The sequence below is a fragment of the Manihot esculenta genome, chromosome 11, assembly GCF_001659605.2.
Source record: "Manihot esculenta cultivar AM560-2 chromosome 11, M.esculenta_v8, whole genome shotgun sequence".
In the NCBI taxonomy this organism is placed as follows: domain Eukaryota; kingdom Viridiplantae; phylum Streptophyta; class Magnoliopsida; order Malpighiales; family Euphorbiaceae; genus Manihot; species Manihot esculenta.
Window position 1 is genome coordinate 14,474,071 of NC_035171.2, and position 69,374 is coordinate 14,543,444.

General features: G+C 36.8%; 2 protein-coding genes across 2 annotated transcripts; one reads left to right on the top strand and one right to left on the bottom strand.

Annotated features, from left to right (window-relative positions):
- The first annotated feature begins 14,356 nt into the window (after positions 1–14,356).
- LOC110626763 (squalene synthase) lies at positions 14,357–24,618 on the top strand. Its single transcript, XM_043961849.1, has 14 exons — positions 14,357–14,933; positions 15,692–15,734; positions 16,425–16,514; positions 17,035–17,110; positions 17,580–17,649; positions 18,256–18,399; positions 18,505–18,609; positions 18,760–18,906; positions 20,621–20,696; positions 21,203–21,291; positions 23,782–23,873; positions 23,959–24,004; positions 24,145–24,214; positions 24,290–24,618. Exons 1-13 carry the CDS (start codon positions 14,739–14,741, stop codon positions 24,211–24,213), a joined length of 1,242 nt encoding a protein of 413 aa, XP_043817784.1. The 5' UTR covers positions 14,357–14,738; the 3' UTR covers position 24,214; positions 24,290–24,618.
- A 1,372-nt stretch (positions 24,619–25,990) lies between these two features.
- Positions 25,991–35,052, bottom strand: LOC110625502 (SH3 domain-containing protein 2). The gene is made up of 10 exons (XM_021771118.2): positions 34,805–35,052; positions 33,858–33,980; positions 33,711–33,780; positions 33,473–33,624; positions 27,691–27,792; positions 27,178–27,378; positions 27,002–27,064; positions 26,729–26,881; positions 26,536–26,610; positions 25,991–26,407 (listed from the first exon to the last, which is right to left on the bottom strand). Exons 1-10 carry the CDS (start codon positions 34,862–34,864, stop codon positions 26,291–26,293), a joined length of 1,116 nt encoding a protein of 371 aa, XP_021626810.1. The 5' UTR covers positions 34,865–35,052; the 3' UTR covers positions 25,991–26,290.
- Positions 35,053–69,374: the final 34,322 nt, after the last annotated feature.

Genomic DNA, 69,374 nt, shown 5'->3' on the forward strand with positions numbered 1-69,374 from the left:
CTGACTTGAGCGTTGGAGTAGGTGCTCTAGGCGCCAACTACCTCACATTTTTTTCTTGCAGATTGACCGATCACAACTGAGCTCCGTTTCAACCATATCATTTGGTTCTACTGTTGGGATCTATCCATTGAATTCTCTCTGTTCATTTGAATTAAAACTGGTCTCTTATCTACTTTCTCTTAAAAATAAATCTTTTTTTTCCATTATCTAAATGGCTGACAACTCACGAGTTGCTGCTAAAACTGCTCCCAATAAGGGCACCATCATTTTCTCTGCTCCTAGCAGTGGATAAAATACGTCCTCTATGGTCTATGTGTTAGTAACATACCCTACAGTCAATCTATTGGTTGTAGTTGGATATTATTGTTCGTGTATTTTAAATATTTAAATATAATTTTATAAAGGCAGTTATTTATTTTTAGTATTAATTTAATTGAATCTCGAGTAAAGATAAAATTCATGAGACTATATTACTGTGCAAAATAAATTATAATGTGGTTATAATTGTGAGATTTCTATTACATTTAAGTAATATCTCCAAATGTTCCTGGTAGATGTTCTTATCATGATTGGATAATGATTAGAGCGGTTGAGACTAATACAAATTATGTTCTTTCATTTTAGAGGAAGTAACTGATCTTATAGGTTAAGATATGTGAGATATCTAGAACTAAAATGTAGGTACTTATTTTATGAATAAGTGCATTGAACTGACCCGCTTGAGAAATCCATATGGAAAATAACCTGTGTCTATGGATTACTAAGTGATTGTTGTTGTGTAAGTGATCATTTAACTTGAAATTAATAAATAATCTTATATAGAGACTTTTATGTTTTGATTCATCTTACACGTTGCTTGGTTCATGAGTAATAAATGGGGATGAATGTTAGTGTATTTGCCCTAGGCCATACTCTTGGACATTTTTGTATGTCATTTTGTTTATTAATAAAAGAGATTTTATTATCATTATTATTTGTTTGCATGTTACATAATAATGATTAACATCACTGATTACTTATTATTATGATGATAATAATAAAATATGACTAGTATGATTATTAATTGATAATAATGAGATGAAAATATTGGATTTACCTACATTGAGATCACTACATGAGTTATTGTCATAAGTGAATCTCAAGATAGTTATGTTTTAATATTTTGATTTGAGATTGTCATATTTTCTAACATAAGGACTGTTATATTTTAACATAACCAAACATTGTCTTTAATCGGATAATCATAAAGGTTATAATTGAGCATAATAGAAAATTATGTAGATGATATTGAACAATCAAGATAGAATTTGTCCCTTTCTTTGAGAGAGATATCTTTTGGACCCCTCCATAAGTGAGACTGAGAAATGCATGGCCGTGCTCAAATGAATTGATAATGTGATCAATATTATTTGGTTTTATCAGTCTACTTAGAGATCGAGAAATCATAAGTTTGAACATTATAAATTTGACATTAACCATGAGTTATGTTCAAACTAGATATCGTGTGATAAAGGGATTAATACATGTTCTGTTTATTAGGTTTTATCGGACTATCGATCCTCATATTAATTGGGTACTCATAATGTCTTGCTAGAAACCGCTTATGATTTATAGGTCTTTGGGACTAGGCCTATTGCCAATTAATGTGAGTCTATTGGGTCACACACAAAAAATGTTGTTGATCTGCTATGTCATATTAATGGGCTAAGAGCCTGTTAGTATAATTAATAATAATAAAGATATTATTATTAATATTAATTATTTGTTATGACAAGATAATAATATTTAAAAGATCTGCAGTCTATATGTAACTTTTACATATAAAAGACTTTTTGTTTTCTTTTGAAAATGACTTATCACATAGATATATAAGTATCTGCGATATTGTGATAGTTGGTTATGAACACAACTCTTTTACGAAAAGAAGTATGTGAAAACGAAAAGACTGAAAAATGAATAAAAGACCTTCTTTAAATTGCGGAAGAAATATTTTTTGAGTGATCGTTTTTCCGAGATGCAAATTAGGGAGCACATAGCTAATCCATCCGTTAAGAGAGCTAGTACTCCAGACGAAAACGTTCGTGTGGATACCATTGAGGGTGTTCATTCCAGAAGCAGTACCATCAGTCCAAAATAGTCTCTTTTTGTCAAGGATAAAAGGTTATATAAAGGTTAGTCCAAAGCAGTACCATTGAATTGTTCGCTGCGTAATTTTGGGTTGCAATAATCTCTGGGTCTCCTTACAATGAATCGAATATAATAGGAACTATATGAAAGTATTTGTGTGATTGGGATAGGATTCATCACCTTAGGCTAAATTAGGGAATGTCCCACTTGTTCTCTGCTAGCATTGATCATGAAATTCTTGCGCAAAGTGGAATGAAATTAGCAAATGAGATTTGGAATTTTATTCAATATGTCAATGGCTATTAAATGAGAACTAATATAATGTAACATTGCATATACGTTCCATGCATCAAATGTTAAATCGGGACATTTGTGATGAATGATATTAATTACACTGACATACCATGCACAGAAAGGCTAAGTTAAACCACTTTTGATATTCTGAATATTTGGGTAGTCTTGACATTTTGTTAGACAATATTCTTGACCTTCAAATTAATTAATTAGTTAATTATATTTATTACCAACATATTTGAAATCTAATGAGTCACCACATAAAGAATTGTATGAAAAAATAAAATGAGAAGTTGCATCAAGTAAGTCTTGATTGTATATAAATTGACATTGTAATTTGAAAGAATTACGATCTAATTAATTAAGTAAAAACTTAATTAAAATTATCTAAAATTTATATAACTTACTTATTAAAGTTTTGGACCATTATAATTTATTTATTTAATTAGTTAAATGAATAAATACTAAGGGTATCTTATGAGAGTATTTAAAATTTATAAAAAAAATGAGAGTTAGCACTCAAAATTTCTTCCCTTCTTAATCTCTTAGAACTTTTCTAAGATTTTTTGAATGCTATTCTGTGTGGATATTGTTAAAAATTGTACACTTCCCTTCTTAATCTCTTAGAACTTTTCTAAGATTTTTTGAATGCTATACTGTGTGGATATTGTTAAAAATTGTACACTTGGACGGTTTATGGTGCAGACAACTCAACCAAAACTATTAATCTCGTGTTTTACTGTAAAAAGAATAAAAAATATTTATTTTCTCTTTAATTATTATTATTTTTCTCATTTAAATACAATTTATGTCAGAAAATTTTTTTTATTTTTTATTTTTTTCACTACATTTAATCCAATTAAAACTCAACAATAATATTAAAATCGATTTAAATAATTAAAATATAATAGAGAATTATATTTATTATTGAATTAATTAAATTAAATTTTTTGTCCTAATAGAATTTGGTGTATTTCGAAAATTTCAGATTTAATTTTGTGAAAATTGTTCATGATCTAGAAATTAAAACAATTTTATTTTTTTATCAAAATTTTAAAAAAAAATCTCTGCAAAATATGGATTCAGGACGAACAGTCATCGTGAACCCATAAATCGGCAAGGACCAGCTGCAGCCAACCATCACCTGGGATGGCCACAGGCGAGCATGTGATGGGTCTCACCGCTGACGCATGCTTGGCCTGTGATGACTGGTTGCCGAAGCAATGATGGTGAGAGTGGCGGCAAGAGCTGGAGGCTTGTCGCACTGTGGAGAAGGCCTAGAAAGTCTCGGTTCGAGATCCCCTCGCGAGTCGATGGCCACCGTCGAGGTACGCAGCTGCCTCACGCACATGATGAGCGATGGCGGACGGTGAAGCTGCGAATGGCGTGACGGCCATGTGCAGGCCCGTCGAGCATCGGTGGTGTCTCATTTTTCTTCTCCTCGCGAACCTGTCGCGGGAGAGGGCACCTCGACGCCGTCACTGTAGGCTGGCTAGTGGAAGCGCAAGAGTTGCACGGTTGGCATCTTGTGCTGGTGTGGTGATGGCTGGCCTGGTCGACGGTTGAGCGTTGGGAGAGGCGTTAGTCAAATTTTGATTTGGTCCCTACAATTTTAAAAACATTTCAAAATAATCCTTTTTGGGCAGAAAATAAAATTTAGAAATTATGTTCAGTGTTTAAATTAAATGGCTATTTAATTTAAATAGTTTTATTAATTTGAGCCATTTAAATATTTTGACGGTAATTAAATTTAATTTTAGCATTCATCATTAAAAATTAAACAAAAACCCTAAACTTAGAATAAACAATCATGCATCAACAACCCATTAAACCCTCAAAATACTTGTTGAAAACCTTCCAAAAATATATAAAAGCAAGGATTTAAACTTACCTTTTGAAGTCACAATAGTACAGCAACCCCAACTTGGAGAAGAGGGGAAATCGATCTTCGGAGGTCTCCAAGGTTTAAAACTTCATATTTGAATTCAAATCTTCAAAACCATAGCTAAAAACCATGAGAAAGATGTTAAAAAAAGGATTTTGAGAGGACAAAGGGCAGAGGAGTCACCTCTGCTCAAAATGGAGAGAAAACTCTCTCTCCAATTCGGGCAGAGCCCCTTTTTGTAGGTGGCTGGAGAAGACACCTTTGACGGCCGAACTTGAAGGTTCGATGGCGAACCTGGGGATTCCTTCAAAACACTTTTCTTTCTTTTTAACACAAAACCAAAATAAATTTCAAATTCGTTTTATGAAAACCTTATTTTATCCTTCTAAAGAGATTCCGGATTCCAACGAGGATTCCGTTGGGAGATTGGAATTCCGGCGCCAGAATTTAGCCAAGTATTACACTTATGTTATAAGTCATATGGGTAATTGGCTTTAGTGCAAATGGAAGATTGTTAGTAATATGCCCTACAGCCAATCTATTAGTTTTAGTTGAATATTATTGTTCGAGTATTTTAAGTATTTAAATGCAATTTTATAAAGACAATTATTTATCTTTAGTGTTAATTAAATTGAATCTCGAGTAAAGATAAAGTCCATAAGACTATATTACTGTGCAAAGGAAATTATAGTGTGGTTATAATTGTGAGATTCCTAATGCATTTAAGTAGCGTCTCAAAATGTTATTGGTTGATGTTCTTATTATGACTGGACAATGATTAAAGCTGTTGAGACTAGTACATATTATGTCCTTTTCTTTTAGATGAAGTAACTGATCTCATAGGTTGAGATATGTGAGATATCTAGAACTAATATGTAGGTGCTTATTTTATTAATAAGTGCACTGAACTGACCCGCCTGAGAAATGCATATGAAAAATAACCTGTGTCTATGGATTACTCAAGTGATGGTTGTGTAAGTGATCATTTAACTTGAAATCAATAAATAATGTTATATAGGAACTTTATATTTTGATTCATCATACACGTTGCTTAGTTTATGAGTAACAAATAGGGATGAATTGGATATTAGGAACTATATGAAGGTATTTATGTGATTGAGATAGGGTTCATCATCCTACGTTAAATTAGGGAATATTTCACTTGTTCTCTGCTAGCATTGATCATGAAATCTTTGCGCAAGGTGGAATGAAATTAGCAAATGAGATTTCAAATTTCATTCAATAGGTTAATGATTATTAAATGAGAACTAATATGATTTAACATTGCATACACGTTCCATGCATCAAACATTAAATCGGGACATTTGTGATGAAGGGATATTAATTACACTGACAAACCATGCAAAAAAAGGTTAAGTCAAACCACTTTTGACATTCTGAATATTTCGGTAGTGTTGATATATTGCTAGATAATGTTCTTGACCTTTAAATTATTAATTAGTTAATTATATTTTTTGCCAACATATTTAAAACCTAATGGGTTACACACATAAAGAATTATATGAAAAAATAAAATGAGAAGTTAAATCAAGTAAGACTTGATTGTATATAAATTGACATTGGGATAAAATTATAATTTGAAAGAATTACGATCTAATTAATTAAGTAGGGATTTAATTAAAATTGTCTAAGGTTTATATAACTTATTAAATTTCTGGATCATAGTTGTAATTTATTTATTTAATTAGTTAAATAAATAAATAAATACTATTATACTGAAATCCTAGGATTTCAATATAAAAAGGCATCTTATGAGAGCCTAAAGAACTATTGTGAGAAATCCTTTTGAGAGCCTCTAGAATTTGTAGAAAAGGAAGAGAGCTAGTACTCAAAACCTCTCCCCTTCTCAATCCCTTAGACTGTTCTATGGTTTTTCGATTGCTATTCTGTGTGGATATCGTTAGAGACTGGACACTTGGATGGTTTGTGGTTTGCGGCAACCCAACCAAAGCGATTAGTCTCGTGTTTTGCTGCAAAGAAAATAAAAGGTATTTATTTTTTCTTTAATTATTATTGCTCTCCTCGTTTAAATGTGATCCATGTTGGAGAAAAATTTTATTTTTCTATTTTTTCCATTGCGTTTAATCCGATTGAAACCTAACGCAATGAGGCAGATCTGAACAATTTGATACTATAAGAAACTTCCAGATTACTAGCGGATTTTTTGATAATCCAGTAAAAATCCGTTGATAAACGAATTATCAACGAATTACTAATAGATTAAGTTTTGTTGTTAAAAAGATCATTGGTAAATTTTTACTAATGACTTTCAAGTCCGTTAGTAATATTAACGGATTTAAAATTCGTTAGTAATATTAACGGATTTAAAATTCGTTAGTAAATTGAGAGAAAAATAATTTACTAATAGATGTGAAATTCATTGGTAAATCTGATAATAAATTATCAATGGATTGCAATCCGTTAGTAAATCCATTAGAAATTTAAATAAATTTAAAATAATTATTATTTTGATTAAATAGTAAATTTTATTATTAATATTATTTTTTATTAATTTAATAAAATTTAAAATTATATTATTATTTTTACTAAATTTTTAATTTAAAATACATAGAAAGTGAAAATAAGAGAAAAGCAAATGAGAGAAAATGATAAAAAGGAAAGAAAAAGAAGAAAAAGAAAGAAAATGATAGAAAAATAAAAATTATGGAAAAAAAAGGAAGAATGAGTGTAGAGTAAAAAAGGTGATTAGAGAAATGAGAAAAAGGGAAATGATTAGAGAATAGAATAAATAAAGAGAAATAATAAAAAATATAGATATAAAGAAAATGATAGAAGAAAATAATGTGAGAGAAAATAATATGAATGAAAATTATAGAGGAAATGGAAGAAGATGAGAGAAAAGGGAAGAAAATGATCAAAAAGAAAATAGAGAAAGTGAAAGAAAAATTATGGAGAAAATGAAGAGAATAATAGAAGAGGAATGAGAATGAGAGAAAAAAGGATAAGAGATAAAAGGAAAATAATAGGAAAAAAATGAGAGAAAAGAATTATGAGATTAGAAAGTGAAATGAAAGAAAATCATAAAAAAAGAAGGAAAATGAGAGAAAGTGAAAGAAAAGAAAATGATAAAATGAATGAATGATTAAAGGAGAGAATGTGGTATTATATTTATAAACGCGGATTACTAACGGATTCACAATCCGTTACTTAATTTTTTCAAAAAAAAAAAAAAAATTTCCCTTTAAAAATTATCAATGGATTTGAAATCCGTTGATAACAAAAAAATATGGATTTTAAAAAAGAATACGGAAATTTTACGCGAGATTTTATTTTAAAATTTTCAACGGATTTATTAACGAATGGTATCCATTGGTAAATTCAATATTTTTTTACTTACTAATTTAATAATAAAATTTAATAATAGATTTTTGTTAATAATTTTTTGAACATATTACTAACAGATTTAGAGTCTGTTAGTAATTTAAATATTTTTTTAAGTTTATTAACAGATTGAAATCTTTTAATGAATTACCAATAAATTTAATAATAAATTTAAAATCGTTAGTAAATATCAACATCAATTATTTTATATATTTTAAATTACCAATGAATTTTGAAATTCGTTAGTAATATCAATAGGTTACTAACAGATTTCAAATACGTTAATAATTTTTAAAAAAAATTATATTAAAAATTACCAATGAATTTTTAAATTCGTTAAAATTACTAACGGATTAAAATCTGTTAGTAAAATCCGTTGGTAATCCAGAACTTTCTTATAGTGTGAATAATGAACATATACTCCAGTATATTAAAAAGCTATAGGCCACTCTCGAGTAGTATAAAACTCAGGAGGATGCCTCATTTATAGCTCCCAGGATAAGGGAGGAAGTCTCCATTGATACCCTAAAGACTTAGACAACAGTGATCCAAACACAGTCCAAAGGGAAGGCCAAATTAGAAGAAGAGGAGTCGTCGGACAAGGCTTCGAAGGACATCGACTGCAAGCTGATACGGGACGATGCCTCGCCCCTGTTAGAAAAGATCTTGGTAAAAACTTTCCTAACTAAGTTCAAGCTGTCAAGTTTGGACAAATATGATAGAACAATATATCCCAAGAGCCACTTGGCGATCTTCAGAATAACGATGCAGCTTCAAGACGTTAATGATTTTGTATTGTGCCAAGTGTTTCTATCCATACTCACAGGTTTGGCTTAGAAATGGTACCATCATTTGAGCTCAAGTTCTATTCAAAGCTTTACTCAATTTGCCATGTTGTCTAAATCTAGGTTTATCACTTGCATACCTCCTAAAAAGCTCTCCTCTAACTTGCGGAAGATTTGACAAGGAGAGGACGAGTGTTTAAGGAGTTTTATCTCACGTTTTAATGTTGAAGCAATACAGGTAGAAGAATTAAATCACAAAATAGCATGTGGAGCATTGAAAAAAGAACGCGCAATATCAAATTGATGGACTCTTTGATCAGGAACCCTGCTGCAACCTATAAGTAACTAATGGATAAAACTAAAAAATATATAAGGCTTGATGACGAGGTCTAGGCACTGAGGGAAGACAAGAAGACAAGTCAAAAACAAACCCAGGAGCTGGAGAGGCGAGGGTATGAAGGAGACTGTAGGATTTATCCAGTGTCCCGAGGAGGGAACGACCAAGGTAAGTATAAGAATTACACTCCACTGGATGACTCATGGACACACATTTTAATGTGGATCAGGAAAAATGATAAAGAGGTCCAATAGCCCACCAAGCTTAACCCGGACAAATTAGGCATTCAAGACAGAATAAAGTATTGCCAATTTCATGAGGATCATAGGCATACTATAGAAGAATGTCAACAGCAAAAATATAAAATTGAGAGACTGATAAGGGATGGCATGCTCCGAAAGTTTGCTATAAAAGAGAGAAGAAAATAGGTCGAGAGCCGAGGTAAGAGCACCAGTTAATCCTGATGAAAATGAGCCTGTAGGGGTTATTCACGTAATTGCAAGAGGACCAAGTTGCAATAAGAGTCTATAGAAGTAGAATGTCATAGATATTCAGCTCTTGAGACAAACTCCGAATGTTGAAATTGGTCAAATTAGGTGACCAAGTCTTTTAATTATCCTTGAAAGAATATTTGTAATTTATAGAAATATTATCAATGAAACTATGATGTATTCTTCAAACTTTTTTATTTAAATTAGAAATGATGGATAGATGAAAGCGTGGAGATAAGAAAAAGACCACAAGACGGGTAACCACCAGGCCAGTCACAAGGCAGGTATTCGCCATGCCCATGATTGGGTGATAGTCCCGTTAACTAAGGCATTTTATGCCAAAGCCACAAAGCGGATATCTGCCAGGCCGATGACCCGGTGTTAGTCCCAATTAACTAAGACATTTTATGTCGATGCCACAAGGTGTGTAACCGCTAGGTACTTAACCAGGTGCTAGCCCCGCTAATGAAATTATTTAAGGCATTTTATACCTAGGCCACAAGGAGGATATCCACCAAGCTTACGATGGGGTGCTAGTCCCAATTAATAAAAATTTTTAAGGCATTTTATGCTTGGGCCAAAAGGCGAGCATCCGCCAGGCTCACGACTGGGTGTTAGTCCCAACTTATAAATATTTTCAAGGCATTTTATGCCTGGACCAAAAGGTGGATATCTACAAAGTCCACGACTGGGTGATTAGTCCCAACTAATAAAAAATTTTCTAGGACATTGTATACTTAGGCCAAAAGGCAGTTATCTGCCAGGTTCAGGTCTAGGTATCTGTCACGATTAACAAAATCTTTAAATCATTGTCATGGCCAGATGTCCAGTTTGGTTGATTATTTTTCCAAACTATTTATTTCATAGCCACGAAGAGGGCATCCACTAGGCCGATGACCAGGTGTTAGGTTCCATTAAGCGAGTCAATTTAAGTTACTTCATGGAAAAAGGCAGGTCTGCCAGATATTTGATTAGGTGTTAACCCTATTTAGCAATTTTTTAGAAATTATTTAAGTCTTATTTGTCTTGAGTTGGATGAGAGTTATGATTGAATACTGATCATACAAAACACTTAGTAAAAATAATAATAAGACATAAGGAATAGACTTTTCATTAAAAGAAGTATTACAGGGTAGGAGGGACATCATCAGTCGCCTCCCCCCGAGATTTTGTTATACTTTCATCTATAGTTATTATATTAGAAGTCGGGTCAGAGGGATTGCCTTCTATTGGTCTCTCCCCGTCTTGCCCTTCCTCGTCATCATCCTTTTTCTCCTATGGAAAGATGTCATATATTAAAGCAAAGTCCTCAGAAGGAAATCATTTCACCAGCTCATTCTTGACTGTCTTAGCCTTTGATGAACATCTCCCCTTCTCGTGCCATTATATCTTAAAGTTCAACTTCTAGTTTAGCAATCCTAGTAGAGGCGGCCTAGTTTTCCTTAGCTTGAGACTGTAGTTCTTAGAGTTGCAGTTGGAGGATAGCCATTTGATCCTCAATATTTTTAGCCCGATTCTCAAAGGTAAGCTTTGAAGCGTTGGCCTCATCTAGGTCTGCCTGGAGCTTGTCCATAAACTCTAGTGTCTCTTTTATAATGCTCTCCATTTCATCAACCCGAGCCTTCAACCTTTAGCACTCTTCTTGTGGGAGACTCTTTCCATCTCCTGTTCCCCCAACTCTCGCTTCAGAGCCTTGTTTCGCTCCTTGGCCATGTATGCACAGAGAGCACTCTCCATCGCAGAGTAGATAATATTATCGTAAAGATCGTCAGTCTCAACCTCATTCAACTGATGGTGGTGCCCAAGTCTAAGAGCATTATTGGCAATGAGGACTGAGAGATGGGGCTCCTTGAGTAGAGAAGTTGTCTGATTTAGGGCTAGCGCCAAGTACTGAATATCCCTAGGCCATGTGGTGCTACCTCCAGCCTCTTCTTGTGATGGGTCTGCTTGAACATGGACTACTTCAGGATAGTCCCTTGCAAAACACTTGGGTTGAGTAAGGGCTGCTTCTTCAGTTGTAGGAGAGGGTGGAGGAGGAGGAAGCATGATAATCTCCTCGGTGCGACGAGCTCACTTATGTGACGGACCGATCGTTCTAGCAACAACTTTGCCCTTATGAGCGATGCATGCTGCCTCGACAAACTTGCTTTGTGACTCGACCATATCTGCACAAAAAAGGTAAGTAATTAAGGCAGTTTGAAAAGCAAAAAGAGTTAGAAAGTAAAATACCATGCTCGCTAGCATGGGATGTGTTTTTCCGAAGGTTTGAAAAGCTGGGTGGGTGAGGAGCTCGAACTTGGTCTGCCTGGATATGGCTTTGCAGGGATAAAATGTTGTTTCTCACTGCCACAGTGATATCTATCTTTTGGGACGAGGCCATCATCTGGAGGAAGTCCAAAGCCTCTTCCTCATTCCTCCGTGGTTGGGCCCCATCCTTTCTCAGCTCCACATATACATTCCAGCTTGTACGAAGAGGACCAAAATCCCTGGAAATCCTGTGGTGAAGAATTAAAAACTTATTCTTCCAGCACTTTAAGGATGAGGGTATCCGGTCGAATAGTTTTTGGCGTTTCTTCCTACTAAAGAACTAGAACTCTTCATTTTTTCGCATACTCAACTAGTACAGTTGAGAGAAGAGTGCTACACACAACTCAATATTATTGTTAAAGCATATAAATCGAAACGCCACCAAAATCCTCCAGCTGTTGAGGTGCAGTTGGGCAACTTAAAACTTGTGGAATCGAAGGGTTTCAATAAAAAAATAGGTGCATGGGAAATCGAAGACCCACCTTTAGCTGTTATTTATAGACCATAATGGTATCTCTATTGGGATTTGGTCGTCCACACGAGTGCTCGGAGATGGAGCATAAACACGGAAGATTTCTCGAGAGGTTTGATAATGATCGTGAAAGCGGTCTACATCCTTCTCGATCAATACAGAAGGGATGTCGTTTACTAGGACACTTTCACTATTATGGACCGTCCTCAGTGAAACGCTGGGAGCAGGAGTGCGAATGAAGCCATCAAAGAAAGAGCTTGAGATCGAACTTCTATCAGAAGAAGAAGAGGAAGAAGAGTTCCTATTCATTTTTATGAAGGAAAACACGAATTGCCTTGAGTGAAGAAGTGTGGGAATGGAGAAGATGAGTGGTCGAGTCTTTTTTAAAGCTGCAGAGCTCAGTTGAATACAAAAGTGATATTTGGAGCAGAAGAAGGGTTTTTGTATGACAATTTCGACGGCATGTTTTGAATGTGGTTCGAGAAGTAAAGGAATCATTATTTATGATCAAGAGCAAGCGAATTGATGCGAGCATAGAAAGCCAATTTAGATATGCCACGTGCCTAAAATCGTAAAAACAACTATAACCTTCTAATCTGAACAATCGAAAACCAGCGGGGGACTTGTAATGCGACATAAAAATCGCTCAAAGTAAAAAATGAGTTGTCACCATAAGACAGAGTCACGTGGCAAGGGTCAGATAAGCTGATACGATGTCCCACCTGTGAAAAAAAAGATCTAGACACTATAGTACTTGGTTCTTCATCAAGGCGAGTCCTTTCCTGAGCAGCACGAGACTTCACAGAAAATTACCGTTAGCAAATACAATCTAGTAGATCCCCATTACACCTATAATTGCAGGATCCCTTATCCACTAACAGGTACTAGTCGGATTTCCAAGAGATTTGAAAACCAACTCCATAATCTTACTATATAAAAACTAATGAACACATAAATTAAGATACGTATTCTTACACAACTATTTTTGAGTTTTAAGTAATTCATTATACTCACCTATTTATCCAGTTTACTGACTTGAATATCGAAATAACTGCTGTAGACGCCAACTACCTCACATTTTCTTTTTTGCAGATTGACCAATTATATCTTAGCTCTGTTTCAGCCACATCAATATTATTTAATTTAAATTTTATCATTTTATAATTATTCTCACCATTCTATAAAAATAAATTTACTTTTATTTTCATATATGTTTAAAAAAAATAAAAATAATTTTTAATTACTACCTATTATATTTTTCACTGATATTATTTTGTTAAAATTGAATAACTCGTAATATTAAATTATTACTGAAACTAATAAAAAAGTAAATAAATAATAAATTATATAAGAATCCATATTTTAAAATGAATAAAAAATTATATTTATAAACAATCATTAATTTAAAATTCAGTAGTTTAGTTTTTAATACATCATTCATTTTATAAAAATAAATTTTTAAAATCAATAGTATTAAAAAATAGAATTAAAAAAAATTACCAAATATAAATAGCTAAATACATATTTATGCAATACTTTTATATTTTAATTATGATTTAATAAATATTTAAATTTTAAAAAGTCTCACTTAAAAAAAATAAATTCATAGTTTTAAAATTATTTTTAAAATTAACTTTTTTTAAACACTATCAATGAAAGTTTTATTAATTTTTTTTTAAAGTTGAAGGATTAAAAATCATGTACTTCTATTTTATAATTTTTGCCTAATTTTTCTCTTTTTAATTTAATTATAACAAAATTAGTATTCACTTCTCTTTTTTAACTAACTATTATAATTCTATTTAATTTAAAAAAAATTTTTAAAATATTTTTTAATATTTAATAAAATTTAATATATTTAAAATAAATATAATTAAAAAATTAATAAAAAAATATATTTTTTAATGTGTGTGAAAAAATAAAGTGAATAAAAATTATAATATGAGGAAAATATTTTTTATAGTTTAAATTGTTAAAAATAATATTTTAAAATTTAGATATTTATTAAATTATGATTATATGTGAAGAGTAAAAATATTAAAATATATGAAGGTATGTATTTGGTCCATACAAATTCTACCGATGAATTTTTTTTTTTTAATTTGGATTAGAAAAATTAAAAAAATTTCAAACCGAAAAATTCAGTAAACTCTAAAAAAATATTTTATAAAAACTTATAGTAAATCCACAAAACAGCACCGCAGACCACACGTCCCTCGCCTGTAGGCTGTGGCTTCCTGACCCATCTTTTTCACGTCTGTCTGTAGCATGTGATTCTGCTTTGCAAATGCCATTAATATTCCACAATACAACTTTATTTGTAGATTAGAGCTACGGCGGGTCGCTTTTAAGGAGCTAAAAATCCGTCCTTTGTAGTCTTCACCGGTTCACCTGCAAATATTGAATGATTGAGCTAAAATCATTTTCTCGAATCATCAGTTTCCTGCCATCCAATTTGCCAAATTCTGGTAAAAAAAACAAATTTATGCCAAATCCGACTTGTGAGAAAGAGAAGTTAACAGTAGATAAATCCTTCATTTAATTCGAGGACCACACTTTAGACCTTGCCCATCTTCGTCTCCTACAAAATCCCATTAACTTGATTGTGCCATTGAACTGAATTTGGGTTCAAACTCCTTTCCGAATCCCATTTTGGTTCTCAAGGGATCTGGTCATAATGGGAAGTTTGGGAGCGATTTTTAAACACCCAGATGATTTTTACCCGCTTTTGAAGTTGAAAATGGCTGCGAAGCATGCAGAGAAACAGATCCCACCAGAGCCTCACTGGGGTTTCTGTTACTCCATGCTTCACAAGGTCTCTCGTAGTTTTGCTCTCGTCATTCAACAGCTCGGCACTCAGCTTCGTGACGCTGTGAGTTTTGACTACTTTATTATTATTATTATTATTATTATTATTATTATTATTATTATTATTATTTAAATATCTACGAGTCTACTTCTTCTGATCAATTGTCTATGTTCGTACTATTATTTGTGTTGCTGCGATAAATTCTGGTTCTAGGATTAAATTTTACAGCTGAGATTTGTATGACTTTTACCTGCTATTGGATTGGTTCTAGACCTGTTTCATCAATGTATGCTGTATTCAGTTATGGGTATTGAAAAATTTGAAAGATTTTTGGAGGGAAGTTTCATGGTTGTAGATACATATGCAGACAGGGAAATAGTAAGCAATAATATATATATATATATATATATATATATATATATATATATATATATATATATATATATATTTTCTGGTTCTTATAGAAAGCGAGATATAGCTATAATAGAAAGTGAAGTTTCTGTTTCGGTTAATTAGACAATTTTGGTACAGTTTCAGTTTTTGTTTTACTTTCACTTTGATTTCGATTGTGGTTTTGGTTTTGGTTTGAGTCTGTATTATTATACCTAAAATTACAACATTTTTGTGTTCATTTTCAAATTGTACAAATAATCTTAAAAATCTGACATCAAAGCACCAATAAAAATCTGACCATGTAATAGAACTGCCTCCCTCAATGTTGAAATTTTTAATTATCGTATACTGTGAGATATTGTTACTAAATAATGTGTGTATCTAATTCCATAAATTATTTGTAATTAGTTGCTTTTTGTATTTTGCAGGTATGTATATTCTATTTGGTACTTCGAGCCCTTGATACAGTTGGTTTGTCTCTATCTCTATTATCTTTATCCTTACCAATTGGTGTTACTCTTCTTACATCGTCAGGTTGCATTTCATGTTGCTATCTTTTGCAATAGATCTATTTTAGTGAATGCTCAGAAGAATTTTTAGCTGGGAGAAAGTATATATCAACTTAGGTTGGGGTTGAAACTGAATAAGCAAACTTGATTACATTTCAAATGCCTTTTAATAATCATCTATTTGCAATGAATGCTACACGTTGGATCTGAGATAATATTTTAGTTTCACTTATAAGAATATGGATCTTGTCATTTTGAAAATGGACTATTATATCATGCCAAGCAGCCCCATGTCCATGGAGAAACTCTTGGGCCACCATGTGGTGCAGTTTTGACAAGATAGAGAAAGACAGATATAGGTTGTACTATTAACTATATTATTATTGTTATTATTTTTCTTTTTTTTTTTTTGGGGGGGGGGGTTGGGTGGGTGGCTGGGCAGGGGTGAGTGAGTGGGTTTTAAATTGTAGGCCACACACAAAAATTTGAAATGAAAAGGATGAAGTTTGACTGGTAGAGACTACTGGGTCCTGTGGTAATGGTAGATAAACTTGAGCATTGTATATAAGGTTCTTCTCATCTCCTATTCTTGATACGATTGTCCAAGTTGATGCATCTTATATTCTTTAACTATTCTCATGATTTCTCGCAGAGGATGATACAAGCATACCTACTGATGTCAAAGTGCCTATTCTGATAGCTTTTCACCGTCACATATACGATCGTGATTGGCATTTTTCTTGTGAGTTTTAAAATCGTATTTATAATATGCCTAGATTCTATGAACTGGAGAGCACTAGATCGGACACATTCAGATTGGTTTCAAAATTTCATTTCACTGCACTCATAGTGTACATTTTCATAAGTGACGTATTCCTGGCACTTGTTTTCTCCCATGTTATTGTTAGTTGCTGTTATAAATCTTCTGTTCAATCATCATGTTGTGCATATAGTTTTTCATTTTTGCACAAGTTTATGTCTCTTTGTTCCTTTAAGATCATATTTCCTCACTAGAATTACCATACAAATCATGCTTCATATTTCATGGGCAAGAGCTTGAGCACTCTCCTTAAAACCATTTTGCTTCTTTTTTTCCTTTATGATAATTTTATCTTAGAAGTTCTCCTAGTTCCTTTTATCTCCTGAAAAATCTTCAGAAGTTTATGCCTAAGAGACCATGATTATTCAGTATTTATGTTTAATATTTCATATGTTAATAGAAATATTTTCACATTTTAATTCGATTATTTCTTTTGTGTAAGGTGGTAGCAAGGACTATAAAGTTCTCATGGACCAATTTCATCATGTTTCAACTGCCTTTCTAGCGCTTGGGAAAAGGTTCCTTCTAGTTCTTGTATCTCTCCTGATGTGCCTTATTGAAGGGACCCTCCATGGATTTGAGGACATCTCTATATGTTCTTAATCATTCTTTTATGATTTCTAACCATGATGTGATACATAGCAGTATCTTTACCATCCTTGCCTTTCCATGTATTATTGATAGTTTCCATTTTAAAACTTATCCTAAGCTCTGCAGTAATTTTGGAAAAGCCTTTGACCTAGTTTATGGATCTATTGATGTGGATAAGTCTACCTTCAGTCATTGAAGATTTTAGCAAGAGATTATTTTTTAAGGACAGAGAGGACGAAATCTTTCTTAAGGCTAATAGGAGGATTAATTTGCACAAACTCATGCTTCATGCTCTTTATTTGGACTGTTTGTGTGCTGTATGTAAGAACTTGTGTGAATATTCTTTATATTCTACTTCCTCTATAAATGACTTGCGGAGTTCAATTTATTCTCCAGTTATCAGGAGGCAATTGAGGATATTACAAAAAGAATGGGTGCAGGAATGGCTAAATTCATATGCAAGGAGGTTAGTGTTATGAGGTGTCTCCATGATTAGATAACTTAAAAATACTTACTGTTTAGTTTCAGATCAAGAAAAAATGAGAGGAAACAAACTTCTCATCATTGAAGAAGAATGAATTGTATTGATCAGAGAGAAGCCACTGATGACCTATTAAATACAATACAAAACAGTTACTAAAAACTGATTCTCTAACTCTATCATTCCTTTTCACTTGGCAAAGCTGGTATAACAGCTAACTGATTTTGGTGCGCATCTTTCTCTGTTTGCTTGCTCTCTTTATCATCTAATACTTACTAATGATATCTTGGTATCACTTTTAATTTTTCATAATATAAAATACATATATGTGCAAGCAGGCAGATGGAAGGGTATGTAAATCTGCTGTGATATTACAACATGCTTGTAGGCATATGGCCCTGGACCTTAGTGAACCCAAAAACAGGCATCATAGTAGTCATATTTATAGTTTTGAAGTAGTCAAGCCTAGTTATGCCTTGTCCAAATTGGATAAGTTTCAGAGCATGAATCTTGTGATGATCTCTTCATGGTGCAGACAGGTCAAATTTATTTTTATGTCATGCTCATGCCATTAAAGTTCTTGTCTTGCAGGTGGAAACAGTTGATGACTATGATGAATATTGCCATTATGTAGCTGGGCTTGTTGGACTAGGCCTGTCCAAGCTTTTCTATGCCTCTCAATTAGAGGATCTGGCACCAGATGGCCTCTCCAACTCAATGGGTTTATTTCTTCAGGTATTGGATTGCTAATTTGAAGTAACTAATGCTTGAGATGCAGTCTTGTATTTCATCTTCATATTTAATTCTAATACCATAAGTTCTGTATTTGATAAAACACAGAAAACAAACATCATTCGAGATTATTTGGAGGATATAAATGAGATCCCTAAGTCACGCATGTTTTGGCCTCGGCAGATCTGGAGTAAATATGTTCACAAACTTGAGGTGTGTTTATTTCCCATTTCTTGTCTCAATTGTACCAATTCCAGTATTCTTTGATTTGTCTTTTGTCATTAAATTATACTGTCCTGCACTATTTGTTAGCTTATCTCATCTGACAAGACTTTTCCTCTCCATTATGGTTTTGCTTCTCAGGACTTGAAATATGAAGAGAACTCAGTCAAGGCAGTGCAATGCTTAAATGATATGGTTACTAATGCTTTGACTCATGTGGATGATTGCTTGAACTACATGTCTGCATTGCGAGATCCTGCTATATTTCGATTTTGTGCCATCCCTCAGGTGTGAAATAGTCTAATGATCTTTGAAAGATGTTGGTCTCATGTCCTGTTACTTATCAACTCGTATGTCTTGGTATATTGTTAACTTGTTCTAATGTGATTAAAATGGAAACTGTTGAACTTGGCACTTGAGTTCCTGCTGAATCCTTAGGTGAATATAGATTTTGCAAAAGTGTGCACTTTTTTGTGCTTTTTGCTCAGTGTTATTAAGGTAAGGGGCGACAGGGAACCCTATAGTCTTAGGCAAGAGGTGAGAGGCAAGGCAAGGCAAGGCAAGGCAAGGCAAGGGTCTTTATGAAGTGAGGCGCCACAGACTATAAATACGGTAGTTTTAACTGGTCTAATAATCCCTGTTTTGCTGCACCAAGCAGTGAGAAGAGCAGAAAGGAGAGAGAGGAGAGGAGGAGAGAGGAAAGGAGAAAAAGAATAGCAGTCAAGAGAGAGCAGCCCCTGTTTTGCTGCACCAGGCAGTGAGAAGAGAAGAAAGAAGAGAGAGGAGAGGAGGAGAGAGGAAGCACTTAAAATTTAGTTCTGCAGCCAGTTGCTCCAAATGGACATATGGATTAGGGTTTGGTGTTTAAAGCAAAAAAAGAAAAAGGCCCTATCCATCATTGCAAGCCCGTCTTGCATGCTGCCTCACCTCGCCTCATCCAGGCTGGCAGCTCTGGCGCCTTGCCTGTTGCCTTTTGACGCCTTAAATAACACTGCCTTTGCTTCTTGTATATTCTATTATAGTGATTTGAAAAAAAAGGAGATGCATTGACGAAAGATGAGCTTGTGCATAGATTATATTTACCCTATTAAGCTGGGGAATATTTAAGGAAAAGTTATGGTTCTGGGAAAATGAATCTATTAGTTCAGCTGTTCTGTTTTGAGTCTATTTCAGCAACAGCAACAGATATTAATCACACCCTTATTTTTAGAACTATCTGAGATGCACCCTTGTACAATTCTTGGAATTGTTTTTCCATGCTAAGGTTTTCAATAAATAAGTAGATAAATTACATTATTGCTTATGTTGATGTGGGATTTGAAAATTGAGCTTCTGATTCTGAACATGTGATTAGGTTATTAGTTGGTGGGTTTCATTCCCTTCAATTGAGCTCAAGTGGTGTTAATGTGATGCTTCTGTCCTTCATAGTAGCTAACTAGGGTGAGATCTGTCTTAGGAACACTTTGATAGTTCCAAATATTAGTTGTCTTGTCTAATGTTGTAACAAATTTACTTTTCCTCCTATAGCATTCCTGTTATGTTCATGTTTCAGTAGTTCTTCTCTGTAGTTGTATCTGCATTTTCTAGATTTCTTATGTTGCTTTATTCATATGATCCTTATAAATAGGTGCATCTAATTTAATCACATAACCAACTTAGCTCAACTAAGCTTTAACCCCCGAACTAATTGAGGTGGACAATATGGATATTTTTCCTCCATTCTTCCTAGTCAAGGGCTATATGTATCTCTGGAAAGGTACAATCATTAGCTTCTCTCCTGCTGATCCACAATGCATCTGTTCGGATTAAAACCATCTGAATCTTACTTCTCTGGATTTTGCTTCAATGGATGCCACTGCCATCTTCTTATGAATGTGTAATTACACAATAAAATCTTGATTCCCAGTTTTAATGTGTCATGGATTTATTATATTTGTCCTCAAATGATTATGACGGATGTTGCCGTGGAAGTTTGCTTCTCATTTGACATGTCTATTGCTAGATCATGGCAATTGGAACCTTAGCATTGTGCTACAACAATATTGAAGTATTCAGAGGCGTAGTGAAGATGAGGCGTGGTAAGTTCAATATATGAATTACTTTCTTTGCTGTTTTTGGCTGCTGAAACTGGAGGTATGTTTTAGTCGTGGATAAAACTATTGAAATCACCTAACCTGTACTAAGGTATTTAAGCCATAAAAAATGACTAAAAATGTGGATTTTAAAATATCCCATTAAGATGGGAAAATTTCTTTTGCCTTCTTATTTTTTATTTCATCATTTCATGAAATGCTGTCATCTCAAAACCAAATATGAGAACCGTACTTCCATACTGAATGTACCATTTGTGCTTTGTCTATGAATATGATAATTCACCAAGTAACAGACATGGCTCAACTTGTATATCTCAGGTCATTTTCAGCATTTCCGTGCCATCAGCCCTTGCTGTTCTCTCATGTTTGAAATATTTTGAACTATTCTCTAAGTTGACTAGAGTAGAAAGAATTATTTTCCAATGTACCACAGTAGGAAAAACGAGTAGAAATACTTGAATGCCAAATTCCTTAATAATTTTTCTTTCTAGGTCTCACTGCTAAGGTCATTGACCGAACAAAAACTATGGCTGATGTCTATGGTGCTTTCTTTGATTTCTCCTGTATGCTCAAGTCCAAGGTATGATGCTTTTATTCATTCTTAACAAGATTTATATACTTGGCAAGTTAACATGGGAGAGTTATTTTTATTAACTTATAATATATAATGTGGTCTAATGCATAAACTAGCCCCTGAACTATTTGAAATCTAGTATATCTACTGCAGTCTAATACATAAATTGGCCCCTGGACTATTTGAAAAATCCAGTGCACCTCCAATCTTTTTTTTTTTTTTTTTTTTTTGACCTAGTATACCTTTGAATTTTTTTAACCTATTTGCAACTTTCATTTTTTATTTTAAAAATTTTTATAATAAATAAGCCTAATCAGCTTAACTCAAAGTCAAAATAAATAATTGAACATCAAGTTTAATTCATTATAACATGGAAAAAAAAAAAAAAGATACATCAAGTGATATATTTGAGTCTTGTTGACATTACTGTTGGAAAAAACACATTGTTAAATATGTTAATTAAAGGATATTAAAATTGTTTTAAAGTTAATATTGACATGCTTCATAAAAATTCCGTAATAACAAAATTGCTTTTATTTAATTTTTTTTAATAGCATCTAAAATAATTTTATATATATCCTATAATATATTGATTTAATAATTAATTAAATTTAATCATTTATTACTGATAATAAATTATTGTAATACTAGCTTTTTACTCTGATATTTTTAAATCTAATTTTTTAATTTTAAATAAAATTAGATTTCTTTTAAACAATTCTTTTTCACACATACATATATAATATAATTGTTAAAATTATTAATATACATATATGAACAAAAAAAAATTCAAAAAATTGAAATAGGTTACAATAATTTTCAAATAATAATGATAATTCTTATAATATTTTAGCCAATTAAGATAAAAGGAAAGTTATTTTTATCACATTTAACCATGGATACCTTTGAAATCTCATTGTTCCTACTCCTTTCACTTTTATATAAATATTATATATTATAATTATAGATAACTTAAAATTCATTACTAATAAAATTAATTATAAAATAACTTATTTTTAATTATTTTTTATAAAAGTTATATAGTCTATTTATCTATAGTAAAAAGGATGGAGACCAATATCAACAATTAGAAAAAAGAAAAATTCTCACATATTAGTTATTTCCCCTTATCTCATTCTATCTTCTTATTTGATCAAATTTTATATCAATTATGTATTGACAACTTATAAAATAAATTGAATAGATTAAATCTGAATTAGTAAAAATTTAATCAAATTATAAGTTATACATGTAATTCAAGTTACATGAATAATTTTTTATATACTTATTTAATAAATTAATAAAGTTAAATAATTTTAGTTAATTAATAAAATAAATAATAACAATTAAAATTTGTTGAGAGAATTATTTTGCATGACTAACCATCTATATTTTGTAAAATTTATTAAAAGAACTTTTTAAATCAAAATATGTGTTTATATTACAATAATTTTATTACAATTTTAATCTTAACCCACGTTATTAATATTTTTTTTCTTTTATTTAGTTAGCTTAACACCATTAGAGTTCTAATAATAAAAAATAATATAACTATCACTAATATAAAATTAAGAATAGAATTTAAATTTAAGTAGTAATTAAATTAAGAAATCTTATATGTTTAAAATTCTATTTTTTAACCAATTAAAATTGAGGGCTAATTGTTATTTTGAAATTTAATATGGGTATTTTTGGCAATGCTAATATTCTCCCTCTTTCCCTCTTATAATATATATATTATTATAGAAAATAGATATAGATCAAGTTACATTTTAAGTACCTATAAACCAGACACTTAAACTACTTAAAAGAACATTTACATAGTTTTAGTGAACATTCAACTACTTGTTTTTAAAATTGACTTAAAATTAAAAGGTAAATTTTAAGTCAAAAGTTGAATATAATTAGTGAAATCAATCACCTAATCTTTTTTCGTCAATGAGTTTGAAAATTATGTCTACTGGTTTCAAAAATGAAAAATAAAGAGCACAATAGGTCAGTCAACGATGAAATGGGTCAAAACAAAAGTTTAGCTGTGCACTGGACTTTTCCTGAATGGTTCAATTTTGTTCGCCTTTCTGAAACTCTATCCGATATCACTTAAACTTTCTTGGTTTCATTTATTTGAACCTTAAGCTTGTTTCTGTGTAATATATGATGTGTAACTTTGTAAACAATAATGTCCTAGGGAGGGGAACAGTGATGTTGATGTTTCCAATATCAGTGATGTCAACATTTCAATCCATGAAAATTATCATGTCTAAACATTTTCAAACAATTAGATACAGCGATGAGAATGGAAAGAATAAAATATTTTAAGAAATATGTGGTTAAGACAAGTTGGTGATTGTTGATTTCCATTTTCAATTTAGCTACAAGATAATATTTAGTACAAAGTGGTTTTCATGGTCTCATGTTTCCTTGAAACATTGTTTCTTTGCAGCATTTTCTAGAGGATACTTGTGCTTATTGAAAATGTGCATTTGGCGACTGCAGGTTGACGCTAATGATCCTAACGCGGAAAAGACATTGAGCAGGGTGGAAGCTATACAGAAAACTTGCAGGGAGTCTGGACTTCTAAACAAAAGGTTTGTCAAGCTCACTTATGAATATTGGATCTGGTTTTTTTTTCTTTTGTTTGTCTGACATTGTTCGCCTTCTGGGTTCTACCAGGAGATCTTACATAATCAGAAGCGAGCCAAGATATAGTTCTGCTTTGGTGAGTACCTGCCAAATTATCTATTTCAACTTTTTTTTCTTCTTTTTTCTTTCTTCATTCGGCTTTATCTACTCATCGCGGCACATGACGCGTATGCATTTGAATATCTACTGATGTCTCTTTTCATAAACTGAATGCAGATTGTCCTACTTGTTATCATATTGTCCATCATTTCCGCTTTGCACTTGGGGAACCGACCAACGAACTAAGGTGAATTTTTATTGAGAAATTAGTTCATCATTCTGAGAGAATGTTTTTATTGGAAAGCTTGTGTTGTTTGTGCAGGATGGTCAGTTTCTTGAACATTGTAATTGGGTGTGATTGATCTGTTCCCTGGAACTTGCTGCTTTGTGATCTTTGCATGTGATAAAGTTGTTTTATTTCCAGCCAATCATGAGAAATTGGCATATAAATAGTTTCTAAACTATTGCATGGTTGTTGGCCAACTGTTTAATTATGGGATGCAGCAATGTTATAAAGTTGAGGGTGTATGTATTTATCAGTTGTGATGCAGAAATGCTATCATGAAGTTCAAATGTCTAAAGGCTGAAAAAACATAATTTAGTTTTCCATGATGTTAATAAGATTTACATCAAGTCATTATATTATTTTAATTGTAAGTGTAGGAGGCGAAATTGGTGGAATAGTTAATATGACTAATTTAACTTAATTTCAAAAGTTGATGTTAATTATAATCAGTAACTTAATTGAGGTATAAATTTTACTTACGTGTGCAGTCTAGTCAACATAAAACTAATTCTTTAATTGTGAGACTTATACTAATTAGATTGCATTTATCAGTAAAATTTATTTCTCAATTAAGTTTATGTCTATAATTAACACTAACATTTGAAATTAGATAAAATTAAGAAAATAAATATTCTTGATTACCATATACTTTACAAATAAATAAATATTATATAATTAAAAAATAGTTTAAAGTTGTAATTCAAGAATGAGTTTGATGAGCATAAAAAAACCATGTCAAAAGAATGAAAATTTGAGAATTGAACTAAAACCAAAATAGCCAAGAGAATCAAAGCAATGCCAAAAGATTAATAAAGAAAATTTCCGTGGAGACTTCGCTTCTTGGTGGATAATTCCTTCGATTATGTTCGGTAAAAAGTGTTTATTATTTATTGTTTGGTAATTATTTTTTATAATAGTGTTCCTAATGTTGAGTGTTTGGCAATCGTTAGTTTATTTTTTCTAACACTTAATTTTTTTTTTTAAACTTTAATATATAATTCTATCTTATTATCAATTTTTGTTAGTCTATATACTATATTGCCAGTCTATTATTATGAATATAATAGACTGATTACTTGTAGCGTATTAAAACTAATTAATTTTAAGAATAATTTATATATTTTATCGTTGATTTATTAAGAAGATATTAATTAAGCAATAATATCTTTTATTATTATTTTATATATAACAGCTATTAATGAAAATAAAACTTTTATCTCAATTCTATTATTAACGGGTTAAAATTGAATAGATATATTTGTACACTTTTTGTTTAGTATTTTTACTTATCATATTATTAGTATTTTACTTATTAAATATCTTAACTGTAATCATGATATAATAAATATTTAAATTTAAAAAAGATATTAGTTTTACACACCTAAATTAATTAAAACCAGTATTTAAAAGTAATTTTTTTAAAAAATTTAAATATTTATTAAATCACGATTATTTTGATAAATAAAAAATATTAAAATAAAAGAGTGTAACGCCCTATGTTAGCTTTATATCATTTCTTGTAGTCCTTTAATATCAAGTGTCATCCTATTTCTAGGCCATATAACAGTCGAATGTCATTCTATGCCATAAAGCAAATTCAAGTATATTCATATCGTATACCAATTTGTTCACTTTAATTTCTTAATCCAAACCATCTAAAAACAATAATCTTGAAGCCAACAATGTCAGATTTGTAAAAACCATGGTTCCAAGGCAAATCTCACAACTAATCAAGGATGGTTGAGTACGCAGATAGCTGCTTGTAATGGGTTTCTTCAAATCATCATTCACAATATCAACAAATTTAGGTCAAAATCTTGGTCACATTCTTTCAACAAAAAGAAAAAAAAATAAAATAAAATAAAATCAACAAATAATACATTCATATATTAATAAAAACACAAGAAAATGTTGCCATGTAGACCACACGGAGGAAAGCTATGGCATTCTATTTTGTGACCATACATCCTCAACATTTGAGTATTTGCAGAGCAAATCAAGCCACACAAAACCCTCATCCAAATCCAGCAGAAAGCTCTAAAACACTTCAGCTATTTTGCTTGCTAGAACTCGTTCCCTTCTTTCTATGTATCCAAATGGAAACCAACCTGCTTTCCCTTTGCATTCTCCTTCAGCCCAGCCATTGTTTGTGACCTATAAAAATGGAATTGCAGAATTCAACCATTCTTGCACTGAATTTTATACATATAGGAGTAGGATAACACAGCTTGGGCACCACAGATGTATATCAAAAGAAGGTGTTAAGATAGAGAACTTCAAACCTTTCGAACAACAACGTAATCGCCAACTGATAAAGTCAGCTCCACATCAGATTCAGCTTGATAAGAATGCATAACCTATAGTAGAACAGCAAATATAAACATTCAACATTAAAATCAAAGGCTGCAATAAAAGACGTTTCATTTTTATATTAGCTAACTTATAGGTAATGACAGAAGGAACAAGGTTATTAACCTCCCCCAAAAAGTAACCCATGCCATCTGTTAAGCCATTATGTGATTGAGAAGCATATACACCATTTACTTCTTCATATGGAGGTGGTGGTGGCATGTTGTTCTCCACACTTGGGGCAGGAGGTGCTTCAATTCGTTGTCGTTCAGATATCATCTGATAATGGGAAGAATTGTAATTAAAAATGCATCCAGGCCAAAAACAATTAGGAAAATTGCATTGAAATTCAGCTCCAAATTATACAGAAAGCTTGGTGAAAAGACAGAAATTAAAAACCTCATTTTCAAGCTGATCAAGTATCTGAACAACTCTCTGGTGATAAGTACGTTCTGCTTCGACCTTCATATTAGAACAAAATGAGACAATGAAAAGGATCCATAATTGACCTCCATCTAATATAATATTTATAACTAAATTGAATCACTGAGGAAATTGGATATACACTGCATTACCATTGCAATAAGTCGCTGGAGAGTTAACCTCTGTTGTTGAGCTTCAACAGCAGCCATTGCTGCAGCTGCTTCTTTCCCCAATACAGCCATGTTTGACTTCAGGTCTTGCAGTTTTGATTCTGCAGCTTCTAATTTCATGGCAAGCTCAGGACTTCCGGGCATTTCTCTCACTTTTGCCTGCCGTTTGGAAACTTCAATAGCCTGTTTAGGTTTAACAGAAATGCAACTAAATCTTAGGAGAAAATCATCTTGAAAACAAATATAATTTTGTGAACAGCACTTAATCCACGTTCCACTATGCACTCAGATAGGTTTTGGATTGCAAAAAAGAGAAACTGAAAGTTCTCCAGGAGACATAAAAATCCATGTCCACCATAATTCTCTTTTTTTTTTTTTCGAGGTAAAAACTTGGACAATTTAAAGGAACATTGAACTTAATAAACAATCTCAGGAGCAATCTATAGTTCCTATGCATACAAGATGCCAAAAAATGTTACCCTTCAATTCAAATACCTGAGCTTCTGCTTCTTGTCGCATTCTGTCATAACGTTGTGCAAGATGTCGAGCATCCTCCAATGGAGCTCCCATTACCATCGCTCTTAAAGGCTCTGCAGCCTACAAATCAAAACATTTTAATGCTCTATCATGCATATTAATCCATCCATAATCAATTTAAACATAACTTATTTTCAATTTTAAATAAATAATACAAATAGAAGGGCATGTGTGTCCATAATTATTGAATTCCCAGATAAATGAAAGTATAGGTAACATATATAAAGCAAATGAGAAACAAATTTTATTTAATCCCATCTCTGCTTTTGTGATTTGAACAATTAAATATATGATTTAAAGTTGTGATTTTTAGGGGGTAGTGACATTGATCCATAAGAAGCTCCGCAAACTCTTGAAATAGCAGAAGTTAACTTCAAGAAAGCAGAAGGCAGAAGACAACTAATTGAGACAAATCTAGCTCTCAGCAAGCAAAGGCACGAGTAGAGGCTATCAGTGAGATTTCGTAAATGTAAGTCTATAACTAGCTGGTGCTGGCATGTCTGTTTGGTACATTTAAAGATTTGTCACGGTCTCATGGGATGCTTGCTACCAAAGGAAATGTTTTTCCAGTTTTTTCTTTAAAAAATCTCTGCAATAGTATCAATAATAAATAAAGATTATGATGGTTATTGGGTAATTTATGAACCTACAATTAAATGTCAATCTCACAATAATCATGAACATATAACTAAGTTATGAACTTATGATTTGCTAACAAAAAAATAATAAGAAACTATTTTGAACAGAAAGAGAAAAAGGATTCAATAAATGTATTAGGTGTCTGAATTTGTCAGTATATTGATAACTGGGTATAGAATGCACCTTGAAAGTCAGTTGGATTAACGGATTGCACTGGACTTGATAAATTATGCAGTAAATTTGGCGTAGAATATACTTTAATATGGTCTAAATCTGACCAGTTTACAGCCCTACATGAGGGATCTAACTCCATTTACATGCAAAGAAAACAAGTTTCCTGTCATACAACCCTTCATTTCTTCTCCAGTGCAACTTAAGAGAAAAACAATCATTAGCGAGTCCCTAGCATTCACTGTTACAAATTATTGATAAAAGTTTGCTAATCCCAACAGTGTTCTATACTGATCCAGCAATTTTGTAGTTTCCCCAATCCCCACTAACAAAAAAAACATTCTAGGGAGACTGAAACAGAGATGAAAAAGGAGGGGGAAGCAGAGAATTTGATAGAAAGATGCTTTATTAATTCCCCTGTTAATTGAGGTATATATATCACTTATAAGAATAAATTAATTTCTTAATTATAGCCTAATCATGTCCCAGTCATATCACACAATCATATCCCTAATTATGCACACAATCAGTACAAATCTAAGCTATTTACAGTATTTCGCTCAAGCTGGAACGCATATATCATATGCTCCAAACTTGTTACAAATATATTCGACTCGTGAACCCCCAAAGAGATTTTATGAAAATATCAGCTAGTTGATCATTTGAATTGACAAAGTTAGTAGAAATGCATTCCAACTCAATCTTTTGTCTAATAAAATAACAATCCACCTCTATAAACTTCGTCCTCTCATGAAAAAATGGATTTGATGCAATATGGAGAGCAGCTTGATTATCGCATATCAGTTTCATTTGACCAGTATCACCATATTTCAATTCCTGAAGGAGTTGCTTCAACTAAATGAGTTCGTATGTTGCCAGAGCCATAGCTCGATATTGTGCTTCTGCATTTGATCTTGCAACCACACCTTGTTTTTAACTTTTCCCGGATATAAGATTCCCTCCAATCATAATACGATATCCTAAAGTAGACCATCTATCTAGAGAAAAACCTATTCAATCTGCATCAGAATAGTCAACAATTTGTGAGTGACCCTTGTCCTCATACAATAGACTCTGTCCTGGATCTCCTTTGATATATCTAAGAATGCGAATGACTGCATCCCAGTGACTACTATATGGAGTTTAAAGAAATTGACTAACTACACTTAAAGCAAAGGAAATATCTAATCGCATGATAGTGAGATAATTAAGCTTACCAACTAATCTTCTGAATCTAGCAGGATCTTTAAGTAGCTCCCCATGTTCAGCAACAAGTTTAACATTTGGATCCATGGGAGTGTCCACATGCCTACAGTATAACACGCCTATTTCTTCCAATATATCAAAGCATATTTCCATTGAGAAATCGCAATACCTGTTTTAGATGTTTTAGACTGTGCCACTTCAATTCTCAAGAAATACTTCAATTTCCCCAGATCTTTAGTTTGGAAATGACTAAACAAATGTTGCTTAAGGTGAGAGATTCCATCATGATCATTTCCTTTGACGACAATATCAACATAGACTACAAAGTAGATGCACCTATCACCATTATGACGAAAAAATACGGAATTATCAGAATTACTTCGAGACATTCCAAACTGTTGAACTACAGTGTTGAATCGTACAAACCATACTCTTGGAGACTGTTATAGTTCATACAAAGAGCGTCGAAGACGACATACTAAGCCTGACTCCTCCTGAGCAACAAACCCTGGAGGTTGCTTAATGTAAACTTCTTCGGCGAGCTCTTCATGAAGAAAGGCATTTTTAATGTCCAGAAGGGTCCAGTGATTAATTGCAGCCAATGAGATAAGGAGGCGAACAGAAACTATTTTGAGTATTAGAGAAAAAGTATCACCGTAATCGAGCCCAAAAATCTGTATAACCTTTAGCTACAAGACGAGCTTTAAGACGATTAATTTTGCAATCAAATCCCACCTTAACTGTGTAAACCCATACTGAACAAATGTTGCTTAAGCTAAGAGATTCCATCATGATCATTTCCTGTGACGACAATATCATCAACATAGACTACCAAGTAGATGCACCTATCACCATTATGACGAAAAAATACGGAATGATCAGAATTACTTCGAGACATTCCAAACTGTTGAACTACAGTGTTGAATCGTACAAACCATACTCTTGGAGACTGTTATAGTTCATACAAAGAGCGTCGAAGACGACATACTAAGCCTGACTCCCCCTGAGCAACAAACCCTGGAGGTTGCTCCATGTAAACTTTTTTGGCGAGCTCTTCATGAAGAAAGGCATTTTTAATGTCCAGAAGGGTCCAGTGATTAATTGCAGCCAATGAGATAAGGAACCGAACAGAAACTATTTTGACTATTAGAGAAAAAGTATCACTGTAATCGAGTCCAAAAATCTGTATAACCTTTAGCTACAAGACGAGCTTTAAGGGGATTAATTTTGCAATCAAATCCCACCTTAACTGTGTAAACCCATCGACAACCAACAGTAGACTTGCCAGGTGATAAGGATACCAGTTTCCAAATTCCATTGTTATGAAGAGCAATCATTTCCTCAACCATGGCATTATACCAACCAGGATGATCCAATGCTTCTCTAACTGTCTTGAGTATAGAGACAGCAGACATAGTAGAAACAAAAGTATAATAGAAAGGTGACAGATGATGGTAACTCACAAAATTATAAATGAGATTAGGATTTTAAGAAGAGCAAATACCTTTTCAAAGAGCAAGAGGAGGAGTAGTTGTTGTTGCTGAAGGCATGACCGAAGTAGGTAATGATGAAATGGGTGAGGCTAACGTGTGTACCTATGCATTAGGAGAGACCTCAAGAGGTGGCATAGAATTGGGAGATGGACACACTTGAGACAAAGGAGAAATAAGAGTCGGAGGTATAGGTAAAACTCTAGGAACAAAGGTTGTGTGCTGGACTAGAAAAAAGGTAAGGAGAGATTTCAATAAAGGTGACATCTGCAGACACAAAATATCTGTTAATAGTAAAATCATAACATTTGTAATCTTTTTGAAGCCGTGAATAGTCAAGAAAAACACATTTAACTGATTTGAGCTGGAGTTTATCTTTGCCAGAAGTATGATCATGAACAAAACATATACATCCGAAAACACGCAGAGACAACTGGATAGAATTCTAGTTAGAAAATAAAACAGAATGAGAAATTTGATGCTGCAAAATAGAGGAAGGCATCCGGTTAATCAAGTAACAGGCAGTGAGAACAGCTTTCCCCCCAAAAATGCAACGGAACACTGCGATATAGGAGTAAGGTGCGGGCTATTTCAATCAAATGCCGATTTTTTTGTTCGGCAACTCCATTTTGTTGTGGGGTATAAGAACAAGAAATTTGGTGAGTAATACCCTGAGTAGACAAGAAATGAGTGAATGAAGAAGTCAAATATTCTCTTACATTGTCACTTCACAATATCTTAATGCAAACACCAAATTGATTATGGATTTCAGCATAAAACTTCTGAAAAATAGAAAACAACTCAGAACGATTTTTCATCAGAAAAAAACCAAATGCAACGAGAATAGTCATCAATAAAAGTAACAAAAAATTGAAATATCAGAGTTATACTAACCTGACTTAGACCCCAAATATCTGAATGAATAATGTCAAACATAGAAGTGGCCCTATTATTGACTCGCTTGAGAAAAGAAGCTCGAGTGTGCTTTCCAAGTTGAGAAGACTCAGATTTTAAAGAAAGCAAGAAAGAGAGACTATGAACCAGTTTTTGTAACTTGTTCAGACTTGGATGTCCCCAACAACTATGAATGAGTTCAGCAGAGGTGGAAGACACAAAAGCAGTTGGAGAGTTAGAAATGGAAAAATAGTACAATCCTTGTGACTCATATCCTACTCCAATCATTTTTCCAGAACTTTGATCGCACAACCACAGATTCAGCAGTAAAGATGAATGATTGAACAGTGAAGATCTTTAATCAATTTGCTAATAGAGATTGTGTTGTATAGACATTTAAGGTAAATAAAACATTAAACATTAGTCAAGGGAATAGAAGGAATGAGATATACATTACTGATCCCTTTAACTTGAGTTTGTGAACCATTAGCTAATGTGACTTTAGATGGTGTGGAAGGTAAAACAAGAATAGAGAAAAGATTGGGATTACCAGAGATATGATCAAAAGCACAAGAGTTGAGGATCCATGAACCAACAGATCCATGAACCAACGGTTCATGACTTGGTTAACTGTTGGTTAGATAAGCAAAAGAATTACCAGAATAAGCAATATTTGATTGGGCCATAGGGTTTGAATCTGAATCTGCCAAAAAAAGAGATCTGTGTCTGTGAACAGTAGATTTGAAGCTACTGTTCACAAACGACGGGAGAAGATGAGTTAGGCATGTAACCGGACCGAGTGGGCTGGAGTCGCCAGAGAACAGTTCATGCGCCGGCGGCACGTGTACCGGAGTCAGACAGCTTGGGCAGCGTGTGGAGTCGACAGAAAGATACTTATTAATTCCCTTGCCAATTGGGGTATATATACCACTTACAAGAATAAATTAACTTCCTAATTATAGCCTAATCATATCCCAATCATATCACACAATCATATCCCTAATTATGCACAGAATCACTACAAATTTAGGCTATTTATAGAAAGTATCTCAACAGAGACAAACCCAGTAAATTTATATCAAACCCTCTCCTAGTTGCAGCAAAAATTCCAATACAACAACTATTGCAGGCATGGTGAGTTTCAGCTTGCAAAATGATGGACCAAGATTCAGTTAGGAAATGTCATTTAAATGCAATAGTGCTGCGGATTCAGATCACAAACTTGTATAAAATGACATTAAAATATGTGCAAATGCTTTGCTATAGAATTGAAAACTATGAAATCTAACACAAAAGAATATATAAACTACAAACAAAAGAAAACAAAATCTTGGTCAAACCTGTGTACCAAAAGCTTTTAGTAGATTACCGCGTTCCTTCTCCATCTGAGCACGAGCACGTCCAAAATTTAGTGCAGCCTTCGATAATGTATTACCACTAGTACATGTATTTTCAGCACCATATTTCCTGCTATCCTCTGACAACTTTGTTCCTGTTGAAAAGAATAAATAAGAAAATTCCATTATTGAAATTCTCAATAGAATGCTACACGATTACATCAAAGTTTCACAAAATCACCTATCTCAACTTGTTTGGATCCAGTGACAATATATCCTTCTACACCACGAACAATGTCCCGTTGGAAATGCTGAATTGTAACATTTATCACTCTTTAAGTTTACAAATAGAACAAATAAAGGACATTGAATAGAATGACTATAAAACCTTTCCAGCACGTGTTGATATATAAAGCTTCTCAAGTTTCTGATGTTGGTGGAGTTCTGCCTCATCAGTAATAACATTGTCTGAACTTCCATATCCACCAGCCCCAAACTGTTTGAGAACAGCCTGAAGTAACACTCAAGGTAATCAAAATGCCTCCCAATTTAAGCAAAAAGCTCTAAACTAAATAAGCAAAGATTATTCATGAAACCAAGAAGACAAGGTTGTTACTTGTGCATAAAAATGAAAGCGGTATGAGACTCCTCATAAAGGGCAAATAATTGAAGAGACAAAATGCCATGGAGAATAAGATTCATGGGTCAAATTGAAACTACCCTGGAATAAAATTTATAAAAAAAAAAAAAAATCCATATTTAACAAGAACCTGAAAATATAAATAACTATTGAAACTATGAATGACATATAACAGCAAGAACTTGTACATTAGGTATGAGCAAAGAACTAGATTTATACCACAATATCACCCCGCAAACAACATATATATCCTATTATGAAAAATTAAAACCAAACCCAATTCATTTTTCAAGAGTAAAATTAGTTGAATTACGTAATCATGATTCTAAAAGATTTACGTATTGGACCATAGACAGCATATAAGACATTATTAGCAACTGGAAAACTAGGTAATTAATAAAGTCCAAAACTCAACCCATCATACATTGCAAAAAGTAACTTAAATTTTCCTAAAATCAACTCAATGCCTTATTCTTACTCTACATACCGATTAAAATCTTTCTCTTTTGTCAACATTTATATCTCTTTTAGGAGTGGCAGGGCTCTCTAAGCCTACAGAACTACACATATATGACATAAACGACCAGAAATCAGAAACTAAAGGAGAAACTAATTAAAAACCGTTAAAGACATGGAGTTGATAAACAGAAAAAAGACAAACTTGGATCTGATATTAGGGTTAGATTTAGAGGCACCTGTTGCTGCTTAGCGACCTGTTCTCGAAGCTTTGTGGCTTGTTTTCGAATTGCTTCCATTCACAGGAGATGATTCAGAGTGGTTGATTTTATCTTTTTGAGTTTGGAGGTGTAAATGAGAGAGAAGAAGAGATGAAATGTGGATTTGTTACGCACAAGAAGAAATCGCTCGGTCTTTTGGGTGTCCTTGTACAGGAGACGTCAATGCCTCTTTCAAATTACAGAAAGCAAAGGTGTTATCCTGTGGCCGTTCTCATTTTTCCGTCTCTACACTTAGCTAGCTGAGTAGCTGTGCGATATGTTACCTCTATTCTTTTTTCAATTCACTTTCCTTTTTTAAATTATAATAATATATCTCATGCCCTCCATTTAAAATAAATTTTTTTTATAAAAATTTAATTTAATTAAATTTGTTTTATAAAATTATTATTTAGAATAAATAAATTTAAAATTTTTTAATTTAAAATTTTAAATTTATTTATAAAAATTTATTTAAATTTGTTTTTGTAAAATTATTTATATTAAATAAATAGTCAATATCTAATAAAATTTAATAAATTTAAAATGAGTATAATTAAAAAAATTAATAAAAAAAGTTATATTTTTAATATATATAATAAAATAAAATAAATAAAAATTATAAAATAGAAGTATTTCTTTATGAAAAATTCTTAGCACCTGTTTTGCATCTAGAACATATGAAGATGGTTCTTTTTTTTTTATCTATTTGCTTATATTTTGATTCAGCATGGACTAACTCCATACAAATTTTTTTTTTTTTAACTATAGAGAAATTTATTATTTTATCTTTAATATATTAATTTTAAAAAATATATTAAAATATTTTTAAAATTTAAAAAATATATATTATATTTCTATTATTTTTATCTATTAAAAGTTTAAATTTCTATTTGTTAGTTCTAGTGGTAAGAAAAAATACATTAATTATTTTTTTAATTTTATAAAAATATCTATTAATTTATCATTCTGTATTTAAAATATTTTAAATTTTTTATAACACTTAATAATTAAAATTAATAAAATAATCAATCAGTAGATTTTTAAAAATTTTAAAAATATTTTAATATAATTTTTAAAATTAAAGGCTAATTAATAAATTTTTTTATATTATAGGCTAAAATTATATTTTTTTTCTAAAATATATTATTTGCAGTTTTCATATTGTTACCTCACAAGAAAATCAATTTTGATATTAATAAAATCTTTTGCAAATAAAAATTTACCATATACTATAATTGTGATAATCTTGCATTAATTGATTAAGAAATCGCAAAATATAAGTTTACTTTTATTTAATTAAATTATAAATCCTCCAATATTAGTTGCTAAAAATACTATTAAAGAAGCATATACTCTCTGATAAAGCATATTAAGAATTTGTGAAAAGGAAGAATTTATAATAAATAAACGTACTCTACGACGGAAAACATATTATATTTTTCTTTTTTTACGATTGATTTTGGCTGAGATTTGAAATTAAAAATTCTAAGTTCTGAAGAGAATTCTGGTACCAATAATATTATTTTTACTTTTATTTTCTAAATAAAAAATGTATAATTATTGATAACTATTTGAGTTTCGGAACCTCAAATCAGAGCTAAATTCATATAGGAAGGTCGGACCGTAATCTCATCAAAGTCCGTTACACGAAACCATCCATTAGCGTGTGGTCCTGACCTTGTGCAAATAGACCGAATAGAATAGGATTCAGGCCCATCATAAAGAGATTCAGCTCAACTCACTTGATGGGTTAGTAGGGCAACAAACCCTTATACATTCGGGATCGTATCTACATGATGCTGGAGAGAATTAAATGGCCGCATAACAATGGGAAAAGGCACGGTAAATCCGTACGTGTGGCTCCACATAATAATGACAGGGTGTACTAGTGCAGGATGGCGATTATGTGTCACTAAGGACAAAAAGCTCCGCGTAATAATGACAGGGTGTACCAGTGAAGGATGACGGTTTTACGTCACTAGAGGACAAAAGGGAAAAGGATAAAAAAATAAAAGAAAGATATGAGCCAATCAGACTAAGTTCACAAATACATACCTTGAGTCTACCCTCTATTGGATCTCAAGACATTAATTGGTGTCGTATGTCGAAAACGAAAGAGATCTTTTCATCACTGGAGTTCTCATCCTCACCATACCCACTGAGATCTGCATGTGCAATCACGGCGAAAACCATACCACAAACACCCCAAACGATTTGAGCTCTACTCAGGAAGGACCACAGTTCTCATTTTTCAGCCCTATCGCCCCATTGAATCAACTACTTGTGTTGTTTAACCCTTCGCCAAGCTCAATAGGGACCATGCCTCGAACCACCCTATCTGACTATGAGCTACAAAACATGATCTCCAACTCCAAAACATTGCTCATTGGCTAGGGCAGATGTTGCAACAAAGGGGACTCAGTACTCCGTTGAGCATACCACCAGTAACCGAAGGGTTCAACATTAATGAGCTCCAACCTACACTAAACCACCAAGCCCCTCAGCAAAGCAGCAGGAGGACCGTCGATAGAGACGGAGAAGCTAACAGAAGGAACGAGCCTATGGCTAAAGTGAGAGGCCGAGTAGTAAGGGAGCTTATTGAGAATGATAGGGCTGAAAGCTATTCTTCTGAGCCAGCAAAAAGGTCAGAAAGTGAAGAGTTGGAGAGAAACTACCGCCTGGAAAAAAGGCCAAGGAGAGAAGAGGTAGATATAGATCAGAAGCTGGAGAGGCTGAAGGAGCAACTGCTAGGAAAGCTGGGAGCATGAGACAACAGCAATCCCCTGCTACCAACCTCATCCCCATTCATGAGATGGGTACAGCAGGAAACCATTCCTAAAAAATTCATGGTGACGACAATGGCTGCGTATGATGGCACGGGGAACCCCCAGGAGCACGTCTTGAACTATAAGATGTTCATGGAGCTGCAGACCCACTCAGATGCTTTGATGTGTAAAGTTTTTCACACCACCCTTACTGGGCCAGCCTGAGCATGATTCAACAGCCTAGAGGCAGGGAGCATTAAAAGCTTTATAGACCTGGCCAGCGTGTTTATCAGCAGGTTCACTGTCGGGTTCCCAGTCGAAAGGAAAATGAGCTACCTAAAAACAGTTCAGCAAAGGAGGAACAAATCTCTGAGGGAATATGTGGCTAGGATCAACTTGGAGGCTCTACAAATTCCCGAGCTCAACGAAGCCAGAGCAGTAGAAGCCATATAGAAGGGTACTACCTCCCTAGAGTTTTTTGGATCGCTGTGCAGAAAGCCACCCACCACCTTGGCAGAGCTAATGAAGAGAGCAGAAAAACATATAAAGCAAGACGATGCCTTGACCACTAGCATATTTGTCAAGGAAGCAGGAGACAGAGGAAAGACTGTGGATGATAAGTGGCCAGATAGGAAGGAAAGGAGGTAGGACCGGGGGCCTGAAGCATTGAACAGACATTGGTGGGAGAGGATGTAATACCCGGCTAAATTCCGGCATCGAAATTCCAAACTTCCGACGGAAACCCCGTTGGAATCCAGAATCTCGAAGTTAAAATCTCTCTAGAAGGGTAAAACAACGTTTTCTTAAAATGATTTTAAGGATTTAAGTTAAAAAGGAAAGAAAACTGCATAACCCCCAGACTGCATGTTGTCTCCCATGTTTCTGCCTCATTCATGCTTATCCTGTCCTCCTCACTCTCTTGGTTGGTGTTCCTATATAGATTAGCGTTTAGTTAATTATTGTAACAGCCCGCTTACCGGACCATCACCGGCACTAGGATCCAGATCGGCTTAAGGCCGCCGGGACCCGTAGTAAGCCTACTGTCAACTCTGTGTACCTGATAAATCCCATACATGATCATACTTAAGCTTAAAACTGTTACTTACTCTTCTTTTTTTTTTTTCTCTTTGCTTGACTATCTTTTCTTTCTGTATAACTTCCACTAAGCCTGGACTATGCATGCTCTGTCTGTATGCACTCGAAGAGTGATACCTGCTATGGTACCATACAGTGACTACAGAATAGAAAGACTACCATGCACCAAGCTTAGCTCATCATCATCACAACATTATCTCAATCATATATAACATAAAAGGATCATGTGCAAAGGGATAACAAGCACTAGGGCCAAGCACAATTCTATAACTCACTCTATAACTTACTATTACATCATTTCTATACATTACATAAACTCTGTACTGTACATCATTATCATGTCCACTATTCACTATACTATTCCATATGCCTTTTACCCTTGCTATCTCTTTCTCTTTCTCTTCTCTGAGGCCCTGAAAAATGGGGTTAGGGAGAGGGATGAGCTGCTAAAGCCCAGTGAGCGGAATATATAAACAAGTCACATTTAAAACATGCTATCATATGATGCATCACTGCACAAACATTTCACATCTCGGATTGGACATGATCCCAAAACTCCCTCTGTCAGCGCCCGGCCCCCAAAGGAGCTCACACAGGTCTTTCACTAACTACTCATGGTGCCCGACCCTATAAGGGCTCTCACAGGACTCATCCAAGGTAAATGCCCGGCCCCAAAGGAGCTCACACAGGACATACAATAATGACAGACTTATGGGCTATTGAGATCGCCTCGGTCCAATCCACATATACAAGTAATAATGCAATGCATCAACTTGGTGCATAACTAATGCAAAGCATCCTACATAAACATGGCATTAATGATGCATGAATCATGCTAAAACAGTTCTTAACTTTTAAACTAAAGTTCTGTTCCACTCACCTCTGTCAACTGCTGAGCAGTCTCTGTAACTCTAACTCTGTGGGCCTCCTTGGTCTCTCGGGTCCGTACCTACACAGGTGGACTCAAATGAGGACCAAACTTACTTAAACATAACTCCTACTATCTCCCCAAAGCCCCTCTAAAACATCATAGGCATGCATGGAAAAATGGGCAAAAGAAGGCTGGACTGGGCACTTTCGGCGGCTGGTTCGGCGGCCGAAACCTCCCTCCAGAGACGAAACTCATGCATGTTCGGCGGCACCTTCGGCGGCCGAAAGTCTCATCCAGAGACAAAACTCATGCACTTTCGGCGGCCGAACTCCCTCTTTCGGCGGCCGAAAGCCCCTTTCTCACCCAAAAGCCTAGCTTTCGGGGGCAAGGTTTGGCAGCCGAAACTGCCTCCACAAGGGGTTCGGCGGCCGAACCTTGCTTCGGCGGCCGAACCTGGATTCTCCAGAAAGGCAGAATCCGAGCACAACTCATGCTCTCAGCCTCCAAACTCCTATCAAACACCCAGAACATGCATACCAACACTTCTCAACTAACATATAACATAACTCATGCATATAGAGGCCTAAAAACTAGTTCAAGCCCCAAAAACAACAACAAAACGCATATAAGCAACATATGCTCAAACTCATGCTTATACCCCAAAACATGCCATAAACCTCTCCAAAACTTCTAAAACTTGCTTTAAACATAAGGGGAGGTGAGGATCCATGCTTACCTCTTAAAGAACTAGAGGATTGATGATCCAAGCTTGGAGATAGAAGAAAACTCACTCAAACTCTCCAAGTGCTCAACTTTGCTTCCTTTTGCTCAAATCTCTAAAACAAAGCTCAAATCAAGTTAAAACATGCAAGATTTGAGGAAAACATGAGAAATCACACCAAGGAGAGCTTGAACCTACCTTTGACCCAAAAACAGAGTGTTTAACACTCAAGTCTCGGGCAAAGGGGCTTTTGTAGTGGCCAACCGACTCTTCCTTCGGCGGCCTAACGTGCATGCGAAACCATGCAACTTTCGGCGGCCGAACTTCACCTTCGGCGGCCGAACCTGGCTTTTGTCCCCTTGGCCTTTTCATTTCAAAACTCAATTTCTTAACTCAAAACATGCAAACATGATAAAAACACTTAAAAACATCTTAAAAACCTTTCTTATACCCGTAGGGCAAGCTCCGACATCCTCGAATCCCGACTTCCAACGGAAAATCCGCCGGAACGTAGGAATTCCGATACCGGGGTCTAGCCGGGTATTACATTCTCCCCCCCTTAAGAACATTCGTCCCCGAATGTTCCTCTCTAACTCAAAACAGAGTAAAAACATAACATAAAGCACATAAAGAACAAAAGAAGCTAACACTAACCTCAAAAGAGATGGGGGTACTGTTGGAGCATAGACTCCCGTGTCTCCCAGGTGCACTCTTCGATGTTATGGTGGTTCCAGAGGACTTTCACCATCGGGATCTCCTTGTTCCTTAGCTTTCTGATCTGAGTGTCAATGATCCGCACTGGTTGTTCTACATACGTGAGATCACCTAGGATCTCCACATCTGGTTCGCTGAGAACCTTACTCGGATCTGACACAAACTTCCTTAGCATCGAAACATGGAAGACTGGATGGATCCTTTCCATAGACATAGGCAAATCAAGCTTATACGACACATTGCCGACCTTCTGCAAAATCTCAAAAGGTCCAATGTACCGCGGAGCCAGCTTACCTTTCCTCCCAAAACGAACCACCCCTTTCATTGGAGACACCTTCAACAAGATCAGATCCCCCTCCTCAAACTCTATGTGCTTTCTGCGAACATCTGCATAGCTCTTCTGCCGACTAACAGCAGTCTTGAGCCTCTCTCTAATGATGGGCACCACCCTGTTCGTGATCTCTACTATCTCAGGCCCTGCTAGGGACCGTTCTCCAACCTCTTCCCAACAAACTGGTGACCTGCACTTCCTCCCATACAGAGCTTCATATGGGGCCATCCCTATGCTAGCATGATGGCTATTGTTGTAGGCAAACTCCACTAAGGGTAGATGCTGCCTCCAAGATCCGCCAAAATCTAGCACACACATTCGAAGCATATCTTCTATGGTCTGGATGGTCCTCTCTGACTGTCCGTCAGTCTGTGGATGGAAAGCAGTGCTGAAGTCTAATCTTGTGCCCATAGCCTCTTGCAGACTTCGCCAAAACCTGGAGGTAAACTGGGGTCCTCTGTCAGACACTATAGAAACAGGAGTCCCATGTAACCTCACAACTTCCTCAACATATACCTGCGCTAGCTTGTCCACAGAGTAGCCACTCCTGACAGGAATGAAGTGAGCAGATTTAGTCAGTCTATCCACAATCACCCATATGGAGTCTAGTCTGCTGGACGTCGCCGGTAACCCCACTACAAAATCCATGGCTATATTCTCCCATTTCCATTCTGGAATCGGCAGTGGGTTAAGCATTCCAGCCGGCTTCTGATGCTCTAGCTTCACCCTTTGACATATCTCGCAGGCTGACACAAACTGTGCCACTTCTCTCTTCATTGCTGGCCACCAATACACTCTCTTCAGATCTTGATACATCTTGGTGGCTCCAGGGTGAATGCTATATCTCGCATTATGAGCTTCCCTCATAATGTCTCCTTTCAAACTGATGTCGTCTGGTACACATAGTCTATGCCCGTAACGGAGAATCCCTTGGTTGTCGAATCTGAACTCTTCGCTCTTGCCTGACTGAACAGTCCTGGCAATCTTGATCAACTCTGGATCCTCATGTTGTTTCTGAGCCACCTGCTCCAGAAACACGGGTGTAACTTTCATCTGTGCAATCAAAGCACCTGTACCAGTTAACTCTAACTGTAGCCCTTACTCAACTAACCTGTAGAAGTCCTTCACCACCGGCCTCCTTTCTGCTGTAATGTGGGATAAACTGCCTAATGATTTCCGGCTCAAGGCATCGGCTACAACATTTGCCTTTCCCGGATGATACTGGATCTTGCAATCATAATCACTAAGCAATTCCACCCACCGTCTCTGCCTCAAATTTAACTCCCTCTGACTCAGGATGTGCTGTAGGCTCTTATGATCTGTAAAGATCTCACATTTCACCCCATAGAGGTAATGCCTCCACATCTTGAGTGCAAAGATAACAGCTGCCATCTCAAGATCGTGTGTTGGATAGTTCAGCTCGTGCTTCTTCAGCTGTCTAGAAGCATAAGCTATTACTCTGTCATTCTGCATTAACACACAACCTAATCCCACTCGGGACGCATCACAGAACACTGTGAAGTCTTCATCACTAGTAGGCAGAGCTAACACCGGTGCTGAAGTTAATCTTCTCTTTAACTCTTCAAAGCTCTCTTCACATGGGTCAGACCATGTGAATCTCTGGTTCTTTCTGGTTAATCTGGTCATAGGAGCCGCTATCTTAGAGAAGTCCTGAACGAACCTCCTGTAGTAGCCTGCCAAACCCAAGAAACTCTTGACCTCTGTCACTGTGGTGGGTCTAGGCCAATTGGCTACAGCTTCTATCTTCTTGGGGTCCACTGCTATACCTTGATCTGACACTACATGCCCCAAGAATGAAATGCTCCTTAGCCAGAACTCACACTTGGAGAACTTGGCATATAAACCATGCTCTCTCAAGGTCTGCAGGACTATCCTCAGATGATGGGCATGCTCCTCTGCATTCCTGGAATACACTAAGATATCATCTATGAAGACAATAACAAAGTGATCCAGGTACTCTCTGAAAACTCGGTTCATGAGATCCATGAATGCTGCAGGGGCGTTAGTCAACCCGAACGGCATCACTAAGAACTCATAATGCCCATATCTGGTCCTGAAAGCTGTCTTAGGTACATCCTCTTCCCTGATTCTCAGCTGATGATAGCCCGATCTCAGATCTATCTTAGAAAAACAACCTGCTCCTGCTAGCTGGTCGAATAGATCATCGATCCTGGGTAGAGGATACTTATTCTTGGTAGTGACTTTGTTCAACTGCCTGTAGTCGATACAAAGTCTAAGGGATCCATCCTTTTTCTTGACAAACAACACTGGAGCACCCCAGGGTGAGGTACTTGGACGGATGAAACCCTTATCTACCAACTCCTGTAGCTGCTCTTTCAACTCTTTCAGCTCTGCTGGTGCCATCCTGTAGGGAGGAATAGAGATCGGTCTGGTACCAGGCACTAACTCTATCTCGAACTCTATTTCCCTATCAGGTGGTAGTCCTGGAAGCTCATCTGGAAACACATCTGGGAACTCTCTGACTACGGGCACTGAACTGGGGTCCCTAACCTGACTGTCTAGCTCTCTCACATGTGCTAGATATCCCTGACATCCCCTCCTGAGCAACCTACGAGCCTGTAGGGCTGATATTAGACCTCTAGGCGTGCCCCTCCTGTCTGTTAGTGTATATGCCCTAGGCCATTATCTTGGACCTTTTTGTATGTCATTTTGGTTATTAATAAAAGAGGTTTTTATCATTATTATTTGTTTGCATGTTACATAATAATGATTATCATCCCTGGTTACTTATTATTATGTTGATAATAATAAAATATAACTAGTATGATTATTGATTGATAATCATGAGATGATTATGTATATGTTGATATAAATCAATAATCATAAATACTTGTTAGAGAACAAAGTATTGGATGGACCCGCATTGAGATCACTACATGGGTCATTGTCATAAGTGAATCTCAAAGTAGTTATGTCTTAATCCTTTGACTTGAGATTGTCATAGTTTCCAACATAAGGACTGTTATGTTTTGACATAATCAAACGTTGTCTTTAATCGGACAATCATAAAGGTTATGATTGAGCATAATAGAAATTATGTAGAGGAAAATGAACAATCAAGATAGGATTTGTCCCTCTTTATGAGAGAGATATCTTCTGGGCCCCTCGATAAGTGAGACTGAGAAATGCATGGCCGTGCTCAAATGAATTGATAGTGTGATCAATATCATTTGAATTTATCAGTCTACTTAGAGATCGAGAAATCATAAGTTTGAACATTATAAGTTTGACATTGACCATGACTTATGTTCAAACTAGATATCGTGAGACAAAGGGATTAATACATGTTCTATTTAATAGGCTTTATCGGACTATTGATCCTCATATTAGTTGGGTAGTCATAATGTCTTGCTAGAGGCCACTTATGACTTATAGGCCTTGTTGGACTGGGCCTATTGCCAATTAATATGAGCCTATTGGGTCACACACAAGAACGTTGTTGATGTGCTATATTAATGGGCTAAAAGCCCATTAGTATAATTAATAATAATAAAATGTTATTATTATTAATATTATTATTAATATTAATTATTAATATAATTAATAATAATAAGTGTTATTATTATTAATAATAATAATTTATTATTATGAGATAATAATATTTAAAAGATCTGCAGTCTATCTGTAAGTGTTACAGATAAAGGACTCTATCACATAAAGATATTTGAGTATCTGTGAGATTGTGATAGTGGGTTCTAAGCACAACTCTTTTAGGAAAAGAGTTGTACAATTCTTTTAGGAAAAGAATTGTGGGAAAAATACAACTCCTTTTAGGAAAAGGAGTTGTGTGAAAATAAAAGACTGAGACATATAAATACTCCTTCTACAGATTGAGTAGGTGGTTGTAAAGTTTTGAGAAAACTCAATCTAAAAGATTGTAGATCATAGAGCACATAATCTATCCATCTTGAAAAGAGCTAGCACTCTAGAAGGATAGAAGACGTTCGTGTGGATACCATAGAGGGTGTTCGTTTGAAAAGGCAGCACCATCAGTCCGCCAGTGTATCTTCACTACGAGATTAACAGGTTAGTCTCACATCTTTCTTTTGATTTAAACGGAGCACTCGGATTCTGGGAAAGGAAATCCAAAATTTTATTTTTCCGCTGCGCAATTAGATTGCAATTAATCTCCGGATTTCTCAACAGTGGTATCAGAGCCTACCTGTGCTTTTCATTTAAATTAATTATGCCATGATTGAAATTATATATGCGATATATATTTATTAGAATGGCATGATAATTATGGTTAAATTTATGGTTGAATGATGGGATCATTTAGATAATTTTGTTAGAAAAATTAAAATTTTTGATCTTCTTGAAATTTTACATATAGAATCAAAATTGTTGATTTGTTGTTTTAAGTTTTAATTGTTAAAATTAAAACAACAATTATTAATTAAAAAAAAAAAGGGGAATTTGGGATTTGGAATCTGCAACTGGATTCACTGTTCATCGTGACCCAGAAATTGTGTTCATGGTGGAACATGAATGCCCCTTATATCACCAATCGGGCTGCTCAATGGCAGCGATGTGTCGAGCAACCGTCGTGTGCCTGTCACCGGCGAAGCTCCGAATTTCGTGAGTCGGCAATTCCGAGCTTGCCTGCATCGGGCTGTAGGACACCAGCAGGCTCAAGCGTCACCGAAGGGAGCCGCGACCTCACTGCCTCGGCACCGAAGGAGGCGCAATCGTTGCGCGATCCGCTGGTTCCTGGGCTGGCAACGCCAGTGGGTCGCGCGGTGACCGGTGGAGCGCGAGCCCTATGGGTTGCGCGCCCCGGGGGTCGCACGACCGGAGGGCTGCGCGGCGCGGATGGCCGTGCGCCCAGCGAGTCGCACGCCCGTGGGTCGAGCGCCGGCTTGGCGCGCTTCGCGTGCCGGCAGGGGCAGCGATAGCGGCGGCCATGGCTTCTTCCTGATGAGGAAGAAGATGCCTATTTACAATAATGCCCCTATAATTAAAATTAAAAATAATAATAATAATAATAAGAAAATAATATTTTAAAATTTTAAAATTATTTTCTTTTAGTCTTTAAATTAGATTTAAAAGACTATATTTTATTATTATTATTTGTAGTCTTTAAATTAGATTTAAATGACTATATTTTATTATTTTCTTTTAGTCTTTAAATTAGATTTAAATGACTATATTTTGTCATGTGTTAGTATGAGATACTATGCATTATTGTCTATATATATGTATGCATATAGGATGCTATAATATATATATGCAAGACAAAATAATTATAAGAAAATAGAAAATAAATTATTTTATTTTAGTCTTTAAATCAGATTTAAATGACTATGTAAAATAATTTTATTATTTTGTTATACATTAGTATGAGATACTATGCATGATGGTTTATATATGTATGCATATTGGATGTCATAATATATACACATGCAAGACAAAATAATTAAAATTAAAATTGAACCCTCATTTCAAAATTTTAAGTTTTAATGCCACCCATATATTAAAAACCTATCAAGACTAAGATCACCAAAATGCAGGTTTTGCCAAAGCAAAGTGCATTAGGTTATCCTAGTAAGGTAGGATGAGTAATGGTTACTCATTTATTTAATTTTGGTTCAGCTTAATTAGGCTATCAAAACGGTTTTGGGCCTAAGGCATTAGATGGGGTATAACATGCATTTGACATATGATGTCAATACCTCATAATATAAGAGTTACATTAGATGTAATTGGTAAGGGGTTACCTACCTAAATAACTTAATTCTAAGCGTCATGCCAAAGCTGACTTAGAATTAGGTGAAATATGGATCTTAGCCCACTAAAATATTATTATTTTGAGGGTTATATTTTAGTGGGAGATTATTATCACCTCAATATTAATTTGTTTATTAAATTAATTATATTTGCATATTTTTGTAGATTATTATGGCTGCTAATAACAATTCCACCTTATCACTGCGATCCATCCTTGAGAAGGATAAACTGAAAGAAAATGGGACTAATTTTATTGACTGGTTTAGAAACTTGAGAATTGTTCTCAAGCAAGAGAAAAAGTCCTACGTGCTTGATGAAGCTGTCCCTGAACCACCTCCTGCTGATGCTACTAATGCTGTTAAGAACAAGCATAAGAAGCATATGGATGATTCTAATGACATTGGATGTCTTATGTTGGCGACTATGTGCCCAGAACTTCAGAAGGATCTGGAGCACCTTGAGGCCTATGAGATGAGTGTCCATCTCAAACAAGCTTTCCAACAACAAGCTAGGCAGGATAGGTATGAAACTACCATTGCATTGCATGATTGCAAAATGGCTGAAGGTGATTCAGTTAGTGCTCATGTTTTAAAGATGAAAGGCTACATTGATCACCTTGCTAGGCTTGGCTATCCTTTGAGTTTAGAACTTTCTACGGATCTGATCCTACATTCTTTACCTAGCAGTTTTTCTCAATTTGTCATGAACTATAACATGAACAATATGGAGAAATCCATTCCTGAGTTGCATGGGATGCTAAAGACAGCTGAGGTAAATATTAAGAAAAGGCCTACCCAAATTTTGAATGTCAATAAGGGTAAGCCCATGAAAAATAAGGGGAAGCCCAAGTCTAAAGGTGGAAATGGGCCTAAGGGACGAGGCAAACCTAAATGGCAATCCAAGGCAAAAGTTCCTAAGGAAATAGTTCCTAAGGAAGGAATCTGCTTCCATTGCAAGGAACCAGGGCATTGGAAGAGAAATTGCAAACTCTATTTGGATGAGTACAAGAAGAAGAAGAGTAGTGAGACTACGACTTCAGGTATTTATGTTATAGATATTAATTTATCTATTTCTACTTCATGGGTATTAGATACCGGATATGGTTCTCATATTTGTACAAATGTGTAGGATCTCAAAAGGAGTAGAAAATTGTGAAAGGGCAAAGTGGACCTACGTGAAGGCAATGGAGCAAGAGTTGCTGCCATAGCTGTAGGGACTTATTTTGCCCGATGGGCTTTTGTTAGTTTTGAACAAATGCTTTTATGTTCTTACTTTGAGTAGGAATATTATTTCAATTTCTGTTTTGGACGATGAAGGTTTTTCATTTCTCATTAAGAATAAGAAATGTTCCATTCATAAAGATGGTTTGCTTTATTGTATTGCAAATTCATATGATGGCCTTTATGTCCTTTATCTAGATGATTCTAGAGACAGCAATATCTATAACATAACTTCTAAGAAAACTAAGCCAAATGAGTTAAACCCAACATATTTATGGCACTGTCGTCTTAGTCATATAAACGAGAATTGCATATCTAAGCTCCATAAAGATGGTTTATTAGATTCGTTTGATTTTGAATCATTTGAAAATTGTGAATCTTGTTTGCTAGGTAAGATGACAAAGGACCCTTTTACTGGACAAGGTCAAAGGGCTTCAGACTTATTGGGCTTAATACATACAGATGTATGTGGCCCACTAAGCATTAGTGCTAGGGGAGGTTATCAGTACTTCATCACATTCACTGATGATTTCAGTAGGTATGGCTATGTCTACCTAATGAAACATAAGCATGAATCTTTTGAAATGTTTAGAACTTTTCAAAATAAAGTACAAAATCAACTTGGTAGAACTATTAAGATGCTTCGATCTGATCGAGGTGGTGAATATTTGAGCCAAGAGTTTGATGAACATCTTAAAAACTGTGGAATTGTTTCACAATTAACTCCTCCAAGAAATCCACAATGGATTGGTGTTTCTAAAAGGAAAATTCGAACTTTATTAGATATGGTTCAATCTATGATGAGTCAAACAGATCTCCCTTTATAGTTTTGGGGTTACGCCTTGGAAACAGCTGTATTCATTCTGAACCGAGTACCATGAAAGCGGTTGAAAAGACACCATATGAGTTATGGACTGGGAAAGTGCCCAGTTTGTCTTTCCTTAAGATTTGGGGTTGTGAGGCTTATGTGAAACGCCCAGTTTCAGATAAGTTAGCTTCAAAATTTATCAAGTGCAATTTTGTGGGGTATCCTAAGGAAACCAAAGGATACTACTTCTATACTCCCTCAGAGAACAAAGTGTTTGTTGCTCGAAATAGTACCTTTTTGGAAAAGGAATTTATCTCTCAGAGATTCAGTGGGAGTACAGTGCGACTTGAGAAAACTCAAGCACCACAAGAGAGCATTGAACCGCCAGTAGAACCACTTCCAGTACCACAAACAGTTATGGAGACTGAAAGGGTGACACAAGTCCCATGCAGATCTGATAAGACACGTCATCAGCCTGAGAGATATGGATTTCTCATGACTGATAATCGTGAACTTTTACTCAAAAATGAAGATGAACCTTGTGTTTACAAGATGGTTAGTGGGAGTGCCGTTGTGTTTCTAGTCCTATATGTGGATGACATATTACTCATTGGAAATGATATCCCTACCTTGCAAAAGGTTAAGACTTGGTTAGGGAATTCTTTTTCAATGAAGGACTTAGGTGAGGCCGCATATATCCTTGGTATTAAGATCTATAGGGATAGATCCAAGAGGATAATCGGTCTGAGTCAAAGTACTTATATTGACAAGGTGCTGAAAAGGTTCAGCATGCAAGATTCCAAAAGAGGATTCTTGCCCATGTCTCATGGTATTCATCTCAGCAAGAATCAATGTCCCATGACTTCTGATGAGCGAGAACGGATGAATAAGATCCCTTATGCTTCTGCTATTGGATCTATCTTGTATGCCATGTTATGTACTAGACCAGACGTCTCATATGTCTTGAGCACAACAAACAGATATCAGACAGATCCCGGTGAGAGTCACTGGACAGCTGTTAAGAATATCCTAAAGTACCTTAGAAGGACTAAGGATGCATTCCTAGTTTATGGAGGATTGGAAGACGAGCTAGTTGTAAGTGGTTACACAGATGCTAGTTTCCAAACCGACATAGATGACTTCAGATCGCAGTCAGGATTCGTATTCAATTTAAATGGTGGAATTGTTAGTTGGAAGAGTTCCAAGCATAGCACTATAGCAGATTCTACAATAGAAGCTGAGTATATAGCAGCATCAGATGCAGCTAAAAAGGGCAGTCTGGTTGAAGGAATTCATCTCAGAGTTGGGAATGGTTCCCAGCATTGCAAAAACCTATGGACCTTTATTATGGTAATAACGGTGCCATAGCATAGGCAAAGGAGCCCAGATCTCACTAGAGATCTAAAATTATACTCAGGCGATATCACCTTATTCAGAGGAGATATCAAAATATGCAAAGTAGACACAAATGACAACATTGCAAATCCACTGACCAAGCCTCTTTCACAGATCAAGCATGATCAGCACGCTAGGTCTATGGGTATTAGATACTTATATGATTAGGCCTAGTGCAAGTGGGAGATTGTTAGTGTATATGCCCTAGGCCATTATCTTGGACCTTTTTGTATGTCATTTTGGTTATTAATAAAAGAGGTTTTTATCATTATTATTTGTTTGCATGTTACATAATAATGATTATCATCCCTGGTTACTTATTATTATGTTGATAATAATAAAATATAACTAGTATGATTATTGATTGATAATCATGAGATGATTATGTATATGTTGATATAAATCAATAATCATAAATACTTGTTAGAGAACAAAGTATTGGATGGACCCGCATTGAGATCACTACATGGGTCATTGTCATAAGTGAATCTCAAAGTAGTTATGTCTTAATCCTTTGACTTGAGATTGTCATAGTTTCCAACATAAGGACTGTTATGTTTTGACATAATCAAACGTTGTCTTTAATCGGACAATCATAAAGGTTATGATTGAGCATAATAGAAATTATGTAGAGGAAAATGAACAATCAAGATAGGATTTGTCCCTCTTTATGAGAGAGATATCTTCTGGGCCCCTCGATAAGTGAGACTGAGAAATGCATGGCCGTGCTCAAATGAATTGATAGTGTGATCAATATCATTTGAATTTATCAGTCTACTTAGAGATCGAGAAATCATAAGTTTGAACATTATAAGTTTGACATTGACCATGACTTATGTTCAAACTAGATATCGTGAGACAAAGGGATTAATACATGTTCTATTTAATAGGCTTTATCGGACTATTGATCCTCATATTAGTTGGGTAGTCATAATGTCTTGCTAGAGGCCACTTATGACTTATAGGCCTTGTTGGACTGGGCCTATTGCCAATTAATATGAGCCTATTGGGTCACACACAAGAACGTTGTTGATGTGCTATATTAATGGGCTAAAAGCCCATTAGTATAATTAATAATAATAAAATGTTATTATTATTAATATTATTATTAATATTAATTATTAATATAATTAATAATAATAAGTGTTATTATTATTAATAATAATAATTTATTATTATGAGATAATAATATTTAAAAGATCTGCAGTCTATCTGTAAGTGTTACAGATAAAGGACTCTATCACATAAAGATATTTGAGTATCTGTGAGATTGTGATAGTGGGTTCTAAGCACAACTCTTTTAGGAAAAGAGTTGTACAATTCTTTTAGGAAAAGAATTGTGGGAAAAATACAACTCCTTTTAGGAAAAGGAGTTGTGTGAAAATAAAAGACTGAGACATATAAATACTCCTTCTACAGATTGAGTAGGTGGTTGTAAAGTTTTGAGAAAACTCAATCTAAAAGATTGTAGATCATAGAGCACATAATCTATCCATCTTGAAAAGAGCTAGCACTCTAGAAGGATAGAAGACGTTCGTGTGGATACCATAGAGGGTGTTCGTTTGAAAAGGCAGCACCATCAGTCCGCCAGTGTATCTTCACTACGAGATTAACAGGTTAGTCTCACATCTTTCTTTTGATTTAAACGGAGCACTCGGATTCTGGGAAAGGAAATCCAAAATTTTATTTTTCCGCTGCGCAATTAGATTGCAATTAATCTCCGGATTTTCCAACACTTATTATTATTAATTATATTAATAATTAATATTAATAATAATATTAATAATAATAACACTTTATTATTATTAATTATACTAATGGGCTTTTAGCCCATTAATATAGCACATCAACAATGTTCTTGTGTGTGACCCAATAGGCTCATATTAATTGGCAATAGGCCCAGTCCAACAAGGCCTATAAGTCATAAGTGGCCTCTAGCAAGACATTATGACTACCCAACTAATATGAGGATCAATAGTCCGATAAAGCCTATTAAATAGAACATGTATTAATCCCTTTGTCTCACGATATCTAGTTTGAACATAAGTCATGGTCAATGTCAAACTTATAATGTTCAAACTTATGATTTCTCGATCTCTAAGTAGACTGATAAATTCAAATGATATTGATCACACTATCAATTCATTTGAGCACGGCCATGCATTTCTCAGTCTCACTTATCGAGGGGCCCAGAAGATATCTCTCTCATAGAGAGGGACAAATCCTATCTTGATTGTTCATTTTCCTCTACATAATTTCTATTATGCTCAATCATAACCTTTATGATTGTCCGATTAAAGACAACGTTTGATTATGTCAAAACATAACAGTCCTTATGTTGGAAACTATGACAATCTCAAGTCAAAGGATTAAGACATAACTACTTTGAGATTCACTTATGACAATGACCCATGTAGTGATCTCAATGCGGGTCCATCCAATACTTTGTTCTCTAACAAGTATTTATGATTATTGATTTATATCAACATATACATAATCATCTCATGATTATCAATCAATAATCATACTAGTTATATTTTATTATTATCAACATAATAATAAGTAACCAGGGATGATAATCATTATTATGTAACATGCAAACAAATAATAATGATAAAAACCTCTTTTATTAATAACCAAAATGACATACAAAAAGGTACAAGATAATGGCCTAGGGCATATACACTAACAATCTCCCACTTGCACTAGGCCTAATTATACAAGTATCTAATACCTGTAGACCTAGTGTGCTGATCATGCTTGACCTGTGAAAGAGGCTTGGTCAGTGGATTTGCAATGTTGTCATTTGTGTCTACTTTGCATACCTGTCTCCTCTGAAGACAAATTCAGATCCATCCTCATCTCTGAACTTAACTACCTTGTCTCTGCAGTCCAAGGTAGCACCATATGCAGATAGCCAATCCATCCCTAGAATGACGTCAAAATCTGTCAACTCTAGAACCACAAGGTCAGCTGGAAGGCATCTACCATCTAAAAACACTGGACTATGTCGACAGACTGTCTCTGCCAACGATGGATCACATTTAGGGCCACTGACCCATAGGGGACACTCTAACCCAGACGTCATCAAACCCACTCTCTCTATGGCTCTGGGAGCAACAAAGGAATGCGAAGCACCAGGGTCTAACAAAGCATACACCTCAGAACACCCAATGAGGAGATTACCTGACACCACGGTGTTAGAAGTGTTTGCCTCCTGCTGTGTCATCGTGAAAATCCGCGCCGGAGCTGACGGACCTCCACCTCGGGGACCCGCAGATGAAGAGGCTGACCCTCTCCCTCTGCCTCTGCCCTGTGTCATAACTGAAACTGGTGGCTGTGGCATGCTAGCTGGAGCTGTCTGATGGGATGGTGCTGTGAAAGATGCCTGTGGGCACTCACGAGCCATGTGTCCCTCCTGGCCACACCTGTAACATCCTGAAATCCCCAAACGACAAACTCCTCTGTGCGCTTTACCGCACCTACCACACACTGGCACCTCTGAGCCTGAACTCATGCCACTGCCTAATCCCAGACCTGCTTTAATCTTATTCCAGAACTTATTCTTCCTCGACTTCTGCGTGGAACCACTCCACTTCTTACCACTGGAAGTTGCTGCACCCTGTGAAGAGGGATCTGACTTACCCCTACCTGGGGTCTTAGAACCAGAAGACTGTGCCGGCTGCTGTTTCACTGTACCCTGTATAATGGCACTAGCCTCCATCCTCCGTGCTAAATCCACCACGGTGTGGAAACTCTCCCTCTCGGCTGCATGGATCAAAGAGGAATACCTGGAATGCAGTTTCATAGCATACCTCCTAGCCTTTTTCTGTTCCGTATCATAGGCCTGTCCTGCATACCGCAGCAACTCCAGAAACCTGTCAGTAAACTCATCAATACTCATATCCTCTGTCTGCTTGAACTGCTCAAACTCTATCATCTTTAGCTCTTTCGAACTATCTGGGAATGCCCATCCGGCAAACTCATTAGCAAACTCCTCCCAAGACATGTTATCCAACCTAGGGTCCACATAGACGCCAAACCATTCCTTCGCCTTCTTACATTTTAAAGTGAACCCTGCCATCTGAATGGCTCTGGTATCATCTGCCCCTAGCTCATCTGCTATCATCTTGACTGCTTTAATGTACTCAAATGGATCATCTCCTGATTGATACTTAGGAGCATCTAACTTTAGGTAATCAGTCATCTTTACCTTGCTCCTCACAGATGGGCCAGGTTGCGGTGTTTGGATAACTGGGGCTTCTGGTTGTACCACTGGTGGTGGTGGGGGAGGTGCAGAACTTTCTGGTGTAGAGTATGCTGGACTGGGGTAAAAAGGTGAGGGTGGATACATGGGATATGGTGGATATGGGGGGTAATACGGTGGATAAGGCATATATGTGGGATATGGGTGAAAACTAGGATAATCCGATGTACCTCCCATCGAATATCCTGGGCCCTGTGGGTAGGGCTGATAGTGGGGTGGATAACCATACCCCGAGGCCTGACCGCCTCCCTGTGATGATCCCACATCCTCCTCTGTAGTGCCAACACCTAACCCTCCATCCCTTCTTGGATCCACATCCATCTCTTCCCTTGTATCACTAGATCTTCTTCTCTGTTCTGTCTCCCTCTTGCTTTCATCAAAAGACCTTCTAGGGTCCCTTGATGATCTTTCTCTGCCTGCCCTTTGGGACATAGCTCTTGGCAAAGCAGGGGGACGCCCTTCCATACCCTCATTCTCGGGCGGAGCTCCAGTCAATCTAGCTGATCGATGGGTTCCTCTCATCTTAGCTTCTGAAAACATAACATGAACTTTAGCATCATAGGATCCATGTAACAACATGAGCCCTCAACTCATAACATAACATATCATTAAATGCACAGGCATAAAATCATGGCATTACACATCAAGACAGGACTCAACATCCTATCCTAGTGGACATGATCTTCCTATTGTGCTTGCCCTCTAAAACAACCTCTTTCCGATGTGAGATATCTCTAATCCCTGAGCATCTTAGCTCAGCACACCGTACTCTAGAGGCCCTATGCTCTGATACCAATCTGTAACAGCCCGCTTACCGGACCATCACCGGCACTAGGATCCAGATCGGCTTAAGGCCGCCGGGACCCGTAGTAAGCCTACTGTCAACTCTGTGTACCTGATAAATCCCATACATGATCATACTTAAGCTTAAAACTGTTACTTACTCTTCTTTTTTTTTTCTCTTTGCTTGACTATCTTTTCTTTCTGTATAACTTCCACTAAGCCTGGACTATGCATGCTCTGTCTGTATGCACTCGAAGAGTGATACCTGCTATGGTACCATACAGTGACTACAGAGATAGAAAGACTACCATGCACCAAGCTTAGCTCATCATCATCACAACATTATCTCAATCATATATAACATAAAAGGATCATGTGCAAAGGGATAACAAGCACTAGGGCCAAGCACAATTCTATAACTCACTCTATAACTTACTATTACATCATTTCTATACATTACATAAACTCTGTACTGTACATCATTATCATGTCCACTATTCACTATACTATTCCATATGCCTTTTACCCTTGCTATCTCTTTCTCTTTCTCTTCTCTGAGGCCCTGAAAAATGGGGTTAGGGAGAGGGATGAGCTGCTAAAGCCCAGTGAGCGGAATATATAAACAAGTCACATTTAAAACATGCTATCATATGATGCATCACTGCACAAACATTTCACATCTCGGATTGGACATGATCCCAAAACTCCCTCTGTCAGTGCCCGGCCCCCAAAAGAGCTCACACAGGTCTTTCACTAACTACTCATGGTGCCCGACCCTATAAGGGCTCTCACAGGACTCATCCAAGGTAAATGCCCGGCCCCAAAGGAGCTCACACAGGACATACAATAATGACAGACTTATGGGCTATTGAGATCGCCTCGGTCCAATCCACATATACAAGTAATAATGCAATGCATCAACTTGGTGCATAACTAATGCAAAGCATCCTACATAAACATGGCATTAATGATGCATGAATCATGCTAAAACAGTTCTTAACTTTTAAACTAAAGTTCTGTTCCACTCACCTCTGTCAACTGCTGAGCAGTCTCTGTAACTCTAACTCTGTGGGCCTCCTTGGTCTCTCGGGTCCGTACCTACACAGGTGGACTCAAATGAGGACCAAACTTACTTAAACATAACTCCTACTATCTCCCCAAAGCCCCTCTAAAACATCATAGGCATGCATGGAAAAATGGGCAAAAGAAGGCTGGACTGGGCACTTTCGGCGGCTGGTTCGGCGGCCGAAACCTCCCTCCAGAGACGAAACTCATGCATGTTCGGCGGCACCTTCGGCGGCCGAAAGTCTCATCCAGAGACGAAACTCATGCACTTTCGGCGGCCGAACTCCCTCTTTCGGTGGCCGAAAGCCCCTTTCTCACCCAAAAGCCTAGCTTTCGGGGGCAAGGTTTGGCAGCCGAAACTGCCTCCACAAGGGGTTCGGCGGCCGAACCTTGCTTCGGCGGCCGAACCTGGATTCTCCAGAAAGGCAGAATCCGAGCACAACTCATGCTCTCAGCCTCCAAACTCCTATCAAACACCCAGAACATGCATACCAACACTTCTCAACTAACATATAACATAACTCATGCATATAGAGGCCTAAAAACTAGTTCAAGCCCCAAAAACAACAACAAAACGCATATAAGCAACATATGCTCAAACTCATGCTTATACCCCAAAACATGCCATAAACCTCTCCAAAACTTCTAAAACTTGCTTTAAACATAAGGGGAGGTGAGGATCCATGCTTACCTCTTGAAGAACTAGAGGATTGATGATCCAAGCTTGGAGATAGAAGAAAACTCACTCAAACTCTCCAAGTGCTCAACTTTGCTTCCTTTTGCTCAAATCTCTAAAACAAAGCTCAAATCAAGTTAAAACATGCAAGATTTGAGGAAAACATGAGAAATCACACCAAGGAGAGCTTGAACCTACCTTTGACCCAAAAACAGAGTGTTTAACACTCAAGTCTTGGGCAAAGGGGCTTTTGTAGTGGCCAACCGACTCTTCCTTCGGCGGCCTAACGTGCATGCGAAACCATGCAACTTTCGGCGGCCGAACTTCACCTTCGGCGGCCGAACCTGGCTTTTGTCCCCTTGGCCTTTTCATTTCAAAACTCAATTTCTTAACTCAAAACATGCAAACATGATAAAAACACTTAAAAACATCTTAAAAACCTTTCTTATACCCGTAGGGCAAGCTCCGACATCCTCGAATCCCGACTTCCAACGGAAAATCCGCCAGAACGTAGGAATTCCGATACCGGGGTCTAGCCGGGTATTACAATTATCTTGATTTATTTCAAAGATTTCTTGACTTAAGCAATCAATAACATCTAAACCATATACAGGAGATACATCATTAGGAAATTTCATTACATCATAAACATTAAACATGATTACTTCCCCTTCAAATTCCATAGTCAATGTGCCACAGTGCACATCTATATTTGTTCTAGCCGTGCTTAGAAAGGGTCTTCCGAGTAGGATGCCCGATGTGGTATTGCCCTTGTCCTCCTCCATGTCAATTATATTTTTGTCTGCCGGAAAGACCAGCTAGTCCACCTGCACTAAGACGTTGACTGTGCGGTTGTCGAAGCCGGTCAAAAATAACCTTTTTGGTTATCAACAATTTTACAACTGTAGATAGTGGCAAAAGAATCGAATCCATAGGGAATTGATACTTACCTATTTTCCTTATCAAGACCAAGTAAATAAACTGAAAGTAAATAGACAATAAAAGTAAATTGGAGGGTTTTGAGATTTGATGATTAAACTAGAATTAAAAGCAATAAAATAAAGCGAATAAAATAAAGCGAATAATAAAGTAAAGAGAATTCAATAATGAGAAAAGCTCTAGTTGAAGAATTGGATCCACTTCAATTGTTGGGATTGATCATTGATACTTAGGTTCCTTTGTTTGATTCAATAAATTAGTTATGGAGATAGAAGACGCTTCTCACCACCATATCCCTCCTTAAGCATAAATCAATTAGGGAACGTCCTATAACTAATTACTAATGAACAAGTTACCAAGGAACGTCCTTGGGCCTTAGGCATCTAACAACTGTCAATTGCATTAAGAAATAGAGAGACCTAATTCTAGCTACCCAAATGTATGGTGATATCGCTAGATCATGCAATTTCTTGGTTTTGACACCAAGTGTTCTTGTGTCTGAATAATCTAAGCAATTACGGACTTTAAACTATCCAAACTAACAGATTATTACTTTGCAATCAAGAATCAACGTAGATCTAAACAACAAAGTAATAATGGAATTAAGCATGAAATTGCATAAATACTGAGAAACAAAAGATAAATAATGTATGTACAGATCTCCCAATCCATAAAACAACTAAAGTTTCACCTAATCTTCAACTAGAAAAAAAGGTTTCAACCACTCATGGCTGAAACAAAACAAAAAAAAAGAAAGAGAAGAAGAAAGAAGAACTAATCGGCCAAGGGAGAGGAAGGAGAGGTGCGGCGCCTTCTTGCAATCCGAATGGGGAGAGGACTTAAGGGGCGTGCGACACTTGAAGAGGAACTTTTATAGGGGAGAGTGCTGCCCTGAGTTTCCTTATGAGGTGGAGCCTTCTTTTGAATTTTAAATTTTGAATTCTGAATACTTGAGAGGCAAATATATTTTCTTGAGATTTGACTTCCTAAACAAGCTGAATTTTGAATTTTGAATTTTGAGTGTACATCTCCTTGAGATTTGGCTTCTTGAATAAGGGAAAGGCTTCTTGAAGATTTGAAATTTGAATTTCAAATTGCTCTGCTGAATGTACTTTCCTTATTTGCTACTTTCCTTATTTGTCTTCACTTCAGCTGCAACTTGACTTGGGCAACAAGCTTGTTCTCTTTTATCTCTTTTTGGGCAGTTTTAAGAGCATTTTCACCAAATTACCTCTTTACACTATTTTCTGCAAAATAAGATCAAAACCACTAAATTAGGCAGAAAAAGTGTAAATTAACATTAATAATATCATGATAAAATGATCTAAATTTGGCTCTATCAGACGTCTTCTAGGACACCTTTGGGATAGACAATAGACCTGTCAGCCAACTGAATAACAATGCTAGTGTTTTTTAATGTGCCTGCATTTAATGAATCATAGATGGAGAGAGGCATAACATAGATTGTTGCCCCAAAGTCACACATAGTTTTCTTGATTCCCACATTACCTATCTTGCATGAAACAACAAACATCTCTCTGTCTTTGCACTTGGCTGGAAGCTTCCTTTGAATGACAGCCGAAACACATTTCCCTACTATTACCTTCTCATATTCAGCAAGCTTCCCATGGTTGGTGCATAGCTCCTTCAAGAATTTTGTATATTATGGTATTTGTTTGACAACATCTAGCACAGGTATGTTGATTTTCACTTTGTGAAAGGTTTCAAGTATTTCCTTTTTTTTCTTTTTCTTTTTTAGATCTTACTAACCTTTCTGGAAAGAGAGGTGGAATTTTAAACTTTTCTGGTTGTTTTTCTGCTCTCTGCTGCTTTAGTCTAGAATCTGTCACTTATTCTTCAGTGATTTGCCTAGTCTGTCTGTCGATTTGGGCAAATCGTGGTTCTGTATTACCATTTGGTAGCTCCTTTTCAACACTCTGCCCAGAAGTTTGGGCAAATCGAAGCTCCATTATGTCATTTTGCAACTCCTTCCCAATTTTCAAGGTTATGGCACTAGCATTTTGCTTTGGGTTGATCTCCGTTTGGGAAGGTAATTTCCCTTGTGATTTTAGCTTACTTACTAAGGTAGCAACTTGGTTGATCTGCTGTTCTAGGTTTTGCACTGTGTTTGCTAAAGACTTTATGATCTCTTCAAGGGGCACGCTAGACTTTTGAGGTGTTGCTTGGGCTGAATTTCTTTGTTGAAAATTTTGATATTGATTTGCCCTAGCGTAACTGAAGTTCAGGTGCTCCCTCCAACCTGGGTTGTAGGTGTTAGAGTAGGGATCATATCTTCGTTGGCCATTAAACCCTCTAACCGCATTAACTTGCTGGTCCTCTTCTTGAAGGGAAGGACATAGGTCAGTTGGATGTCCAACGGTGGCACAGATTCCACATGGCCTTACTTGTTGATTTTGTTGAGTTTGTTGGGTCCGTCCTACAACAAGACTATGGACAGCAGAGATTAGATCAAAAATTTGTGCAGCTAAGGAAGAAGTACTTACCTCCTTTACTCTCCTTGGCAGTTGTCTTTTGTAATACCCGGCTAGATTCAGACATCGGAATTCCTACCGTCCGGTGGAATTCGAGGATGTCAGAGGTCTCTGGAAGGGTAAGAGAAAGTTTTTCTAACATATTTTCAAGTGTTTTAAGCTTTAGAGTGGACAAGGATTGAGTTGTGAAGAGAAAAGGCCAAGGAGGCATTTTGCCATGTTCGGCCGCCGAAGGTAAAGTTCGGCCGCCGAAAGTGCCCACTGTTCGGCTCCCGAAGTTCAAGTTCGGCCCCCGAATGTTGCATGGTTTTGCATGCGATTCGGCAGCCGAAGGTGAGTTGGTCAGCCAGCTATTGTGCACTCCTCCGTCGGTGAAACGGCCAGGTGTTGCCTCCAGATCACAGACAGAGGATTTGGCCACGTCTCTCATGACTCATCTGTAGAGTTTTATCAACTTATGCAGAGGTTTGGCTTTGTTCACATGGTTTTGAAGGTTTTGAGTCAAAAGTGAGCTTTGGTGGTTTGGTGAAGGAGAAGAGGTGTTGGTACATAGTATTGAGTTCAGGTTGGTCAGCTTCTAGTTTCACGAGGTAAGGGATGTTGTTAAACTTGTTTTAATGGTTTATGACAGCTTTTAAAGAGGTTAAGGGTAGAGTTGCATATGTAGGTTTGGTTTTGATGTTTTTGATAGTTTATGCATGAAAGCTTGTATATGTGTTATGTATGTTGTTGTGTCGGGGTTTTTAGGTAGTTTTGGACCCTTTGTTCATATACTTGAGTATATGTGTGTTGAGGAATGGAGTTATGCATGTTTAGAGAGGTGGAAAGGATGGAGGAGCTAGGTTGCAGGAGAAGCTGAGTTCTTGAAGAACTCAGGTTCGGCAGCCGAAGGAGCATTCGGCCGCCGAACCCCTTGCATGGTGGCTTAGGCTGCCACAGCTTGCCCCCGAGTGTTTTTGAGGTTCGGCTCTGTTTAGGGGATTCGGCCGTCGAAGGTGCCGCCGAAGGTGCTTGAGTTTCATCTCTGGAGAGGACTTTCGGCCGCCGAACCTGCCGCCGAAAGTGTTCTGTCCAGCTTTCTTTTGCATGCTTTGCATGGATGTTAGAGTGAGATTAAGGGGATTCTTGGAGAGTTTCATAGAGTTGGTCATAAGCTAGTTTGGTCCCTCATTTCAATCTATCTATATAGGTACAGACCAGAGGACCCAGAGAGAGCAGCAGTGAGTTCTGCTCCAGAGTTTTCAGAGCCTGCAGAGTCAGTCTAGTTAACTAGAGGTGAGTGGAACTAAACTTAATATTGTATCTTGAGAAATGACACGATTCTAGCATGATCCATGCATCATACACTGCCATGTTATGTATTAGGTTGTGTTGCATTAGACTTCACGAATATGATGCATTGCATATGTTGTTGTTCCTGTGGATGAATGTTGGATGATCCTTAGCCCTTGACAGAGAGCAGATACAGAGTTATGGCATGAGATAGCCATACCAGGTCGCCCCTGGATAGTCCAGGTCGCTCCTGGTACTATGAGTGAGACAGCTGGGCTGTCAAATCAGAGTTAAGTGTAGACCAAGTGAGACCTCGTCTCCTTGGCACAGTTGGTTCAAAGAGATAAGTGTAGACCAGGTGATGACATAGTCTCCTTGGCACAGTTGGCAGTATTATAACATGTAGTTGAGGGTTATTGGTGACAAATTCATCCTTGAGATGATATGTTTGTGATGTGATGCATTTCATGAGAGCATGTAATGAATAAACTGTTTTTATTGTTCCTCCTCACTGGGCTCTAGAGCTCATCCCACTCCCTTAACCCCAGTTTTGCAGGTCCTGAGACAGCTATGGGAAGTCAAAGTCAGCAAGAGTACAGAGGAAAGTTATGCATGAATGTGTAATAGCATAGTGGACATGATGTAATTAAAAAAGTAGTTGTAATGTAATGTATAGAAATGTACTGTCATATAGAGTTGATAGACTTGTGCTTTCCCTAGTGTCATTGCTATAGTGTGATGTATGATTAATCCCTTGTACATGGATCCTGTTTTACGTTTCTTGATGAGAAATGTGTGAGTTAGGCTTCATGTATGGCTTTGTTGTGATACCAGTGGATTGTATTACAGATTAAAAGGGTTTAACTCCCTTAAACCACTGCAGATAGTAGTCCCTGGTATAGGCCCTGAGGGCCATTTCAGATTGACATATCTGAGTAGCAGTAGTGACGCCTACAGAGTTGTACAGGATTGTTGAGTCGTGTTGTATCATGTATGGGATTTATCAGGTACACAGAGAGTATAGTCGGCTTGCTACGGGTCCCGGCGGCCTTAAGCCGATCTGGATCCTAGTGCCAGTGATGGGTCGGGCCGTTACAGAGGGGTACCGGTTTCCGAGTCGTTACAGATTGGTATCAGAGCATAGGGCCTCAAGAGTACGATGTGTTGAGCAAAGATGCTCAAGGACTAGAGATATTCCACATCGTAAAGAGGTGTTGTCTTGTATAGGAGGGAAGCACAATAGGTTAAAAATCATGTCCACTAGGATAGGATATGGAGTCCTGTCTTGCATGATGATGTGAAATGCCATGATGAGCTGCATGTGCATTATTGATATGTTTGATATGTGCTGAGGATTCATGTGTTCTTACATGGATCATTTGATGATATTTTTGTGTGTGATGTTGTGCTTTTCAGAGGCAGGATGAGAGGAACTCGTCGATCTGCTAGATTGACTGAAGCTCCGCCGGAGGATGAGGACATGGATGCTCATCTCCCCGTTCTGCAAAGGGCAACATCAGATAGTTTAAGCAGAGAAGGTACATCAAGGGACCCTAGAAGGTCTGTTGATGAGAGTAGAAGGGGAGTCGTTCAGAGTGGTATGTCAGGGGATATGAGGGAAGTAGAGGAGGATGAGCAGAGCAGAGATGGTAGTTTTGGCATGAGTAGGTTAGGAGGAGATATGGGTGAGTCTCAAGGGGGCACTCAGGCCTCGAGATTTGTTCCACCTCAGTATCCACCCTACCCGTGGGGGGCAGAGTACCTGGTGGGTGGTACATCAGAGTTTCCTAGGTATAACCCATATCCCACCTTTATGCCCTATCCTTCCTTTTACCCGCCATATCCACCGTCATATTCACAGTATTCCATGTTTCCACCCTTCTATTGTTACCCAGGTTCAGTAAACCCAACCCCAGGGAATGTTGCACCTCCTCCACCACCAGTAGAACTAGTAGCCCCATTTGTCCAAATACCTAAGCCTAGTTCACCTTGAGGAAGTATGGTGCAGATGACAGACTATTTGAGGTTAGATGTTCCCACATTTGAGACTGGAGATGACCCTGTTGAGTATCTTAGAATGGTGAAGCTGATAACTGATGAGTTGGGAGCCAGTGAGAGTAGAGCCATTCAGATGGCAGGGGTCACATTGAAATGTGAGAAGGCAAGGGAATGGTTCAACCAGTATGTGAACCCGAGAGTAGAAAGCTTATCCTGGGAACAGTTTGTTACAGAGTTTGCAGGATGGGCTTGTCCAGATAGCGTAAGGGAGCGTAAAGAGCATGACTTTGTGTAGACAGAAACATGAGTGTAGAAACTTACCCAGAGAACAGTGATCGTTTCCCTTTGGGTGAGGCTGCTGCAAAGAATAAAAAGAAAGTGAGAGGCCTGAAAGGGTCAAAGAAAAGAGAGTTCTGGAATAGGATAAAGTTTGGCATGGGTCTTTGCGAGGGTTCGAGTTCTAGTTGGGATAGTTCGAGATGTGCAAAGTGCGGTAGGAGGCACAAAGGAGTCTGTCAGGCTGGGACAACAGCATGTTTCAGGTGCGGACAGGAGGGGCACATGGCACGAGAGTGTCCCACTCCGATCGTGTCAGCACAGTTACCACAGACATCCTCAGATAATATAGTTCAACCAGAAGCTCCAACCTCGGTGCAGGGCAGAGGTAAAGAAAGAGGGGTAGTCCCTTCTTCAGGAGGTTCCCTAAGTGGAAGCCCGTTAGTTCCGGCTCGGATTTTCACCCAGGTTCAGCCAGAGACAGACACACCGAACACAGTGGTGCTAGGTAAGCTCACTTTGAGTGTTCTGATGTGTATGGTTTTCTGAACACTAGTAAAGACGAGTGAGTGGTTAAAGGTTAGTGAGCCAGAAAAGAGCTTGAGAGCTATAGCCGTGAATTGTATTAAGCCAAGTAGAGAGAGAGTGATCTCTCATCTTTGAGTGTAGACCTCAAGTAAAGAAATAAGGCAGAAAATAGTGTAAGAAAGTGAAAAGTAAGAAAAAGAAGAAAAGTAAGTAAGAGAAGAGTAAGTGAAATAGAACAGAGCAGAGAAAGAACAGAATAAAATAAACGTAAGTAAGAAAGTTTAGACAAAGATTTCAGTTTAGTCTGGGATTAGATGGCGATTGAGCTTTAGTTCAAATAATTCTGGATGCGTGAGGCGTGGAGTGTACACAAAAGTAGTCTGTTGGTATGGGACTACGGCATGTATAGATGCGAGCAGGAAGGACTCATATTGTGTGAGTGTCCTACTGCGGCCCTGATTGGCACAGTTCCAGCAGATGACTTCTAGTAGTGTAACTCAGCCTGTAGCTCTAGCCATGTTTCAGGACAGGGGTTGAGGCAGGAGAAGAGAGTTCTCCTTTTATTTGGTCGGTTCCCGAGGGAAGATTCGTTAGCTTTAGCTTGGATCTTCATCCTGACTCAGTAGGAGGCTAACACATTGAACACGGTGATGTCAGATACGTCCACTTGAGGGTGTTCAGAGGTGTAGGTTATAGTAGACCCTGATGGTTCTTTCCCTGTTGTTTTGAGAGCCATAGATAGAGGAGGGTTTGATAACTTCTGGGCTTAGCGTGTTCTCTTTGGGTCAGTGGACCCAAGAGTGTGATCCATCTGTGGCAGAGTCAGTCTGTTGGTTCAGTATAAAGTTTGTTGAGAGTAGTAGATGCCTTCCAGCTGACCTTATGGTTCTAGGGGTGACTGGTGATGTCAACCTAGGGCGGATTGGCTAGCTACTCGAGGAACTACCTAGGTCTGCAAAGACAAGGTAGGAAAGTGCAGAGTTCAGAGGCTCGGATGGGTCAGAGTTAGTCCTTTGAGGGGACAGTATAGCATACCCAGAAGTTTGATATCAGCCCTACAGGCTCGTGAATTCGTGAGGAAAGGTAGTCAGGGGTTTTCTTGCTTGAGAGCATAATAGCCGGGTCAGGAAACCAGTCTCAGTACTCATAGACAGAAAAAGAGAACGAGTGTTATATAGTTGCCCAGACAAGCTAACAGGTTTACCATTGATAAAAACAATATAGAGGCTGGAAGTCAAGGGAGGATGGAGACTTAGTACTATACCCTGGAGTGTTCCAGTGTTGTTGTGAGAAAAGAAGGATGAAACTTTGAGGCATAGTAACAACTGAGAGCAGTTGCACACAAAGTCACTATCAAAGACAGGTGTTCCCACGCAGGATTAATGAGCTGTAGAGACAGCTAGTAGGAGCTGATTATCCTCCACGATAGTTAGAGAGACAGTTACAGAAAAAGCCAGGATAGTAAAGAAGAAGAAAGGCGGGCAAGGACCAAGGTGCGCAGCAAAAGCGTCGAATAGGTCAGAGAAACAGAGAAGCATGCCCCTTATCTACGAAATGGTGTAGATGTTAAGAGAACACGGCATAGGGGCCAAGTTCTATCATACGAGTGCGAATTTGGGGCATGTCTGTTTGCGAATCGAAAGTAGGTAGACAGTTAAAGCTATAGGCAAGGCGTTTAGCATTTCCTTAGAGTTATTGCTCCTCTGACCGGATGGAGTAAAGAGAAGCAAAGGTTAGTGTAATCAGAATAGTGTGAAAGAAGAAGAGTCAAAGAGAAAGGAAAGTCAGTGATCAGATAAAAGAGTCAAGTTGTTTGTGTACAGGCAGGAGTGGGAAGCAATCGGTGTAGAGTGTGGACACAGATTAAACAGTTAAGGGTCAGCAGAGTCAGAAGGTATAGATAACCCGGAAGTAGTTACTCCAGTGGTATCTGTGTCTCGTCTTAAAGGAAGGTGTTAGACTTTCCGTAATTGCTTGTTTACCTGTATGTTTATTGTTGTGTGAACATTCGAGGACGAATGTTCTTAAAGGGGGGAAGAATGTAATACCCGGCTAGATTCAGACATCGGAATTCCTACCGTCCGGTGGAATTCGAGGATGTCAGAGGTCTCTGGATGGGTAAGAGAAAGTTTTTCTAACATATTTTCAAGTGTTTTAAGCTTTAGAGTGGACAAGGATTGAGTTGTGAAGAGAAAAGGCCAAGGAGGTATTTTGCCATGTTCGGCCGCCGAAGGTAAAGTTCGGCCGCCGAAAGTGCCCACTGTTCGGCTCCCGAAGTTCAAGTTCAGCCCCCGAATGTTGCATGGTTTTGCATGCGATTCGGCAGCCGAAGGTGAGTTGGTCAGCCAGCTATTGTGCACTCCTCCGTCGGTGAAACGGCCAGGTGTTGCCTCCAGATCACAGACAGAGGATTTGGCCACGTCTCTCATGACTCATCTGCAGAGTTTTATCAACTTATGCAGAGGTTTGGCTTTGTTCACATGGTTTTGAAGGTTTTGAGTCAAAAGTGAGCTTTGGTGGTTTGGTGAAGGAGAAGAGGTGTTGGTACATAGTATTGAGTTCAGGTTGGTCAGCTTCTAGTTTCACGAGGTAAGGGATGTTGTTAAACTTGTTTTAATGGTTTATGACAGCTTTTAAAGAGGTTAAGGGTAGAGTTGCATATGTAGGTTTGGTTTTGATGTTTTTGATAGTTTATGTAACGACCCGAAAATTGGACCGCTACCGGCGCTAGTATCCGGGTCGACTTAAGGCCGCCGGGACCCGTAGCAAGCCTGACATGTAACTTGTAAACCTGTTTAATCCCATACATGATCAACAATCATACATAAAAATTAAAACTTTCCTTTTTCATTCATTCCTCATACACCAAACTCAACCTGTGCATGCACTAAACATAGTCATAATCATAAACTTGACCCCTCTGTGGGATCTCATCAATGCCCCAATGGGCGATATACATGTGTTGAGTTGGCTAACATCTATATCATCAAATATCTAAGATCATGCATCAACAAGGGATTACAATGAACTATGGTCAAGCACAATTCTAAACCTCAATATCATTACACATAACATAACTATTCAGTTATACATCATCTTACAATTTATCATGTCCACTATCCATCTATTACAAACATAAGACTTTACTCTTCTTGACTTCTCTGTCTAGCCCGTACCTGCAATCCTGGGGGATTAGGGAAAAGGGGTGAGCTACAAGAGCCCAGTGAGCAGAATAATAGAAAATAATATTTAAAATCTCATGCCATTATGTAATGCAACACATCACAACTAATCACATCTCAGATGGTATTGTCACCAATAGTCCTCTCATTCCAAAGTGTCGGGACGTAGAATGGGTACAACCGATCTTTCTCTTAACATAACATATCATACATACCAATGTGCCAGGGACGTAGAATGGGTACAACCTGGACTTTCTCTTACATCGTGCCAGGGACGTAGAATGGGTACAACCTGGACTTCCATACTATCTCATGCCGTAACATCATCATATCATATGAGGACTAAAGGGTCATCCAATAACCAATCCACATCAACATCATAAATGCAATGCAACATATTCGTGGATTCTAATGCAAACAACCTATTTCATCACATGGCATTCATGATGCATGAACATGCTCAATTGTATAATTCATTTGCTTTAAAACATAAGGTTTATTCTACTCACCTCTGGCAGAAGCTCTACTGACTCTGAAGTGACTGACTCACTGCTGGGGTCCTCGGTTCCTCGGGTCCGAACCTACACAGGTGGACTCAAATGAGGGACCAAACATACCTGAACATAACTCTAAACTATTCCCCAAAAACCCCCCTAAAACATCATGGAATAATCATAGAAAAACATGCAAGAAATGGCTGAACAGGGCACTTTCGGCGGCAGGTTCGGCGGCCGAAAGTCCATCCAGAGCCGAAAGTCAGGCAGGTTCGGCGGCACCTTCGGCGGCCGAAAGTCCCAGACAGAGACGAAAGTCTCCTTTCGGGGGCAACTTCGGCAGCCGAAAGGCCTGCCTCCCCAGCCATGTTCGGCGGTCGAAAGTGCCTTCGGCTGCCGAACCTGGTTTCTGCCAAAGGGCAGAAACTTAGCTCCTTTATGCACATTTGCCTCCTAACTCTTCCAACATGCATATAACTCATCCAAATCATGCAAAAATACATACAATGGTTCCTAGGGGCCTCAAACTAACTTAAACCCCAACTACAACACACAACAACAACACAATCCAACATACATTGCTCAAAACATATCATTAACTCAAAAACCTAACTATGAGCTAAACATGCATTCTACCCCATAGATCTTGCATAAAACTTACTTTAAACATGAAATGAGCTTAAGATCGGCTCTTACCTCTTGAAGATCGAGAGAGAGACGTCCTAAACTCGGAGGTGGGAGATTTTGAGTTCTTGAACCTCAAAGCTCCAAAACTTGCTTTAAACTTGAAAATCTTCAAAACAATGTAAAAGCTTGTGAAAATCTTGAAAGATTTGAAGGAAAGAACTCAAGGATGGTGAAGAATGGCGAATGGACTCACCTTGGCCG

Coding starts and splice junctions, on each gene's coding strand:
- LOC110625502 (XM_021771118.2), bottom strand. CDS start 34,864: ATGGAAGCAATTCGAAAACAAGCCACAAAGCTTCGAGAACAGGTCGCT. Junction 27,793..33,472: donor TAAAAGCTTTTGGTACACAG/GTTTGACCAAGA, acceptor TTTGATTTGTAG/GCTGCAGAGCCTTTAAGAGC. Junction 27,065..27,177: donor TCCAGCGACTTATTGCAATG/GTAATGCAGTGT, acceptor TCTAATATGAAG/GTCGAAGCAGAACGTACTTA.
- LOC110626763 (XM_043961849.1), top strand. CDS start 14,739: ATGGGAAGTTTGGGAGCGATTTTTAAACACCCAGATGATTTTTACCCG. Junction 17,111..17,579: donor TTTCTAGCGCTTGGGAAAAG/GTTCCTTCTAGT, acceptor TTTATTCTCCAG/TTATCAGGAGGCAATTGAGG. Junction 18,610..18,759: donor AATATGTTCACAAACTTGAG/GTGTGTTTATTT, acceptor TTTGCTTCTCAG/GACTTGAAATATGAAGAGAA.